The following is a 72,089-nucleotide window of genomic DNA, read 5'->3' as shown; positions in this document are numbered from 1 at the left end:
GCTCCCCTTGGTTTATCCCTTCTGACTTTCTCAGTAGGGTTATCTAAGAGTTTTATATCCCAATGGATAGTATAGCTACTCGTTGATTACACTGAGAGTAAGGTTTAAATATTACCTCTTAATGCTCTCTTCCTCTCCTTCTTATAATAGTATTTGTCCCCTCTCCTTCCCATGCCCTCTTTGTGTGTAATAGAATATCCTATTTTTCTTATTCACTCAAGTTTCTCTTGGTGTCCCCTACTATTCACCCCCCTCTTTCGCACCCCCATATCATCTTAGACCATTTAGTATTCCACCCTCTCCATGTGAATTATTCTTCTGATTACTATAATAGTGAATACTATAATAGTGAATAGAGTTCACTACCGAGAATTATACATAGCATTTCTCCACATAGGAATACAGATAATTAGATCTTACTGAGGCCCTTAAAAAGGCAAATTTAAAAGTTATGAGTTTTCTTTCTTTCCCCTCTGTTTCTTATTTACCTTTTCATGTTTCTCTTGATTTTTGTGGTTGGATATCAAACTTTCCATTTAGCCCTGGTCTTTTCTGTGCAAATACTTGTAAATCTTCAATTTTGTTGAATTCCCATACTTTCCCCTGGAAGTATATAGTCAATTTTGATGGGTAGTTGATCCGTGGTTGCAGGCCCAGCTCTCTTGCCTTTCTGAATATCGTATTCCAAGCCCTGCGGTCTTTTAGCGTGGAGGCTGCCAGATCCTGTGTGATCCTGATTGGTGCTCCTTGATATTTGAATTGTCTCTTTCTGGCTTCTTGTAAGATTTTTTCTTTTACTTGGAAGCTCTTAAATTTGGCAATTATATTTCTGGGCATTGTCTTTTCTAAGTCGAGTGTCGAGGGTGATCTATGGATCCTTTCAATGTCTATGTTGCCCTATTGTTTTAGGACTTCAGGGCATTTTTGCTGAATAATTTCTTTTAGTATGGAGTCCAGGTTTCTATTAATTTCTGGTTTTTCTGGAAGACCAATGATTCTCAAGTTGTCTCTTCTAGACTGGTTTTCTTGGTCTGTCACTTTCTCATTGAGATATTTCATGTTTCCTTCTATTTTTTCAGTCTTTTGACTTTGTTTTATTTGTTCTTGTCTTGAGAGAGCATTAGCTTCTAATTGCTCAATTCTAGCCTTTAGGGACTGGTTTTCGGCTATAATCTTTTGGTTTTCAGCTATGATCTTTTGGTTTTCGGCTATGATCTTTTGGTTTTCCTTTTCAATCTGGTCATTTCTGGTGTTCTCTTTGCTTATCAGTTCATTTGATTTCTGAGCCTCACTTTCCAATTGCAAAATTCTGCCTTTTAAACTGTTATTTTCTTGCTTGATTTCCTTTTGAGCTATTTCCCATTTCTCTAACCAAATCTTTTCCATCTTTCTCGTCATCTCAGTTTTGAACTTTTCAAGAGCTTGTGACCAGTTTTCATTATTATTTTGGGAGGGTCCGGATGCTTGTTTGTTCTCCCCCTCTATTTGCTCGGTTGTCTGGATTTTCTCTGTGTAAAAGTTGTCTAGTGTTAAAGATTTCTTTTTCTTGTTAATCTTTCTCGTCTGAGCTTCCTGATTCTGGGTAGCCATTGTTATCCCAGCAGGTTCTCAGCTTTATCCTTGCGCTCAGGGTCTGTCTGCGGTCTTTTGGGTCCTGAGGTCTTAGTTCTGGTTTTTCTCAAGGTCAAGCCCCCTGGTGGACCCCCTTGCTTGGTCCTCTGCTGGAGGTTTCTTTACAAGTCTCAGGGCACTGTTTCCACAGTCATATACTGTCTGAGCTGGTTTCCCACTCAGGGTTTCAGAGCCTTAGCTCGCGGTTGTGTCTACCTCCGCCTGTGCTCTGAGTCTGCGCTCTGAGCCCGCGCTCAGGGTTCGTGTGTGTTCTTTAGCTTTTTGGGGTCCTAAATCTTGCTGCTCTCAGGAACAGGCCCTAGAGCTGCCAATGACTCGATGGGTGCCCCAAACTTGCTCTATTTCTTTTTAGCTGGCTTTGGAGATATAGGTGGTGTGTATGGAGGGGGTGGGGAGTGGTTACTCAGCCCGCGATTTAGTGAGAACTGTTTCACCCCTTTTTAGCATGGAAATGTCCCAATTCCACGTACCTTCCACACTGCGCCCTATTGTGGGGTCCCTCCGTTCGACTGGGTTTGTTTTTATGTCTCCTTGAGGAGTCTTATATTTTTCGGTAAGGAGAGGTTAAGAGCTGCTTTCTTTTTACTCTGTCGCCATCTTAACCCGGAACCTCTCTGGTGTTTTGTTTTTAATCACAACCCCTTTTCTCTTCTCTTTTCTATTACTCCACCCACACCTTGTCTAATTTCCCTCCTACTTCTCAATAGTGTAAAATAGCAAACCATATCCAAATGAGTGTGATTGTTTTTCACTCTCTGAGCCAGTTATGATGAGGGTAAAGTTTAAGCATTTTCTTTCATCACTTTCATCCTCCACTCCACTGTAATAGTTTTTCATGAATCTTTAGGTGAGGCAATTTTACACCATTTCACCTCTCTCCGTTACCTTTTCTCTCAGTATGATCCATTTTTTTTATCATTTGCTTTTTTTCTCATTTATCACATCTTCTTAATGAGCTTATTCACACATCCTTTGTTTATGTATACTCCTTCTCTCTGCTCTAATACTGATAAAAATATTTAAGAATTTCAAATGTCATCTTTTCACCTGGGAATATATATAATTTGATCTTATTGAATTCCTTCAATTTTTTCTTTCCTATTTACCTTTTCTTTGATCTTGTGTTTAGACATCAAATTTTCTGTTTAGGTCTGGTGTTTTCATTAGGAATGCTTGGAAATCTATTATATTATATGACCATTTTTTTCCCTCTGAAAGAATATACTCATTTTTGTTGCATATATGATTCTGAGTCCTAAGCCTAGATCTTTTGCCTTCTGAAATATCATATTCCAAGCCTTCCAATCCTTTAATGTGAAGGCTGCTAAATCCTATGCAATTCTGACTATAGCTCCATTATATTTGAATTTGTTTCTTTCTGGCTGCTTGAAGTATTTTCTCCTTGACTAAGGGACTATAGCTATAATATTTCTGGGATTTGTCATATAGGGATTCCTTTCTGGAGGTGATCTGAGGATTCTTTTGATTTTTATTCTACTCTCTTTCTTGAGAATATCAGGGTAATTTTCTTTGATATTTTCATTTATTATAATATCTAGACATTTTTTGTCATAACTTTCAGATAATCCAATAATTCTTAAATTATCTTACCTGAATCTATTTCCAAGGTCATTTGTTTTTTTCAATAAGATTTTTCATGTTTTCTTTTTTTTTAGTTTTTTTAATTGTTTTTTTGATGTCTCATGAAGTCATTTACTCCTAGTTGCCCAATTCTAAGTTTTAAAGAGTGATTTTCTTCTGGGACATTTTGAACCTCCTTTTTCATTCAGCCAATTCTGCTATTATTTTCTTCTCAAATTGTTTTCATTTCTTTTTCTCATTTTCCCTCTGCTTATCCTAATTGATTTTTAAAATCCTTTTTGACCTCCTCTAGAACCTGAGAACAATCAATATTTTTCTTTGAAGTTTGTATGTTTGCTTTGGTGTCTGTGTCTTGTTTTTCTTTGTCTATAAAAATTTTCTATGGCTAGATTTAGTTTTTATGTTTGCTCATTTTCCCAGTCTTTTTCTTGACTTTTGATTTTATCTTAAAGGTGGATTCTGTCCTTAGAGTAGAAAGAGAACTCTCTTAAACTTTAGTTCTTCCTTGATGTTACCATTAGCTCTATTTCTGAGTTTCTACAAATTTCAGTTCTTCTAAGGTAGTGTGAAGACCTGATAAAGCTAAGCCACCTTCTTTCTAGGTCTCATGTTCTTCCAAATGAATTTTATCACTGTTTTTTCTAGCTCTATGAAAAAAATTTGTGTAGTTTGATTTGTATAACACTAAATAAGTAAATTAATTTGCAAATAATTGCCATTTTTACTATATTGGTTTGGCATGCCCATGAGAAATTAGTATTTCTCCAATTATTTATTTTTTTATTTTTTTAAATTTAGAATATTTTTCCATGATTACATGAATAATGATCCCCTCCAGCCCCCCCATTCTTTCCTCCCCCTTCCTGAATCTGACAACAGCTCCACTGGGTTATACATTGTTCAAAATCTATTTCCATATTATTCATATCTGTAGTAGCTAAATCCTTTAACATCAAAACCCTAATCATATCCCTATCACATCACATGATTGATCACATATTTTTCTAATGCATTTCCATTTCCACAGTTCTTTCTATGGATGCGGACAGAATTCTTTCTCACAAGTTCCTCTGAGTTGTCCTAGGTCATTGCATTAATGCTAGTAGAAAAGTCCATTACATTTGATTGTGTCATAATGTATCAGTCTCTGTGTACAATGTTCTCCTGGTTCTACTCCTTTCACTCTACATCAGTTCATGGAGGTCATTCCTGCCAAGAGCCATCAAGTTCATGATGAATGGCAAAGTCATATGTGAACCCTGAGATTCTGCAAAGCAGGTCAAAGGAGGATGGATTTCTCACTCAGATACCACTGTGTGACTCTTCACTTACTAACACTCCTTATTATTGGAATAATTGTGATCAATATCCCCACTCAGCCCATACAGAAGAACATTATAGGCTATTATTAGATTTTTTACAGGCCCCCTACAAACTCCTAGGTAATTCCCACCTTTATAAGCAGTAATACAGAAATTCCCCTAGAAGTCACTTCACAACAAACCAACAAATAGTGAGTTAATGTTAAAGATTTTAAAACCCTAACTTAGATCTCTCATATACTGGTGCCTGCAAAACCAGGTCGGAACAGTCTCCAAGTTTCCCCCCTCCCTGATTCCTGATTTGGTACAGTACGTTAACATAAAAGAACAATGAATGATAAATGGAGAAATTGTCTTCTGTACTTTCCCACCACTGTAGTGCAACAGATATGTCAAACACATCTTGAAAAATATGGAAAGTTACTGGGGAATGAAAAGTATGACTTAATACATTATCTCTAAGAAAAGATGTATAATGAGAATGGATTTCTATGCCAACATTATGTGTGATCTCAAAGCATATAAAATAAACTTTATTCAAGGCATAGCAGAGCAGTATTTATGATGCCTGCCTGGCTGAAATTCAGACTGTCTCTCATTCGTCTTAACGTGCCCATGCCATCCCACCTTCTTGAGAACCTGGACCTGTGGGAATTATGCTCCCACACATTCCAGTTCACATGGAATTCGTACAGTTCATTATTCCTTTTAGCACAATAGTATTCCATAACCAATAGATACCAAAATTTGTTTAGCCATTCCCCAATCAACATTATATATTATATATAATATATTTTATATTACCTATAGTTATATTATTTTATTTTTAATTTTTATTTATAGAAAAATTTTCCATGGCTACATGATTTTTTCATTCTTTTGAATGTTTGATTGTTTCTTGCTATTTTATGGTATTATTAACTTACACTGCCCCATCTTTCAGGGAACTTTTCAGTCTAGAAGATTGATACCACCTGGCTTCTCATTTGCTGCCAATTTTTGGACCTCTGGCTTTGTTGCTTCCTATAATATCCTTCTTTTTTTCTGGCTATAAAGATTAAAGACAACAACAACTGTGACTTTTTGGTTTCATCCAGGAAAACTTGACTGTACCATTCCTTGCTGAGATTTCTATTCATGTAGGCTCAACTACAAAGCCAATGAAGCCACAGATTTTCAAGGTATGGTCTAACCTAAGCTTTTTTTTTTAATTTTCTAGAAAAAATTTTCCTTGGTAACATGATTCATGCTCTTGTTCTCCCTCCCCACCACCCTCACTCTCCATAGCCGCCTCACATTTCCACTGGTTTCTTCATGTGTCTTTGATCAAAACCTATTTCCATATTATTGATAATTGCTCTAAGGTGGTCATTTAAGACTCTACATCCCAAATCGTATTTGCATCAACCCATGTGTTCAAGCAGTTGTTTTTCTTCTGTGTTTTCACTCCTGTAGTTTTTCCTCTGAATGTGGGTAGCTTTCTTTTCCATAAATCCCTCAGAATTGTCCTGGATCATTGCATTGCTGCTAGTACAGAATTCCATTACATTCGATTTTACCACCGTGTATCAGTCTCTGTGTACAACATTCTCCTGGTTCTGCTCCTTTCACTCTGCCTCAATTCCTCAAGGTCTTTCCAGTTCACATGGAATTCCTCCAGTTTATTATTCTTTTGAGCACAATAGTATTCCATCACCAGCATATACCACAATTTGTTCAGCCATTCTCCAATTGACAGGCATACCCTCGTTTTCCAATTTTTTGCATTACATTAATGTCCCAATTCTGCCACATCCCCTCCAACATTCATTACTCTCCCCTGTTGTCATTTTAGCCAGTCTGCTAGGTATGAGGTGATACCTCAGAGTTATTTTCATTTGCATTTCTCTAATTCTTTTTGCTTTTTTAAAATTTTTATTTAATTTTCCATGGTTACATAATTCATGTTTTTACTTTAACCTTCGCCCCCTCACTTCCTGCTCCCCCTCACCCCCCTGCCATAGCTAACTCACATTTCCACTGGTTTTAACATGTGCGGTTAGTCAAGACTGATTTACATATTATTGATAGTTACATTGGTGTGGTCTTTTCGGCTCTACATCCCCAATCATGTCCTCATCAACCCAACTGTTCAAGCAGTTGTTTTTCTTCTGTGTTTTCACTCCTGTAGCTCTTCCTCTGAATGTGGGTAGCTTTCTTTTCCATAAATCCCTCAGAATTGTCCTGGATTATTGCATTGCTGCTAGTACAGAATTCCATTACATTCGATTTTACCACAGTGTATCAGTCTCTGTGTACAACATTCTCCTGGTTCTGCTCCTTTCACTCTGCATCAATTCCTGAAGGTCTTTCCAGTTCACATGGAATTCCTCCAGTTTATTATTCTTTTGAGCACAATAGTATTCCATCACCAGCATATACCACAACTTGTTCAGCCATTCACCAATTGAAGGGCTTACCCTTGCTTTCCAGTTTTTTGCCACCACAAAGAGCACAGCTATAAATATTTTTGTGCAAGTCTGTTTATCTATGATCTCTTTGGGGTACAATCCCAGCAATGGTATGGCTGGATCAAAGGGCAGGCATTCTTTTATTGCTCTTTGGGCATAGTTCCAAATTGCCATCCAGATTGGTTGGATCAGTTCACAACTCCACCAGCAATACATTAATGTCCCAATTTTGCCACATCCCCTCCAACATTCATTATTCTCCCCTGCTATCATTTTAGCCAATCTGCTAGGTGTGAGGTGGTAAACACAATATTCCAGAAAGCAAGAGAACTGGGTCTACAACCAAGAATCTACTATCCAGCAAGACTAACCATATTATTGCAGGGGAAAGTATGGTCATTCAATAAAATTTTGGACTTCCAAATATTCATCAAGAAAAAACCAGACTTAAACAGAGAGTTTGCTGCCCAAACCCAGAACTCAAGAGAATCAACATAAGGTAATTAAGAGAATGGGGGGAGGAGAAAAAATTCTTTTCTTTAAGGGACACAACAAGTTCAATCAATTTATATCCCAAGAAGAAAAGAAGGTATTGGCAAATATTAAAAATTATTATTACCAACAGGGTAACTAGAAGAAGTTTGCATAGAGGGAACAGGGGCAAACTATATAGGATGAAATGTCAAGATATATATATATATATACAAAACTGGTGGGGAAGAAGATAATAATAAGAAAAATAGGAAAGCAAACAAAAAGGAATAAATTTATAATCCATAAAGAAGTGCGTGAGATCAACAGGGAAAAATAGCAATATACTGTAAGGGTAAAGAGGTTAGAGAGAGGTAACATTCAATACTTAAGTGCATTAAAATCAACTTAGAGAATAACAATCAGATCCATAGGGGCAGAAAATTGATTCACGCCCTATAGAGAAGTAGAAGGAAAACAAAAGGACTGGTGGGGAGGGAAGCAATACTAGGGAGGGAGAGGGCTTGGCGGGGGAGTACTCCTGGCTTTCAAGAACAATAAGAGGGGAATAAGAAGGGAGGGGGGAGAAAGGGAAGTACAACAAGGGAGGGGATTATAGGAACTGATTAAAAACAAAACACTGGTATAGAAGGAAACAGTGAAAGAAGAAAGGACAGGACTAGGAGAGAGAATCAAAATGTCTAGGAATGCATAGTTGATAATTATAACTCTGAATGTGAACAGGATGAACTTGCCCATAAAACGGAAGCAAATAGCAGAGTGGATTAGAAACCAAAACTCAACCATATGTTGTCTACAAGAAACACACATGAGACAGACAGACATACATAGAGTGAAAATGAGAGGATGGAGCAAAATCTTTTGGGCTTCAAATGAGAAAAAGAAGGCAGGGGTGGCTATCATTTCTCTATTAGAGATTTAGAACACATTCTCATGTGCTTATCGATAGTTTTGATTTCTTTATCTAAAAATTGCCTATTCATCTAACTTAATCTTAATGAGTAACTTTGACCATGGGTATTAACTATTGCCCAGTGAAGGAAGCCCTCTGTCCTCCCTTTCTTCTCCTTTCCTTCTCTAGTTTTCAATAAATTGCATGCAAAGTAACCTTTTCTGAAATCTTTTGCTGAAAGCCTTATATTTAAGCTTTTGAAACAGTCTGTGGTTCATGTTTTAAGGCCTATAACTTTTTCTACTTTTTTTTTTACCTTAGGGACAGAAAAAGTGACATTACTCAGATTTTGCTCTTTTTTTTTCTATCTCCTAGTCATAACAATCTCTTTATTCCCGTCATTTCCATGCAGTTTGGAGGCAATCTATTACATTAAGCTGAGTTCTGCTGTGTTCAAATAGTATCGCTTCTGCCCACTTTCTTTTGCAGTCTGAGCCAGCTGAGCTCATCCTACAGCATTTGTTTCAGGGGTCTTGTTATCATTCTTACTCATCCCACAAGCAGCAGCACTGTGAGCTCAGAGTTCCAAAGAGGCTGACTTTGAAGCCAGCCAGCATATTGACAGCTCTGGGACCTCATTATCTGATACTTTATCTGGTCATTTCATGTTAAGCATAGCATGCAAATGTCACTGACAAGTCTGGTTTGAGAGGTTAATGTGATGCCTTGTATCCATATGGCATATTGAACACAACCAAAGGATTGTGTGAAACAAAAATTGGAAGGTCTCAGAAAGCAAACCATTTCAGGGATACTTGCTCAAAATGCACATCAATTTTTCCTAATCAGTTAACCTTCTAGTTTGGCCAAGAGATGACAGTTCACTGTGAAATGGTTACCAGTTGAGTTTCATTGAAAAACTTTTCTCAGTTCCTGTAAGGAAACTACAATATAAAACTGCTTAAAATCTATTTTGGTGATAGTCACATAATTGGAAGGTTCATATTGGTGGAAAAGGATAAAGCTTTTCCATAAAGAGTGGTGAAAAGTTGCAAGTGAAATTAGTGAATAATCTTGTGATTATATGCAAATAATATTCACCCTAGCAAGCAGTTTCAAAAAGTAATTGGCTTAAGTAGTTGCAGTTTCTAGGAGACCAAAAGAAAACTTTATTCAGAAAGGTGAAAAAATCATTAGAGTGGCATGCCATCAAATTCTTCAGTGGGATTTTGGGCAGTTTTTACCATAAGGATAGAGAGAAATCATCTTTTGCTGTTACAACTGAGAAGGGAAAATGAAGGACAATGATTGATTCCAGAGCTCACTAGCAAAAAGACTCAAAAGTCTTACTTTGCTGTAGTAAGATAGTCAGAAAAAAGCCAGCATTGAGGGGCTTTTTGTTTCTCTAAATTGACACTAGTTTACAGTAAGCCAGAGTGAGAAGGGAGCAGCAAATTGAGGTGACTATATTTCATGCCATTAATTTTCAGTACCTCTGAAGAACTGAAGTGAGCTCAACCCAAGAAAGCCATTTATTTATAAACATAACTTGAATTTAATTTGTGTAAAAAATTGGCCTAATGTAAAATTTTGGGTGACAGAGGACCTTCGAACTCATCTACTTTAGTATGGCTTTTTTTTAACATTGATGGGGAGAAATGGGCATGTTTGTAGGCCATAAGGGATGAGCAAGTAGACAGGGAAGAGATTGAAAATAAGGATCAAGTAGAGGTAACAGAAGGGGAAATATGTTGGAGGAGATGAGATAGAAAGTAATTGAGGGGAGTGGAAATAGTAGACGGATTAGCATTGGTAACAAGTAAGACTGCCTCTTCTTCTTTAATAAGGATGAAGAATGTGTCAGATGGTAGCTGAGTGATAGGAAATGAGAAAGTCAGGAGAAGAGAGAGCTCATGGTGAGTGACTTCATTTTTTTTCTGGGAAATATGATTCAATATTCTTAGCTGAGATATTGGAGGGAGGAGGAACCATGGAAGAAGCATGAAAAGGTTTGGAGAAGCCATTGTGGAGAATGGGAAAATGAATTGATTAGATAAGTATAATAGAATTTCCTAGCAGCAATGAGGTCCTATTTATGGTTACATAGCATAAATATATAGTGGACCACGTTAAAATGGTTATGTGATTTCCTCCACCTCTCTTCAGCAAGTATGTAGGACCAAAACAAGTAAATTTTATTTCAGTAAATATCATATGTAGCTGTAGGCCTAGAACCATACCTGTTACTATTGGATATTAGTGTATCACAAATGATAGTGTATAGAAGAGGAGTATAAAATTATAATCTATAAACTTGTAAGAAACCTTAGAAATTATCTAGCCCCCTAATTTTACATATAAGGATTTCTTGCTTTACTTACTCTTTCCTTGACCTAAGATGAGATTTAAAATACTCTCTAAAAGTAGAAGTTAAAGTTTTTAGTTGTTGGTAAGGAATTTTATTAAATTTCATGTCCCATCTAGCCATCCACCCTAACCCATTTGCCAGCTGTCCAGCCACACTTACTCCTGTACTGCCATGGTTCTGTTAGTTGAATGTCAGAGTTTGAAGTTAGTTGAATTTCTAATTTGCCTTAAATCATCAACAGAATGTCCTCAAACACAGCAAGTCTCTAAAGTTTTGGGCAAAATGTATTAGCAACAGTTTACACAGATCCCCTAGAGAAAGATAGAGCTAGATTATGTTAAAAACAAAAGCCAAGGGCACAACTTTTTACATCACCCTAACAGCTGAGGTCTAACCAACATTATTTTTAAAACCTAAGCCTGGAGAAATTTAATAAGATTTATTGCAAAGAAGTCATTCCCTATTTTTAGGCATATTTCCAAGAAAAAAAATTCTTAGAGGAGTTATTGTCTTCCAGGATTGTCAGAATAGAAAAATGGTGCTTTAGAGAGTAGCACTTTCAGTGGATTACTTATTTCACAGGGTGAGTGAAAAGCATTTAAAACCAAATTAAGAGTTCTCTTTAGCTTCCCTTTCCAAGGATGTGACTGTTAACTTGGAAAAAACAAAGAACTACAAAGTAGTCAGAAAAAGCCAAGTCTTTAATCGGGAAAGAGATAGATCCAATAATTCGCCACTATCACAGAGCCAAGCACCCAAAACTACACAGAATCAACACTCTGGGGCTCTGGGGACAGTAGCTCTTGGGAGGATCAACAAGCCATAAGATTCTCAAAAGAACAATAGAACTCAGGATATCAAACCTACACTGGAAGGTTGCAAGCAGGCTTGGAAAAGAGGCCAAAGCCAGAGGTTACGGAATCAGGGAGAGGTCTACTTACTTAGGATGGATACTAAAAATGGTCCCTGCATAGAGATGGCCTTCTTGGGAGTGGATGTCTGATACAATGGGGGAAGCTGCTAAGACTAAAAAGGTACTTAACATATGATTAGTTCTATAGTCCCACCTGGATTGGGATCTTAAGTACTTTAAAGTCCACTGTTCAGAGTCTGGGACTTCCCTTTGGATGAATTCCATGGGGACAAGGGCAGAATTTGGATCTCCAGATTTCAAGTTGACATAACATTTACATCAATGTTTAACTCTCCTTTGTGTAACACTGGATAAGCTAATTGAATACAACTGAGGGCATTAGAATCCCAAGAAATGTTGGAAATTGAGATTACCAAGGAATAACACTAATCATTAATCACCCATATATGTGTCACCTGCATGGTCTTAAACATCTAAATCTCCTTAGAGATATGGTAATCTCCTTACTTTCTATGTCTTCTACTTTGCCTTGTCTCCTAAATCTATTCTTCATTTCTATTTCTTTATTTGTAAAATAGAATTTTTGGCCTTCTGAATTTAAAAGCTAATCTGTGGAGAAGAGCACACCTTTCTCACTGGTTGATTTTAAGTAGTGTATCAGATAGTCCTAAAATAGAATGGTGTTGTGACTTGCTGCTCAGTAGATGCTTTCAAGTACAGGCTGAATGACTGCTTGGCACAAATATTGTAGTGAGCCCTCTTGTTTAGGTGTGTACTGAACTAAATAATACTGGAGGACTACTTTTGCTTCCATTTGATGTTTATAACCTCTTCTTGTTGCTCAGTTATTGATCATCTAAATATTTATTCTATATTGTATCGTTCACAATGACTCTTCCAATCCTTTTACTCTTCTTTACTCCTCTAACATCAGTTCTATTCTCTAGACCTAGAGCAAATCCAATCCCACTTTGTTGTGGTTAAGACAATCTGCCAAATGAAAGTCCTTCTACAACTCAGCATTTCTTAGTCTTTATTCCTATAACCTCCTCTTATCATTTCTGAGTCAAAAGACATTATCTCTAACTATTATTGAGCCTAATTCTTTTTTCTGTCTTGCCAGCCCCATCCTATCTTATTTCTTCCATGATCTTGTTATAACAATCATCTTTTTCACTCAGTCATGCATTTTCATTCTCTTCCCCCTTACTGACTCTTTCCCTTCTCCCTTCCTTCACTATACACCATTGAACTCAGTTTGTCAATGATTATCAATATCCTACAAATTACCAAATAAAATGATGCTCCTAAAGACCTTGTATTTGTTGACCTCTCTCCTCAGTCAACTACTATGTCCAGTCAAGTACTTTGACCATAATTCTATTTATGCCCTATACATCTCCCATTAATCTTCATGTCACCTATACTAGAAACCAAGAACTCTGAGTCTGGAGTCAGGGAGATCTGGATTTAAATCTGCTCTGACACTTACTAGCCATGTACCCTGGACAAGGAGTTTATATTTCTCTGTTTTCTCAACTATAAAATGGGTGTTATTATAGCATCCATCTCTCACTGTGGTTGTGGAAATGAAGTGAGATAATATTTATATAATATTTAGCACAGTATCTGACATATAATAGGTATTAAATTGTGACTCTTACAATATCACTTCTGTCCCCATATACTGTTCAGTTGCTCAATTGGGATTTAGAGGGGCACTGTCCCAGTCTTTAGGCTTTTACGTGATGTTGTTTTCAGAGCTAGTTCTGAGTATCTGCAAGTTAGTGGTGCTTCCAAAGTTATATGATCCTAGAGAGGTAAGGTCATTCTTGATCTGTGCTGATGATATTTACCTAGTAAGTATCCTGACTGAGCAGAGACAAACTTTCACATAAAGTTCAAAGTCAATAAAAAGGCTGGAAAAAATGAGCAAACAATGAATTTTACCATAAAAACTATTACAGTAGCAGGGAAGTTAAAGATATAAATTCAGAAGAAAACAATAATATGAGGATAGCTACAAATGAAGCCTCACTGAAAATTATAATTGAATTGAAGCCCAAAAAGAATTATTGGAATAGTTGAAGAAAGAGATAAGGGTAGTATAGGAAAAAGTGAGAAAAGAAATAGAAATAATGAAAGAAAACTATGAAAAGAGAATTAACAACTTGTTTTTTAGAAAGGCACAAAAATACTAAAGCAAAGAACAACTTAAAAAGCAGCATTGATTAATTGTAAAAGTGGTACAAAAATTCACTGAGGAAAAGACTTTCTTAAAAATAAGAATTGGCCAATTGACAATTGGGTGGCTCAGTAGATGGAGAGTTATGCCTAGAGGTTGGAGGTGCTGGATTCAAATATAGCCCCAGACACTTCCTAGCTATGTGACCCTGGGAAAGACATTTAACCATAATTGCCTATCCCTACAGCTCTTCTGGATTCGAACGAATGCTTAGTATCAATTTTAAGATGGGAACAAAGGGCTGAAAAAAAAGAGGATTAGCAAATGGTAATAATGAGGTACATAATCTACCTCAAGAAAATAATTTCATAAAATTTAGAATTAGGCATCTTGAAGTTCATAACTCCATAAGACATGGAGAAATAATCAGAGTGAAGATAATTTAAAAAAAAGGGGAAATATCACATTGGAAAAACTATTGTCCAAGAAAACAGATCAAAGAGAGAAAATTTAAGAATTATTGTATTAGATATTTTATTTTATCTGTGGTTATCTTAAATGGGTTATATCTTACTATCTCTTCTTGCAGGATTTTGATAACATAGAAATTCTGATAATTTATGTGGGTTTATTTTATATCCTGCTACTTTGCTACAATTATTAACTTTATTTGACAGATTCATACATGCACATGCACACATATGTCTACATCTATCAATCTGCAAAGTGATGCTTTCTCTAGTGCAGGGATGGGATGGAGGGAGGAAGAGAAGGAGTTACCTGAAATATTAGTGTAAAAAACAAACAAATAAGTAAATAAATTTAAAATAAAAGAATTGTTATATTACCTGAAAGTCACATTAAATAAAAGAGCCTAGATATTGTATTTTGAGAAATTATTAAAGAAAACTGTAACACCAAGATCTTAGATGCGGAGGGTAAAATCAAAATTGGAAGACTCTACTAATCACCTATTGAAAGAGATCTACCAGGAATATTTTAGGCAAATTTCAGAGCTTCCAGGTCAAAAAGAAAATGTTGTGGATAGCCTGAAGGAAACTAAGCAGCTTCCATCTTAAAGTTACAGAGGATTTCAAAAATGATATTCCATAAAATGAAGCTAGGATAACAATCAAGAATAACCTACCCAGCAAAATTTATTATAATTCTTCAGGGGTATATTCAAGAATTCAGGAAGCATTGCTTAAGAATATCACCCACACTTTTCTTTTCACTCATACAATAATCTCTAAAAAAAGAAAATAGTGCCCTTTAATAACACTGCAAAAATATAAATGTTATAATTAAGAATGTAGAGGAATTAATAATTTTATATAGTAACATTTCCTAACTACACAAAATACAGAGTATTTTTCCTTTGGGGAATAAAATGGATATTTAATGAAATAAAAGACTTTCAAGCATTCCTAATGAAAATACCAGAGCCAAATAGATAATTCGATATTCAAAACAAGACCCAAGGGAATACTAAGGTAAACATGAATTAGAAATCATGAGGATTTAGTATGGTTTAATCCTTTTGCAACCCTATATGGGAAGATGATTCATGTAATTCCTAAGAAATTTCTCATTGTTAGAGCAGTTAAAAGAAGTTTTCATAGAATAAGGTTGGGTGTGAGTCATTTATGTTGGAATCATGTCTAAAAAGTGAAGGACTAGAAAAGAAGGCTGCACTAGAAGATGGGAGAGGGGAGAGGTAGAATGGAGAATTCTCACATAAAAGAGATGTACAAGAAAGAACATTTACAATGAAAAGGAAAACATGGGAGTGTCAGGCAATGATCTCTCAGAATTCAAAATGGGGAATAAAAACAATCAGTTGTATATAGAACTCCAATTTATCCAATAGGGAAATAGGAGGGGAAGATGATAATGGAAGGGGGAGGTAGGAAAACAGGGAAGTTGCACTAAGGGAGGCAGTGGTTAGAAGCAAAATAGACATTCTACCAGTAGAGAATTAAGAGTCAGGTCGAGGGAAATGGGAAAGGAAAGGAAAAACAACTTGGGGTGTGTGAAAAACCATAGGAGTGGGACCACAGAGATAAAATAGTTTAGGTTTTTCTTGGATTCACAAAAATCATGTGCTATCATTTATTAATAAGCAATAATACTCTTTTTTAATCTATTAAAATGATATGGTTTTTGAATACTTAAAATTAATTGTAAGAAAAATTGAGTTTATTCTTGAGCCACATGGAAATGATATGATGTCTGCAAATAAATAAAAAAAATAGTCTGAACCAATATACTTTTTACCTTGTTAAACATACACATCTTTTTGTTCCTATATCCAGGACACTACCTTTTCTCTGGGGACTATTGTCATCTATTTGATTGAGATTGATGCATGAAATGCTAAATTCTAAGCTTGTTGAGCACAGAGATAGTGTATTATTTTTCTTCCTATCTTCCCTAGCAACTAGTGCTATGCCTTACATTATGGTGCAGTTTGTTAAAAAAATAAATTAATAAAAACTCAAAAAATGTTTGTTGAATAAATGAATGAATAAATGAATGTCTGCTTTCCAATAGTCCAATAAATTCTTACTGGAGGGCAAAGAGTATAGAAAAAAAGAAGAGTTTCAAGGATTATTGTAGCAGGAAAAGTCCTTAGGGAGCATCTAATTCAGCCCCCTTTCCTTTGGAAATAAAAAAGCTGACAAGATAAGTGAATTATGCCCAAGGTCACACACCCAATTAGAGACAAAGCAAAGATTTGAAAATCAGCTCTAGCCCTCATAGTCTAATTTCTTTCCACTATGCCAGTCCTAGAAAAGAGATATTGTCACACTCAGTGGCCTTTATAGTACAAGATGCTCAGTGCCATCTACATACTGCCTCAAAAGTACATTGTCCCAAAGGCTTTTGAGGACAATAATTTTTTTCTATCATGTGTGAATAGCTCCTACTAGTTATGATCAGCAAAAACTGATAATTAACAAGTTCCTTGAAAGAACATAGCAAATAATAAGAGGGATAAATTATAGAAGTGACAGAAAGTGATATTTAATAGTATCACCCTCAACTTGGTTTCACTCTCACCATGAACCCCCCCAAAAAGAAACAGTGCCTTCAAATACCACTGACAACAGTGTAATTAAATATTGTAATTAAGAATTTAGAAGGATCCATAATTACATCTAATATTATATTTCCTATCTACAAAAATATGTGATCTACCTTTGAAATGACCCCTTATGACAAGTAAGCAATAATATACTTATAAATGCATGCATGTATCCAGAGTGAAAAATTCATTTGTAATAAAATGGAGTAGCATCAGCATGAGACTAGAAAGTATTGAACATGAAAAAAGGCTGGAGAGTTTGTGACCTTTACAAATACTTTAATGTGAAAGCTAACAAGGAATCCCAGCTCTAAGAAGCTACAGGACTATAAAGAAGAAAGACTGATTAATATAATCTAAAGATTCTGAAAAGACAGCACCCCCTGAGATGAGAGATGTCATGAATACACTTAAAGAGACTAAGGTTAGCCTCATCTGCAATATGCACTAAGAGAGATACTTTGGAAGTCCTAGATTGAAGAGATTATAGTCTTTAACATTTTGGAGCCATTTTGCTTTAAGAAGCCTTGGTCATTTGTTTCCTTAAGGGAGGAAAAATGCAAAACTATAGCTGATCATTTGTAAAGATGTAGAGGGCAGCTATTTCAGATATATCAGAATGAATAGGATAAGACAAAGTATATAAATAGAAAAGTGTAGTATATGAGTATGGCACAATTGATGTAGTTAAAAAAATGAAAACTTCATAGAAGTATAATGCAAAGAAAAGTGTACCAAATTTTTAGTTTAATGACCTGAGTTCAAATTCTGGTTTTTCCACTTATTGTTTATGTGGCCTTCGGAAAGTCAAAATTTCTGAAATCTCAGTTTTTTTAATATAAAATGATGGAGGTTAAATTAGATGGTCTCTTTAACTTCCAGTCTTGGAGGAAACAACTCTTCTTTTTGTCAAGACTACCCACTTCATCCAATTCTTTGTGGTTTTCTACAGGACCTTTGACCCTTCCATAATCCCTATATTCTTTCACATTTTCAATATTTTCTCCAATGCTATCTATAAACATGTGTACATTTGTCCTATCCTATTAAAACTTGCTTAATCCTACCCATTTTCTCATATTTCTCTTCCCCTTAATAGCCAAAGTTCTATTAAAGTTTGATTGCACTCAATGTCTCTACTACCTCAGTTTCCACTCAGACCTAGACTCCTTGCATTTTGGCTTTTTGCCAGATTGTTTCAACTGAAAATTCTTCATTTAAGAAAGAAACTATTTCTTATTAATCAAATACAATAGACTTTTCTCAGAACATATTCTTCTTTATCTCTGTGTAGCATTTGACATTGTTTACTTCTGAATAATCTCTGTTTCTGAGATTTTGTAATTTGATATTCTCCTGATTACCTTCTTACCTATGTGACTAATATAACTCAGTTTCCTTAGCAGAATCATCATTCATGTTATACTTACTATGTGTAGGTTTAGACCACAGCTCTTTTTGGTCCCTTTTGTCTTATATTTCTATATCTTCTATTGGAAATCTCACTAACTCTTATGAGTTTAGTTATTATTTCTAGGAAGATGGAACTCACTGTCCTGCTCAAGAAGCTTTAGTGACTCTCTAGGATAATATAAAAGCTGCTCTGCTTGGATTTAAAGCCTTTCACAACCTATTTCTATCCTTACTTTCCAAAATGATTTCATATAACTTGTTCATATACTGTATGTTCCAAGAAAATTAGCATAATATACATATCTAGCTCTCACCTCTTTTCTGAACTCTTCCCCAGGATTATCAAATGCCCTCTGGGCATCTCAACCTGTATGTCAAATAGGCATCTTGGAATCAACATATGCAAAAGAGAATTCATTATCTTTTCCTGCAAACCCAGCCTTCTTCATAATTCCCCCTTTTCTATCTCTGTAAGCAACATTTGTTCAGAAAAATTCATGCATAAATTGAGTTTTCTTAAACGTTTTTATTCTATCTCATGCCCTCTATCCAATTAGTTCTTGAGCCTTGCTGATCCTACTTCTTACTGCTTTTCAAATTCTAAGCTCTTACAGGGTTACAACTCCAATGAAGAACCTTAGCCTCTCTAGCCTATACTTCATCAAGTCAAGTCACCAAGCACGTATTAAGCACCTGCAATATCCAAGAACTGGGCTCAATGCTAAGGATACAAAAAAAAAAGCTCTCTCCCTCCCCACCGCCAGAAAGGTCCTTCTATTCCTATACTTTCTAGTGTTTTCAATAGGAATGCATGTTGCATTTTGTCAAGGGCTTTTTCAGCATCTATTGAGATAATCATGTAATTTTTGTTGGTTTGCTTGTTGATATGGTCAATTATGTGGATGGTTTTTCTAATGTTGAACCATCCTTGCCTTCCTGGTATAAATCCCACTTGATCATGATGGATAATCCTCTTGATCACTTGCTAGAGTCTCTTTGCTAGTATTCTATTTAAGATTTTTACATCTATTTTCATTAGGGAGATTGGTCTGTAATTTTCTTTCTCTGTTTTTGGTCTGCCTGGCTTTGGAATCAGTACCATATTTGTGTAATAAAAGGAATTTGGTAGGACTCCTTCTTTGCTTATCATGTCAAATAAATTGTATGCTATTGGGATTAGTTCTTTGAATCTTTGATAGAATTCACTTGTGAATCCATCAGGCCCTGGTGATTTTTCCTTAGGGAGTTCTTTGATGGCTTGTTCAATTTCTTTATCTGAGATGGGATTATTTAAGTATTCTATTTCTTCTGCTGTTAATGTAGGCAATTTATATTTTTGTAAATATTCATCCATATCACCTTCATTGCTATATTTATTGCTATATGATTAGGCAAAATAGTTTTTAATGATTGCCTTAATTTCCTCTTCATCAGAGGTGAGGTCTCCCTTTTCATATTTGATACTATTAACTGGCTTTTCTTCTTTCCTTTTTTTTATTAGATTGGCCAGTACTCTGTCTATTTTATCTGTTTTTTCAAAATGCCAGCTTCTAGTCTTACTTATTAATTCAATAGTTCTTTTATTTTCAATTTTATTAATTTCTCTTTTGATTTTTAGTTTTTCTAATTTACTTTTCATCTGTGGATTTTTAATTTTTTAATTTTCTAGTTTTTTAAGTTGCATGCCCACTTCATTAATTTTTGCCTTCCCTAATTCATTAATATATGCACTCAGTGATATAAATTTTTCCCTTAGAACTGCTTTGGCTGCATCCCATAGGTTTTGGTAAGAATTCTCATTGTTGTCATTGTCTTCAATGAAATTATTAATTGTTTCTATGATTTGTTCTTTCACTAACTTATTTTAGAGAATCATATTATTTAATTTCCAATTAGTTTTTGGTTTGCCTCTCCATGTATTCTTATTAATAACTATTTTTATTGCATTATGATCTGATAAGGTTGCATTTATTATTTATGCTTTTTTTCATTTGTTTTCAATGTTATTATGCCCTAGTACATGGTCTATCTTTGTGAATGTTCCATGTGCTGCTGAAAAGAAGGTGTATTCCTTTTTGTCCTTATTTATTTTTCTCCATATATCTATTAACTCTAATTTTTCTAGGATTTCATTCACTTCTCTTATCTCTTTCTTATTTATTTTTTGGTTTGATTTATCTAGATCTGATAGGGGAAGGTTGAGGTCCCCACTAGTATGGTTTTGCTATCTATTTCATCCTTGAGTTCCACTAGCCTCTCTTTTAGAAATCTAGATGCTATGCTGTTTGGTGCATACATGTTGAGTACTGATATTTCTTCCTTATTTATACTGCCTTTTATTAGGATGTAATTACCTCCCCTATCTCTTTTAACCAGATCTATTTTTACTTTGGCTCTGTCAGAAATCATTATTGCAACTCCTGCCTTCTTTTTTTCAGTGGAAGCCCAAAATATTTTGCTCCATCCTTTCATTTTTATTCTATGTATGTCTGCCTGTCTCATGTGTGTTTCTTGTAGACAACATATGGTAGAATTTTGTTTTCTAATCCACTCTGCTATTTGCTTCTGTTTTATGGGCGAGTTCATCCCATTCCCATTCATAGTTATAATTATCAACTGTGTATTCCCAGACATTTTGATTCTCTCTCCTTGCCCTGACCTTTCTTCTTTCACTATTTCCTTCTATACCAGTGTTTTATTTTTAATCAGTTCCCCTAATCCCCTCCCTTATTGTACTTCCCTTTATCCCCTCTCCCTTCTTATTCCCCTTTTATTCTTCTTTATGGTCTTTTTGAGCTACCCCCCCCTTGCCCTCACCCTTCTTAGTGTTGCTTTACTCCACACCAGTCCTTTTGTTATCCTTCTACTTCTCTATAGGGTGCGAATCAATTCTCTGCCCTAGTGGATCTGATTGTTCTTCCCTCTTTAAGATGGTTTCAATGCATTTAAGTACTGACTATTTCCTCTCTCCAACCTCTTTACCCTTCCAGTGTATTGTTATTCTTCCCTCTTTGCCCCATGTGCTTCTTTATGAAATATAAATTACTCTATTTTGCTTGTTTTCTCAATTTTCTTAATATTACCTTCTTATACCCCTCTAGTTTTGTATATATTTATACGTGCATATAAATATATATCTTGACATTTCATCCTATACAGTTTGTCACTGTTCTCTCTATGTACACTTCTTCTAGTTACCCTGTTGATAATAGTAATTTTTAATATTTGCCAATATCTTCTTTTCTTCTAGGGATAAAAATAATTACCTTAGGGTGATTCTCTTGAGTTCTGTGTTTGGGCAGCAAACACTCTTTTTAAGTCTGGTTTTTTCTTTATGAGTTCTGGAAGTCGTCAATTTTACTGAATGACCATACTTTCCCCTGCAAAAATATAGTCAGTTTTGCTTGATAGTTGATTCTTGGTTGTAGACCTAGTTCTCTTGCTTTCTGGAATATTATGCTCCATGCCTCCTGGTCCTTCAATGTAGATGCAGCCAGATCCTGTGTTATCCTAACTGTGGTTCCCTGGTATCTGAATGACTTCTTTTTAGCAGCTTGTAATATTTTTTCCTTGGTCTGGTAGTTTTTCAATTTGGCTATAATATTCCTGGAAGTTGTCAGTTGTGGATTAAATGTAGGAGGTGGATTCTCTAGATTTCCACTTTTCCCTCTTGTTTGAGAATTTCAGGGCAGTTTTCTTGGATAATTTCTTCTGGGATGATGTCAACTTTTTCTTTTGTCATGATGTTCTGGTAAACCAATAATTCTTAAATTGTCTCTTCTAGCTCTGTTCTCCAGATCCTTGGTTGAATCAATGAGGTGTTTCATATTCTCCTCAAATTTTTCATTTTTTAAAAAAATGTTTTATATATTCTTGCTGCCTTGAAAAGTAATTTGCTTCTAGTTCTTCAGTTCTATTTTTTAAAGACTGAATTTTATCCCTGGCTTTTTGGTCATCCTTCTCCTTCTGGTCTGATTTTCTTTGTAGATCATCTTTTGCCTTCTTTGCTTCATTTTCAAGCTGGCCAATTCTGGATTTTAAGACTTAATTTTTTTGTTTTAGTTCATGTATTTCCTTTTTCAAATTGTCTTCAGCCTCTCTTGATTGCTTTTTGAGTTCCTAAACTTCTTGGGTTAATTGAATTTTGAGATCTTCCAAAGCTTGTGCCCAATTCGGTGGAACTTCTTCCTCTTCTTCTATTTCCTTTGCTCTCTTTTCACTTCCTTGAAAGAAGCTTTCATTTGCTATTTCTTTTATCTTTTTCTGTTTACTCATATTTTTCCCTTTTTTGTTTTGCTACCTTAAGCAGATGGATTTAATGAGCTTTGATGAAAGATCTTCCCCAACTGACAATGGAGGTTTGTAGTTACTTTCTCTGCAATCTATTGGGTAGGGATTTTGGCATTTCCTTGCCCTGTGAATACTTCTTGTCTATCCAGTTGATGGGATTAAGCCTGTATTGATTGGATTCGGCTGTATTGCTTAGTATGCCCTGAAGCTAAAACCTTGAGAGGACAAAAAAAAAGAAGTGTGTGGGGGGGGACAAGATGGAGTGTTTTCACTGAGCTGTCCAGTGGTAGGGTCCCCCTGCTCTGTCCTGCTTTTTGACCAGGTTTTCTTTCCTCTTGAAGCCCTTTGTTCTCTATCTCAGTTTGATAAAGCCAGGTGGTTTGAGGTTTGGCTCAATCTAAGTAGCCATCTTCTGAGCATTTTTGCTGTGTTTCTCTGGCTTTCTCCTCCAGTCACCTCCCTGGTGCCTGTGTTCAACTCCCTGAGTCCAGTGCCAACAAGGCCAATCTCTCCAGACCGGTGCACTCACCCACCGGGAGATTTCAGGGACTGCTGGAGACTCCACACAGCATGTGGGAGAGGCATCCTGGGATTCCCCTTTTATACCTTCAGATTGGACAGTTCAAGAATTCAAACCTTTTTCTTGGCATACCTCTTTAGCTCTCTAGCAGTAGGATCCCCCTGCTCTGTCCTGTTGTTAGATTTGGTCCTCATTCTTCTTGAAAGGCATTGTTTTCTATCTCTAAATTTAGAAGGGTGAGGAGGTTTTAAGATTAGCTCTGTCTCACCTGCCATCTTCCCAGAATCCCCCACAAGACCCTCCCACTCTTCTGCCTTAGAACAAATACATAGTATTGATTCTAAGACAGAAGGTAAGGGTTTAAAAATATTTTTAAAATATTATAAATTAAAATGTGTTGGCCTACATTGGCAGAGGACATTTCCTCACTAGGCAGTTCTATGTACCATTGAATTCACAGATCCAGTCCTCTACTTTATTCATATTCTATACACTACTTCTTGTTCAGAGTTTATCTTTGGAAATATGCTACAACCTTTTAGAATCAGAGAATTTGAGTACTAGAAAAGCCACAAGTGGACATATTACCCAGCCCACATAAGTCAGGAATCCTTATAGTAACCTACCAAATAAATGGTCATCCAGACTCTGTTTCCAAAAAGAGAAAGCTAAATATCATTAGAAGCAGCTATTGCTAATTTTGAATAGTTCAAATAGTTATAAATTGTTTGATGCCTTGAATCCTAAATCCTAAATTGACCTTTTTATAGCTTTTGCACATTCCTCCCACTTTTATATCATGGGGCAGAACAATTCTAATCCCTCCTACATATGACAATCTTGAAGAGAGCTACATTTTTCCTCCTGAGTCTTCTCTAAGTTAAAATAATCAGGCTTAGTTTCTACAATTGTTCCTATAACATGTACCTAAAACCCTTCACATCTTTATTTGCTCTTATAGACAATTTCAGTTTACCAATAATGTCTTTCTTAAACCATAGTCCCATTAAATGAAAACAATATTATAGCTAGACTAGACAACAAGAGTAGAGACGAACTACCACTTATCTATTCCTTCTTCATGCTTCCCCAAATCACATTAAGTTCTGTCATTATTGACTGTTATTGAATTTGTAGCCCATTGATTGCCCTCCCCAAGATCTATTTTTCAGAGTAAATTCTGTATAACTTCCTTCTCCATCTCACAGTTGTGAAATTGATTTTTGTACCTAAGGTCAAGATTTTACATGTATCCTGATTAAATTTTACTTTTAGATTTAACCTAAAACTTTAACCTTTTAAGGTCATTTTTGATATTGACTCATCTAGGTTGTTGGCTATCTCTCCTAGATTTCTGTCATTGGATGTAAGGACTCTTAAACTATGATTATTCAAAAATTATGTTCTAAGTTTTACAATTATTTTGTATCAACAAGAGACAATCCTGTGTTTAATAAGGAGTTTTTTCTTTAATTGAAGAACCTCTCAGAATAATTAGAAGTACTACATAATTTCCCAAATGTATTACAGACTGCTCTTTTATTCTTATTCAATTCTGGGCATAGATAGATAGATAGATATAGAGATATACATACATACATACATACATACATACATACATACAGAGTATTTGTCTGTACGTACAGATTAACTGTCAGCTAGGCGGCTCATTGGATAGAGTGGATAGAGATAGACTCAGTGGACATGGAGTCAAGAAGATCTAGGATCAAGTCTAAATTTATATAACTAATAGTTGTGTGACATTGAACAAGTACCTTAACCTATAGTTGCCTTAATCTAGTGGAAAAAGAAATGATCAACCACTCCAGGATATTGACCAAGAATACTACATGGACAGTCTATGAGGTCACGAAGAATCAGACACAAATGAGTGACTGAATAAGAGCAAAAAACTCAGAGCATTAAGGTATTACTTTGCTTCCACACAATTCAGTGTTTCTTTCCATTGTGATAGCTCCCTATACTCTCATGTTAAAATTATATACTGTTTTGGTCCCCTCATTACCACTCTAGTCAATATAATAAGTCTATAAAGAGACACTGAAGCAAAGCAGGAAGAGTGTAAAGAAATTAGAAATCACCTAGCAAACTATCCCAAAGATTAAAGGAGCATATTTGTAAACTGTATGACTGAGATGAAATGGATAGATTAACTTTAAAGTTCTGATGACAGCTTTGATGGCTTGAGTATATTGGTGAACTAACCTCAAAGTGACACAGATAAGAGTAAGTTTGTTCCATTAAAAACAAAACCTATAAAAATAAGACATCAAACGAATGTCCCCCAGGATTCTTCCTTCCTGGTCAGATCTATGCTCCTCAGTGCTCTCAACTTGAAACCTTGGCTACATGAATGATTCTTGAAACCTCTCTCCATCTCCATCATCTTCATCACAGTACCTTCTTCTATCCTTTGCTACTCTATCTTTATCCACACACCAATTGCCCATGTACCCTCTTTGTTTAGGTTGCTTCTGTATTTTCTGTTCCTTTTTCTCTATACCCTTTGTGCCTTATTAAAAAACAATTACAGCCTCACTTCCTTCTGCCATCATGGCCTTTCCCACTGACTCTGAGAAGTGAATGTGCCCATACCATTTCATAATTTCCTAAATTAATTCGTGGTGGCAGTCTTGTAGCTAAGATGCCAGAAGTAAAGGATGTTCTGTTAACCCACATCCTACATTCACACACACACACACACACACACACACACACACACACACACACACAACACATGTATAGGTGCTCTTAGGCAGAGAAGTTGGAGGGCATCTGAGGTACTAAAAAACCAGAATGAGGCCCAGCCCAATCTATAAGGAAACAAGAGAAGTAGAAGCATGGGGAAGAGTACCTAGCTGGACAAAAAAAAAGCTTCAAACCTCCCAAGAGCAAGAAAAAAGGATCACTCCTCAACAAACACATTGTAGGAAACAAAAGCAGCTAGCCCTACATCCCTCCCCCAGGAAGAGAGATGATTATTTTGCAAGATTAAAACAGTGCTCCTCTACCCAAGGTGCAGAAAAGAACTTCATCAGATAAATAACAGGAAAACATAACTAGAAAAATGAGCAAAATACAAAGAAAAGACCTGAAATTAGAAAGTTCAGTGTATCAAAATACAAACTCAGAAGAGGACGATTCTAAAAAGGAAATAGGAAGCTACAAAGGAAATCATGGAAGCATGTCAGTCCTCAAAAGTGCCCCTGAAAGAACTTGAAAATAAATTTTAAAAATCAAATAATCAAATAATTAGAGAATAGACAGAAAGACTAAACTAGGCAAAAGTTCAGTGATTCAAAAAAGGACATAGAAGAACTTTTCTTCCAACTCTTCAATAGTAAAATAAAATCAGAAAGTCAGCAAGGCATAAAGTTTGCAATAAACTGGTCTAAATTAGCCTTGCCTTGAACTCTAAAGAAATTTCAGATCTTTTCTTTTTTGAAAGAACTATTTTGAAATGAGGTGACTATCTTCAGTTTGGGTTACTAGAGAGTTAACAATAGCAGAAGCACTGAATTGGATATAATATCTTCAGCATGATACAAAGAGAAATTACACTCTCTAAGATATTCTTGGAATATGCCCTTCTGGCACTCTTGCCCATTTTAATTATTAGACCTTGTCCTGTCTGATATTAAAGGGAATCCCATTGCTTCTGTCTTCAAAGGATTTTGGAGATAGATACATCATATATTAGAACAGTGATATAATTAATCTACTTAATCATTCAATAAACATTTTAAACCTCTAATATGTGTAATGCATTATGCCAGGTACTAGGTAATAAGACATAGTTGAAGAACTCAAAGAGTATATAATACAGTGAAATCTTTAGGATCCAAAGAAATGTTTATCCAATATAATTAGATTCTTTAAAAAATAAGTAACTTGGAAAGGTTCCTGAAGAATATTGAAGGGATTACTCTTGAAAGTTCAGTTAGCTTCCATTAATATTCTACTTTCATTTAACAGAATTTTATCCCCTAATCCAAACATGCTTGAGTCTGTTCTCTGTCTCTGTCTCTCCTACACAGACACACACAGACACACACACAGACACACACACACACACACACACACACACACACACACACACACACACCTCTATGCAACAAATGTGGAAATTACTCTGTCTCCTTATTAACTCAGTTACTTTAAATGAAAATAAATGTCTGTAAGAAAAGCAGGTAAACATATCAAATAAAAAATAGGTAAAACCATCATTACAAAGCTTAAAATTTATAAAAATACTCTCATAGTTTGAACACATATATAATATCTATACACATAAGTATCTTATACATGCATATGATATAATAGTATTTAATATAATATGATTAAATTTTATATTGTGTAATAGGGTGTATGTGCATATATTTCAAATAATAAAAAGTCCTTGATAGCACAATTTATATAGAAACATTGAAATTTATCTGAGCTATATAGAAATGATTTTATTACAAATGTTATCCATAAAACAATATTTTTGTGTATGTTGCTACATACAGTACAGTTTGCATTCAAAACCTGATTTACAAAAAAATAAATCCCTCAAAAAACATATTTAGTACCATTCAATGGACTACAAATCTATAATGTTCTCAATTGAAAAACATCAAATAGCACTCACAGGAAATTATTTCATCTTTGATGTAAGCACTTTAGTTCCTCTAGTCCACATGTGTCTGAGTCAAGTTTTAAAGACTGAAAGGATATTAGTCAGTAGGTCTCAGAGAGAGGACATTTATATATATATAAATTATTTTTAAAACATTGTATGTGATTTCATCAATTTTTTGAACTTCCAAAGATTTTTATTTCTGTTCCAACACAGATTAGCACTTGTCTGAGAGACTGAGATTCTAAGTTACCTGTCTAGGAATGTGCACTTGGAATGGATGACATTTAAGACTCAAAATCATGTTGTTGTTTTTTGGGTGGGAACAATTCTGTATTCATTCACCCTGCCATGATGCCTCTTCTCCAGTCAACCTTAAAAAGCGCTGTAATATGAAAACTATAATTATCACATTGAGTACGTATTAAACTTCTTTTTTGGTTTCAGTTATCTAATTCAGCAAAAAAGTTTCTTGGTAATTTGGTAGATATGGCACTAAATAAGTAAATTAATTTGGGTAGAATGGTCATTTTTATTATGTTAGCTCGTCCAACCCATGAGCAGTCAATGTTTTTCCAGTTGTTTAGATCTAGTTTTAATTCTTTGGGAAGTGTTTTGTAGTTGTGTTTGTATAATTCCTGTGTTTCTTTCGGTAGGTAATAGAGGAGATAATGGGCATCCTTGTTTCACTCCTGATCTTATTGGAAAGGCTTCTAATTTATCCCCATTGCATATGATGCTTGTTGAAGGTTTAAGATATATACTGTTTACACTACTGTTTTCAAACTCTTTCTACATTTCTGACTGCTTAATTTTCTCAGAGACAACTGGGCAATTTAGAAAATTCTGTAATGTTGCTTTTAAGAGAGTCTGTGTTAGCTTTTTGGTAGTTCCTAACATTCCATGGTTATTTTTCACCTGCCTTATGTTCAGTTAATCAAATGGAATTATAGAATTATTAGAAGGAAATCACAGGATGCAAAGTCTAGCTCTCTCATTTCATAACTGAGAATATTTAGTCTTGGAAAGGAAATGTCATATATAGCTAATCATGCTCTGATTCATCAAGAAACCCATGCATCTTGACTCCCAATCCATATCTTTTAGCGATTCAAATTATTCTTAGTCAGTCCTTCAGAGAATTATATCCTCTTGCCTTATAAGTAGTTGCTTCATTTTGTCTAAATACCTGGAAGTCATTTGGTTCATGACTTTTATGGCTGCCATCTCTTTGAAAAACTTCACGCCTAGGAGATCCACACTGCTTCAAACACTGCTTCAGTGCTGGATAAATGGCTGCCTTCCAGGGCTTCATTGTTAGCAGTTTTGTCATGCCGTTTAATTTTGAGCATGCATCATAAGTGATGCTAATGAACCTCTTCAAGATACCAGATGCGACAGATCCATGTGTTGCAGTCCCAAGGAAAGTTGGGCCCATAAATTATTCCATACTGTTGTTTGTAGTACATGCTTCATTGTGGCCTCACTTTCTCTTTAAGTCATTCATTCATTTATTTGTACATCCATTCATTCATTTAATATTTATCTAGCACCTACTCTGTGTGGAGGGTTACTGCTCTGGGCATTGGTAAAGGTACAAAGTTTAAATAAGACATGATTTCTTGCTTCGTAAAATATAAGAAAATTTTATTTTTACTATGAAGGGGATATTTATTTCAAAGTGATCAATCTGTTAAAATATCAATGTTTTGCAAAGATTTTTACAAAATGTAATAAGAATGCTTACTGTTCAAATTATAATGTTTGCAATAAAACCTCACTGTTTTTGACACTCTGGATAGAAAATGATCTGAGTCAAGATTTAAATAATGAGCAAGATGACTAAGTGGATTGTGTTTTTAGGGTTTATAGACCTAAAGACTCTGGAACAAGCTATCTGTTTTATGGTTACATTTTAGGACTTTTGCATCTTTCCATGTATGTTGCAAGAAAATTTCCTAATCTATATTTTCCAAAAAAAATTAGAGTGTGAGCTCCTTGAGAATAATGATCATCTCAATTTTCTATTCATATTCCAAGTGCTTAGTGCAGTTTGGCAAGTAATAAGCTCTCCATTCCTTCCTCTCTCTCTCTCTCATCTCTCTTTTCTCTATTTTTCTTTTCTCTCTCACTCTTTCTCTCCTTTCTCTTTCTCTCTATATAAATATAGATATATATACACATATGCAATTATTATTATATTATCCATTGTCTAGAGCAGATATGGGAAAACTTTTTAAAGAGGGGGCCAAAGGAAAGGAAATGCTCATCTGTCAGTCTGTTTTTAAGGCAACTCTTTAGAAGTTTCATTGTATTGTATACTACTCATTGTATTTGTCAGATTAGGAATAATGTTGTGCTGCCAGATAGAACATTTCAGGGGTCCGTAGTTTGACCATCACTGGTCTAGAGAATTAGTCTGTCCATCTGAATTATTTATTCTTCTTATCCTTAAATGCATTCATTATGTGTATTTCCCATATAGACGAAACTGACCACACTTCTGGATAGGGATGAAAAAATCTGTAGCTGGAACTCTAGGGATAGGATGTGATTTAGTAAAACTAGTAATGCTCAGTAAAATATGGGAGAAGGTGATGTTAGTATCATCTCTTCACTGCTCTGCTCTACAATTTTGGTTCCTTCTCTAAGCCCCTAATTCCAGAATCCTCATCCTTGACTGCCTCTTCTTCTCCCATGACATCTCATTCATCTGGAGAGTTATTTAAGTTCCTGACCTTCTTCCCACTATCTCCCCACAATCAAAACTAACCCATTTGATCATCATCTATAAAAGGGGAAAAATTATGATTGTACTGGATATTTAATTTTGGTCACCAGGAATCACTTATCCGATTCTAAAATAAAAGATCCAAGTCAGGATGACGTTTATGGTGGTTTATTTACAGTTAGGAAGGGTGAAGGTAGGGAGAGAGAGAGAGAGAGAGAGAGAGAGAGAGAGAGAGAGACAGACAGACAGACAGACAGACAGACAGACAGACAGACAGAGAGACACAGAGACACAGAGACACAGAGAGACAAAAAGAGAGAGACAGAGAGAGACAGAGAGACAGAGAGAGAAAAGAGGAGAGAGAAAAGAGGAGAGAGAAAAGAGAGGAGAGAGAGACAGAGACAAAGAGAGAGAAAGAGAGAGACAAAGAGAAAGAGAGATAGAGAGACAGAAAGAGAGGAGAGAGGAGAGGAGACAGAGAGAGAGACACACAGAGAGAGATAGAGAGAGAAGAGAGGAGAGTGAAAAGAGAGGGGAGAGAGACAGAGAGACACAGAGAGAGTGTGAGAGAGAGAGAGACAGAGAGACAGAGAGTCAGAGAGACAGAGAGACAGAGACAGAGAGAAAGAGAGAGAGACAGAGAGAGACAGAGAGACCTGGTCCGGAGCCCCGAACCAGGCAAGGCTTCAGAGGCCCCAACAAAAGGGGTGCAGAGGTTAATTAAACAAGGCTTCTAGCCATGAGGCCTCCTCTAAGATGAGAGGCCTCTTTTGAGGCTAGAGCCTCCAGAAACACCAAAGAAAGGGAAAGGGAGTCAGCCTAACTTACCCACGTGACAATTCAAAAGGAAGCAGTGTGAGGTCTCAACCCAAACTCCTTCAAGGCCAAGTTCAAAAGGCAAAATCCCCCTCACAGGAATTTACCATCGTATTTAAAATATAGTTCTTTTTGTTACTTCCTGCATCCACCTCCAGTACTACTTGGACAAATGGCAGCCTCAACCTTGTTTTGGACTGTCCAGGGGGCAGTCATTTGTTTTTGATTTGTCACTTACTATCACATGTTGGTCATGGACCTCCCCACTTTGCCACTTAATTCTAAGTTGGGTGGGGTGACATATTCCTGGTGTCTAAAGTCTAAAGAATGAATAAAGGTGAACTAATTCCATTTATACACATCCTAGAGTGGAAAGTGCCCTGGATATAAAATAATAGGATATAGTTTTAAAATCTGGCTTGTGTGTTCTCAATGTTATTGAATTCAAGTCACACTTTCTGGGCTGTAATGTCATCATTTGTAAAATGAAAGAACTGTAACAAATGATCTCTAATTTGCTTCTAGCTCTCATTCCTGTGAGCCTTCCACCCTCATAGCTAAGGTTTGAGTGTCATTAGATGGTTTTGGAGTACCTTTCCGAAACTCAAATTCCTTGATTCTGTGATTCTATGGTGGGTAATATTAGGTGAGTCAGATAATCTAACTCTTGACTTAACTAGTTAAAGTATACATCTATGGAATTCCAAAAAATTTTCCTGGGACTAGCATTGATTTTTACATGCTGTCTCTACAAAAGGCATAGCCACTCTTTCTTGTTTACCCACTTCCTTTCCTAGAATCATCTATACTTGGAAAATTACATGCAGAAACTTCCCTGTCCCATGAAACTTTGCTAATTGCTCATGAATTGTCAAAAGTGAGAAGGTAATCAGACATACATAGATGAGACCTTGTCATTCCACATAAAATCCCTGATACCTTCATCATTTTCTTGGCTACCCCATAACATTTGATTCTCTACACTATCCTAGTTACATATAATGCATGGCCTTAGCGTGGAGGTTGAACTTACATGTCTTCTGAGTGAGGTAGACTTGTACTATGCAAATAATGATGGAATGAGTTTTCTTTGAAGGCTTAAAAGTCCCCAGGCCATGTGTGTGCCTTTACATTTGCAGTTTTGTCTGTGTCCTTATGTGAGTATCATAATTATCCCATGTGTTGTGAAAATGTAGGTTCTACAGGTATTTATTATCCTCATTTTAAAGAGATAAATAACCCCCAGAGAGATGAATTTGTTTCCCAATTGCCACTGTGGCTTACCTATGGCTATGCCTATTTATATTACAATGAGCAGGTCCTGTGGCAGAGAGAGAATTTCATATCTCATGGCAACCTAAGAAAATTTCCCACCCCTAGATTCTGCCACATTAACAGGTGAGGTACAGAAACTTCTCAGTTTCACTTGTAGATTATATCCTAACAGATGATGAAGTGGATAGAGCAGGAGACTGGAGTCAGGAAGATCTGAACACAAATCCTGCCTTAGGCACTGAAAAGAGACATTTAATTTCTTTGTAATTATTTTTTATTTTCTCCAGATTATATTAATACAACTTTTAATACTTGTTACATTTTCATTCTCTTTCTTCTTCCCACTGCTTTCCCTTCCTAAGAATGCAAGTAATATGATATAGATTGTACATATTATCATAAAATATTTATTTCCATAGTCATTTGGTATTGAAATAAGACATATATTATTCGCATTAGGGGGAAAATTGATGGAGGATATAAAGTGAAGAATGTTATGTTTCAATTTCCTTTTAGATACTTTCAGTTCCTTTAATGGTGGTGGAGATCCTTTTTCATCATGAGTCACTTGGAGTTGTCCTGGAGCCTTATCTTATTGATAATAGTTAGGTCATTCACAGTAATTTATTTCATACATTATTGTCATTATGTGCAGCATTCTACTTGTTCTACTCACTTTACTTTGCATCACTTCATATAAATCTTTCCAGGTTTTTGGTTTGTTTGTCATCTTTTTTGTCATTTCTTATGGCATGATGGTATTATATTACAATCACATACCACAACTTTTTCAATCATTCCCCAATTGATGGACATCCTTCAGTTCATAGTTCTTCGTCACCACAAAAAGAACTGCTTTAAATATAGTTTTACAAGTGGGTCCTTTTAGTATATCTTTATTTTCTTTGAATATTATAGACCTAGTAGTGGTATTGCTGAGGTCTGCACAATTTGATGTCCCTTTGAGCATGGTTTCAGATTGCTCTCCAAAATGTTTACATACATTTACCCAATAAGCCCCAATAATAGTGAATTGATTCACAGTCTCAATTATTCTATATTTCCGCCAATAATTGTCATTTTCCACTTTTGTCATGTTAGTCAGTCTGATAGATTTGAGGTGGCTTAGAATTGATTTAATGGTGATTTAAAACATTTTCATGTGACTAAATATAGTTTTAATTTCTTTATCTGAGAATTGCCTGTTCAGATCCTTTAATCGTTTGTCAATTGGTGAATGTTTTCTACTCTTACAAATTTGATTCAATTTCCTATATATTTGAGAAATTAGGCATTTGTCAGAGATATGGTATAACATTTTTCCCCAGTTTGTTGTTTGTCTCTTAATATTGGTTGCATTGATTTTACATATGGAAAAATTTTAATTTAATGCAGTCAACTATATTTATGTTCTCTATGCTTTCCTTGGACATAAATTCTTCCTTATCCATAGGTGTGACAAATACACTATTTTGTATTCCCCTAATTCTGTTATGTTATCACTTAAATTTCCAAATCATCATTTAGACTTTGTTTTAATGTATGGTGTGAGATGATGGTGTATACTGTGAGTGGGTGAAGGGAGGAAGGTAGGAGGAGAAGGAAGGGAAAGGAAGGGAAAGGGAATAGGAGGAAGGTAGCTGAGCCGGTAGCCCCCAGCCCTGGTGGGAAATTGACCCGACCCCTTCAGAGCTCAACAAAAATCAGGCTACAACTTTAGGAAATGAATAGCTGGGTTTATTTAGGTTAAGAAAAGTTGGGTAAGGGAAAAGGCTAGGAGTTAGATCTCTGAGGGGATGCTCTCCTTGGTTCTCCAAAAAAAAGGTCTTCCACCAGTTGGGGAAAATGGCGCCCTTGTTTAAAAAGGCACCAAAACCCTTGCTCTCCCTTTCTCTTATACCTTCCTCAGACACCAAGGTAGTCTCCAAGAGTTAGTGCATTTCAAAATGCACAAGACCTAGTTTCTGTCATATTATTTTCAATTATATACAATATTTTTTTTGTTGAAAAATGAGTTCTTTCCAACATTTGGATCAATTGTTTTGTCAAACACTAGGTTACTATGGTTGGTTACCCATGCATGTTGAGTGCCTAATTTTTTCCATTGGGCCACCACTCTATTTCTTAACCTGTACCAGATTATTTTGGTGTTGCTGCTTTATAATATAATTTGAGTTCTAGTGTAGCTAAGCCACCTTCCTCAATCAAAAAATAATTCCTTTGATATTCTAGGGTTTTTTTTCTTCCATATGAATTTTATTATTATGTAATATAGCTCTATGAAATGATTTTTCCCTAGTTTGATTGCTATGGTACTGAATAAGTAAATTAATTTAAATATAGTTGCCATTTTTATTATATTGACTTGGCCCAGCCATGAACAATTAAATTATTTCCAATTGTTTAGATCTGACTTCATTTGTTCAAAAAATATTTTAAGTTGTGATCATATGGTTCCTGGATTTAACTTGGCAGATAGAATCCCAGGTATTTTATATACTCTTCACTATTTTAAATTAATTTCCCTATCTGTGGTTTTGGGCTTTATAAGTAGTATAGAGAAATTCTGTGGATTTATTTTAAACCCTGAAATTTTACTAAATTTGTTAATCATTTTGATTAATTCTTTAGTTGATTCTCTAAAATTATCTAATTATGCTATTATATATCATTTGCAGAAGAGTGATTATTATATCTCTAAATACTTATATCAATAAAGTAAAAAAAGAACACCTCAATGAATTGGCTATGCACCTAAAAACCCAGAAAAATAAATAAATAAAAATCTCTAATTAAACGTCAAATTAGAAATCCTGAAAATTTAAAGAGAGACAAATAAAAAAAAGTTTTAAAAAATCATTAAAATTTAAGACAAGAAGTTGATTTTATGGGGAAAAAACAATAAAAGAGATTAACCAAAAAGAAAAAGAAGAAAACAAAAGTACCTGTTTCAAAACTGGAAAGTGCAAAATTCATAACCAAGGAAAGGAAATTAAAGCAATTATTAAGAGTTATTTTCACCATTTATGGGCAGATAAGTCATATAGTCTAAGTGAAATTGTTGAGTATTTGAAAAAATATAAATTGCCCAATAAAAAAGAAAAGAGAAATAGAATACCTATTCAATCCCATTTTGGAAAAAGAAACTGAAGAAGCTATAGATGAATTCCCTAAGAAAAAAGCCCCAGGGACAGATGGATTAAAATGTGAATTCTAGCAAACATTTAAAGTATAATTGATTCCAATCCTCTATAAATTATTTGGAAAAAATGGACCTAAACAGGGAAGAGAAAAGAGTGGAGAAAGGAAACAACAGAACAATATGCCTAATGAATATTGATGAAAAAAATTTAAATACTAGCAAAAAGATTACAGCAATATATCACAAAGATCATACACTATGATTACATGGGTTTTATAGCAGGAATACTGGGATGGTTCAATAGTAGGAAAATTATCAGCCTAATTGAGCATATTAATAAAATCAACAGGAACCATATGATTAATTCAATTCATGCAGAAAAAGCATTTCACAAAATGAAAAGCATCATCACTTGTCTTCTCCCTCATTTTCATCCTTGGTGATGATAATAATGCTTACCAAGTTTATCTTATATTCTTTAGGGAGGAAAATGTGGATTCTTCAAGTGTTACAATGATACGGCATCTAGTATTTTTCTTTTTCTTTCTTTTTTTTTTAAACCCTTAACTTCTGTGTATTGGTTCCTAGGTGGAAGAGTGGTAAGGGTGGGCAATAGGGGTCAAGTGACTTGCCCAGGGTCACACAGCTGGGAAGTGTCTGAGGCCAGATTTGAACCTAGGACCTCCTGTCTCTAGGCCTGACTCTCAATCCACTGAGCTACTCAGCTGCCCTGGTACCCAGTATTTTTAAAAACTAGATAAGATCATGACAAGTAGTGTACCAGTGGATAGAGTGCCAGGCCTGGAGATAGGAAGTCCTGTGTTAAAATATGGTCCCTGACACTTCCTAACTGCGTGACCCTGGGAAAGTCACTTAACCTCTATTGCCTACCCTCTTCTGTCTTGGAACCAATATGAAATTTAAGACAAAAAGTAAGGCTTAAAAAAACCCTTAGATAAGATTATCTAAAAAAATAGGTCTGTTCTCATTTTTTTTCCAAAGAAAATTTCATTGACTTTGAAATGATTTTTAAATGACATATAGGATATTAAAGTTTAAGTGGTTCAAATGGCATCTTTCTCTACCTAATAAAGTAGCTATAGACAAAGTGTTGTAAATATATATTAGGTCAATGTTATTAGCTAGTTCAAGTATTGATCTATTTTAAATTTGTAAGTTAGGAGAATTGCATTATCAATTTTTTCCAACAGTTTTGCCAATGAGTTTAATCTTCTACTTCCTAAAAAAACAAAACAAAAAAATCCACAAATATTAACTGTGATTTTCAAGTTCTATTTACTATGTAATTTCTTGCCAAAGAAAATGCTTTCACTTGACTACTCTAATCAATACAATGAACCAAGCCAATTTTAAAAGTCTCATGATTAAGAAATACTTCTACCAGAGAGAAAATTGATGAACTCTACAAAATGAAGTATAATTTTCTCTCTTAATTTTTCTCTCTTTCTTAACTTTTTTATGATATGGCTAATATGGAAACATGTTTTGCATGATTTAACATGTATAATTGATATAATTTTGTTTCCCTTTTTAATGAGTGTAAAAGGAAATCATTAATACTAAAAAAACCGGTGTTTTGCTTTAATTCACTACTTTCTCCTAACATGCTTGTTTTGTCCCCTCCAATTTAAAGAACAGCATTACTGTGCACTTTTTTTCCTACCTCTTCTCACTAATAACTTTTTATTTTTCTAGGGAAATTCAAATTTTTAGTCTACTGTCATTATCTCCACTTTCAATACACAATCTTATTCTGAATTTCTTGGATTTTGATTTCATCCTCTAAAGCAGTGATGGACAAACTAAGGCTTACAGGCCAGATGCAGCCCCCTGAAATGTTCTATCCCGTCACACGACATTATTCCTAATCTGACAAATACAATGAGTAGGATATAATACAATGAAACTTCGAAAGAGTTGCCTTTGAAACAGACTGACAGATGAACATTTCCTTTCCTTTGGCCCCCTCTTTAAAAAGTTTGCCCATCACTGCTCTAAACCTATTGAAATCGTTCTCTTCAAGTTTCTAGTGAATGCATTCCTACCATATAATGGAACTCTTCTTATTCCACATTCTTTTCTCCTACCCATTTCCCAGAAAATTCTTTCTTTTAGCCTTTTCTTAGCTCTCTTCCTTCTCCTTTGGTCACTCTTTTACCTCTTAAGATAGTACATATTCCTTTCCTTATTGCAAGGATTTCCCTTGTCCTTCTGCTCTTTTTCCTCTTCCCTAGTTCCCTACATGATTTTGTTCATTTCCATGGCTTCAATGACCACATCTGGCTCTCAGATCTCACCTTAACTCCATTTTCATATCTCTGACTAGCAATAGGTCATTTCCATTTGACTACCTGGCCAGGCACAAACTCAGCATAATAACATGTTCATTTCCCCCACAAACTGGATCTTGCCAGGGAGGTTTCAATTTCTACTCTAGTGTATGCATTTCAATGCCATCATTAAAATTTTCCTCTTCCATCTATCCATCTGTCAGCAGATTCTTTGAGATTTTTGTTTGAAATGTCTCTTGCACACATGCTGTGCTATACATTCTCATTGAAGGCACATAAGCCAAAATTCTCATTACTTCATTCTTTCCTTCATTCAAACTTTCATCCATTCAAATCATTCATTTTCACTTGGCTAAATAAGACTAACACATAGATTTCTAGGAAAGATTCCTATCTGTTTCCCATCTCTGATGTTTTCTTTCCCCTGCAGTCTTTCCTTCATATTACTATTAGATATTTTCCTAAACACAACTTCGATTATGTCACTCTCAAGTTCAAGAATTTTGTACCCAAGCTCCATTTTGACTAACACCACACATTATTCTTGAAGTAGATGATCAAGTTCATGGGCATAGGCTGTGGCCCTGTATAAAAGCAAAGTAAATTGGAGAAAAAAAAGTTCCCCCAGGTTATCAGGGTGTGGAAGAAATCGTATCTCATTACATATGTGTACCAAAAAAAATGGTTTTATTGGTTTATTGGTATTCCAGGGGGCTAGCTGGCATCCCTTTCAGAACTGGAAACAGATGCCTGGGCTTAGTTCAATTCAATACAACAATCTTTTATTAAATATCTACCCTGTATAAGCCATTGTACTTGGCCTGCAAAGAAAGAGACAAAAAGAATAACTTCTGTTTTCAAGGAGACTACATTCAGCCAGTGAAATAAAGCATTTAGGCAGACCCATGAATACAATATTATTTGAGTAGAGAGTCAATCAGTAAATAAACTAATGAATCAAGAAATATTTATTAAGTAGCATTTATATGTCAGGCACTTTGTGATTTACAAAAGTGGATGAATGACAATTCCTGTCCTCAAGGAGCTTATAATTTAATGAGGAAGAAAACATGCAAACCAATATATGCCAAACAATCTTAACAGAAAAACTGGGAATAATTAAAAGATGGAGGGGCAACTAGGTGGCTCAATAAATAGCCAGGCTTATAGATGGGAGTTTCTGGGTTCAAATTTGACCCAAGATTCTTCCTAACTGTGTGATCCTGGGCAAGTCATTCAACCCCATTTGCCTACCCCTTACCACCTTTCTACCTTAGAATCAATATGCAATATTGATTCTAAGACAAAAGGTAAGAGTTGTTTTTTTTTAAAGATGGAATCACTGGAAGCTTACTTGAACATGTTATTTTCAGAACTCCCACTGTGAGTCATATAGATTAATTACTCCCTTGTCTTATCATTATGAGGAAATCATAGCTCTAATATGTTTTTTCTTGTCAAATCGATTACTCTTTTTCATTTTATTGCATTGTTTAATACATTCACATTTAAAGTTTTCAATTAGGTTTATATTTTCCTCCATCTATTTTTAAAATTATTTTATTTTTCAGGTATGATTTTCCCCCTTCTCCCTTTTGCTAGAACCATATAATTATGTTCCCTCATTTTCTTTCATGTTTTTTTTAGGTTCCTATTCTCACTGGCTTTTTTCCTCTCTTCTTTTTATTTAAACATTTATTAATATTCATTTTTTAACATGGTTACATGATTCATGCTCCTACTTTCCCCTTCACCCCCCCCCCCCGCACTCCACCCACCCATGGCCGACACACATTTCCACTGGTTTTAACATGTGTCATTGATCAAGACATATTTCCAAATTGTTGTTAGTTGCATTGGTGTGGTAGTTTCGAGTCTACATCCCCAATCATGTCCTCCTCAGCCCATATGTTCAAGCAGTTGTTTATCTTCTGTGTTTCCTCTCCTGCAGTCCTTCCTCTGAATGTGGGTAGCATCTTTACCATACATCCCTCAGAGCTGTCCTGTGTCATTGCATTGCTGCTGGTACAGAAGTCCATTACATTCTATTTTACCATAGTATATCAGTCTCTGTGTACAATGTTCTTCTGGTTCTGCTCCTTTCGCTCTGCATCTGTTCCTGGAGGTCTCTCCAGTTCACATGGAACTCCTCCAGTTTATTATTCCTTTTAGCACAATAGTATTCTATCACCAACATATACCACAATTTGTTCAGCCATTCCCCAATTGAAGGACATACCCTCCTTTTCCAGTTTTTTACCACCACAAAAAGTGCCGCTATAAATATTTTTGTACAAGTTTGTTTATCTGTGATCTCTTTGGGGTAAAAACCAAACAACGGTATGGCTGGATCATAGGGCAAGCATTCTTTTATAGCCCTTTGAGCATAGTTCCAAATTGCCAGCCAGAATGGTTTGATCAGTTCACAACTCCACCAGCAATGCATTAATGTCCCAATTTTGCCACATCCCCTCCGGCATTCATTACTCTCCCCTTTCTAATATGTTTTTATAGATAAGCCTGTCAAGAATTTCCTGGAGATTCTTTTATAAAACAGTTGGCAGCCAATAGACTTCAAATGTTAACATGAGGACTAAACCCTCTGACTCCCTACATATGTGTCATCCTTGATTCTGCATTCTCTCTCATCACCATTTCCATATCCATGCATTTAAGATAAAGAGGGGGAAAATAACTAATGCTTCTTTGTACCAAATAGTGAAGAATGAGTTCTCAAAGGAGGAATTACTTACTATTTACAACCATATAAAAGAATATTCAAAATCATAACCAAGAGAGAAATGCAAATTGAAACAATTCTGAGGTTTCCTTTAACCTAGAAAATGGTCAAAGATGATGATAAATAATCATATTGAAGGCTTGAGGGGTTGTAGAAAGATAGGCACATTAATGTATTGTTGGAGTTGTGGATTGGTACAAATATTCTGGAAAACAATTTGGAATTAGGCAACTAAATTGACTATAATTTTCATACCTTTGCCTCAACAATTCCACTGTAAAGGATATACTCCAAGGACTTTGTTAATAAAATAAATTAAGAAAAATGCCCTATTATATGAAAATTTTATGATAACTTTTTTGGTAGTAATTAACTGGACACAAAGTGAATTCATATCAATTGGAAGATAGCTGAATAAATTTGGGTACCTGAATATAGTGGAATTTTACTATGTTGTAAGACATGATAAAATGATTAATACAGAAAATCAAGGGAAGGCTTTTATGATCTGATGCAAAGTGGAGTAATGAGAACAAGAAATACAACGTACACTATGATTACAAAAATATAAGTGGAAGAAACAGCAACTAGAACACAATAGCAGCTGTTTCTAATTCATGACTGAGCTGGGACCTAAAGAATAGAAAGGAAAAGACCACTTCACAGGCATGGGGATCAACAGATATGGAATATGGCATATAATATCAGACTTTCTAATATGATTGGTTTTTATGTTCATTTCATCTTCTTTCTATTTTTTAATATCTTGATATTAGTTATGGTTATCAGAGAGGTGATGAGGGAAAGATATAGGCAGCAAATACATAAACACAACTTTCTTTAAATAAAAAAAGAGTTGTGAAAATATGGCCTTTTCCAAGGTTATTTGGGAGGTATAGACTTGGAAATACTCTTTTTTTCAGAACTTTCTGAAGTTTATGGTATTTAACAGCACTGTTTTAACTAATGATAAAAATAATAGCAGCAACAACAGTTAACATTTATATAACACCCTGCTATGTGCTAGGTGAGTTACAAATATTATCTCACTTTATTCTTACAACAACTATGGGAGGTAAGAACTATTAGTATCCTTGAGGCAGGTAAAGATTAAATGATTTGCCCAAGGTCAAATAGCTAGTAAAGCCTGAGGCTCAATTCCAACTCAGATCTTCCTGATTTCATGCCTAAATTCATAATTACTCTTTCCTACTTTGTCTTCATAATGTCCATGTTGCTTTTTATAGAAAAAATTATGCCATTCTTTGGATTCTGCATCCAGGGCACAAAGAAAACCCTGTAGAAAACACACATACACACACAGGCAGGAAACGCTATGCAAAGTTTTGGGGAAAAGTTCAACTTATTTGGAACATAGAACACATGAGAGGTAAAGTAATGTGAAATAAATCTGGTAGGTATAAAATGGTTTAATGCATTTAATGCCAAACCATTGACTTTATCTCTTATCTTAGAGATGTTAGAGAGTGAATGGAGGTTCTTGGACAGTGATTTTACATGGTCAGACCTGTGCTTTTGAAGGACTATCTAGATCCATACAAAATAAAGTGAACTGGCCCACCCTACAGATATAACATGCAAACAGCCACTTTTTCTCATTAGCAATGAGATTTACACAGATGAATCAATTAATTTCAATATTCTATTCTATTCTCATAGACCTTTCTAAATAATTGAAGGTCTGAATACATTGAATTCCAAAATGATCTTGCTATTTATAGATGAAATGCATATTTTCACAATATTATCTAAATCTGGGCAATATAAATTATCCAGGCACTCATCATACCACTACCATATCTTTGAATTGCTAGGATGATCCCTTCTGAATGATTGTAAGAAAGCTATATATAATTCTAAGCATAGTAAAATAAGCTCAAAATTACCTATAAACATGAGCATCTGGAGAGCTTCAAAATCTATGAGGAAATCCTTTTCCATTTCATTTGAATTTCTTTCTCCCCTTTTGGTTACCAAATGCATGGGAGGTTTTTCAACACAACTATCTCTTGATTGTGTCTATTATAGACTTGTGTACAATATCAACACCTTCACACTGTAATGTAAACATTCATAGGAGCATAGATTTAAAGTTACATGGTATCTCAGAAGTCAGATGATCAAATTCTTATTTTACAAAAGAGGAAACTGAGGTTCTGAAACATTAAGTGGCTTGCCCAAGGTCATACAGGAAATGGATGATAGAGATGGATTATAAAAGCAGTTACACATTTTCTATATCCAGCATCTTTTTCTTTACATGTCTATTATTATTAGCATTATTTGTTTCGTGTGTGTATCCTATGTTTCCAAACATATTTGAAGTTCTTTGGGACAGCTTTTCCTAATGCCATATCCAAAATAAGTTCTTGATCAATCCTCATTAAGTTAAAATGAAAGTAAAGTTTAAAAATGTTTACTACATGACCACCATTCCTGGGAATAAAAATTTAGTTCATATTTCATAATTTGTTTCAGATAATAAGTATGTGCTTTACCTTGAGTCAGTTGTGAATGTCCCTCTGTCTATGCTTCACATTTTTTCCAGTAAATGTTAGTTAGCTTTAATCCCTACCTGTTTTAGCCAATCTTGGGTGTGCCAAGGAACTAGATTCAAAAATGATTTGCATAATAAGGCAGAAAGGACACATTTTTTTCCTCATTAATTTTATTTGTTGTGTTTAGTAGTGTTTGAATGGAATGACAAATGTTCACCCCTATCCCAACTCCCAACAGGTTCTGTTATATATTGAAAGAGCATCACAATTTTATTTCATTCAAATTCTGAACAAAACAATTCTTCTATGATTACAGAGGGACTTTAAGAACCTGGATTTCCAGTTTACACATGTTTAGTAAAGATTCAATTCACAAAGACATTTCTGTGTGATCAGTGCAAATTTTTATCCTGGCATTTGTTGTTTGTGACTATAAATTTCTTATTATCTGAATATAAGACATAATGGTAAATATTTAACATAAATATTGCTGAGGAAAAGACTGAGGGAAACTAAATGAAATATGCTAACTTTTTCTGGCTATGCAAGAAGGTAAGAAAATGGAATACTTCTGAACTTTTAAACTAGCCAATTAATAAACATATCTATCAGTTAAAATACAAAAAATGCATTAGATTCTACAGATTTTTAATTTTAAGTTACATATAAGATATGCTCCGGTAACAAACAGAATTTGTTTTCTAAAACAAACAATAAAAATGCAAACACAGAATTGCTCTTTAAGATTCTATTCAAATCTAAAGTTCTCAAGTTAAAACAGGGTTTAAGATACATAAATAAAAATTTCACAATATAGCTCTTCACTGTGATATGTCATCATTTCACTCAAGAACTAATTCTTTAAGCTGCATATATGCTCAATAGGTTTGCAAAAATTGCTTATTTGAATAAAGTGCTCCTTGAATTTTGTATTTTCAATCTACTTATTGCCTTTATCTAGAACCACATTACAGGCAATAAAGCAAGTGTTCATTTTTCTACAAAGAGCTCTTATACCTGACATTTCCAAGTGCGGTGTCCAGTTAAGTACAAAGTTTTTCCATTGTGCTTGCATTTTTCATTATTCTCAATCCATACTGAAAAATCACAAAAATACACAATGAGATTCGTTCTTCTTTGTTTTTCTAGAATAGTGCTTATGTGGAAGAAGGAAAAACATAGACAAGATATATTGTAAGTAAATCTGAATTTTGGGGTTGGAAGGGATCTGAGAACTCTTTTTGAGAATATCTCAAAAAAACCTCAAATCCTAACTCATTTAATTTTTCATGAAGACTCTTTAGCAATAACGACACTCACTAACTACTAAAGTAGCCCATTCCACCATTAGAAAGTTCTAATGTTAGAAAGTTCTTTTCTCCCCTCTTTGACTGAATCATAAATTTCTGAACTTTCCACTATTTGGTCTTAGTTTTGTATCTCAGGCTAAGTAGAATAAGGGTACTCCCCCTTTCAAATTATTATTTTATGACATTTCAAGGGGAAAAGGAGTTTAAACGAGATCAACAATTCAAATTTCAAAACTTTTATTGTGTAGTTTATAACACATTATATTTTTTAAAAAGCAAATTGGGAGTAATACCAAGAGGATCAATTATATCAAACTGATCAGAGAAATTGCCTCATTAGCTTGATAAGCTTATAATCAATGAAATCAATCAAGCAAAGTCACTTATTATGAGCCAGACACTGTGCTATGAAGTTAATGATGAATTTTTTGATGGGACTCTGATTTCATTCCTTATGAAGTATGTGAAGAATATCAATTAAAAACTTTTGTCGAAAAAATTGAATATATGTACTGAGACATATCTTTTCGCAACCCATTGAGGATGAGGACATTTTAAGACCTTTATAAATTGATGGGGAATTAAATGAATTGCTTGAGGTGTTGTGAATTTCAGCCTGAACTTTGAGCTTCATTATGGATTTCCTGCACTCTGTTTCCTCATTTGTTTTTTTTTTCTGAGTAATTTTTTTGTCTTTATTAACAAATTTTGTTTTAATAATAAATATCCATATAAGGTTTCCAAAGTTATATGATTCGTGTTTGTCTCCCTCCACTCTCTTGGAGTTGACAAGTAATTCAATATGGGTTATACATATATCATCACACAAACCACATTTCCATATTATTCATTTTTGTTAGTGAATAATCTTATAAAACCAAAACCCCAAATCATATACCCAAATAAACAAATGATAAATCATGTTTCCATCTGCATTTCTATTTCAACAGTTATTTCTCTGAATGTGGGTAGCATTCTTTTTCATAGGTCCCTCAGAATTGTCCTGGATCATTATATTGCTGTTAGTAGCAAAGTCTATCACATTTGATCATTCCACAGTTCATTTACTATCAAATTTTCTTCTGCTTCTTCTTATTTCACTCTGCATCAGTTCATGTAGATCTTTCCAGGTCTTTCTTATATTATTCTGTTCATTATTCCTTATGGCACAATAGTATTCCATCACCATGATATACCACAATTTCTTTCTCCTTTCCCTGATTGAGGGACATTCCTTTAATTTTCAATTCTTTGCCACCATAAAAAGGGCAGCTATAAATATTTCTATACAAGCAAGTCCTTTCCCAATGTTTAAAAATTTCTTTGGGATACAGAACTAGTAGTGGTATTGCTGGATCAACATATATACATTCTTTCATAGACTTTTGGGCTTGATTCCAAATTGACCTCCAAAATGATTAAATTAATTCACAGCTCCACCAGCAATTCTTTAGTGTCCTAATTTTGTGACATTCCCTCCAATTTTTATTATTTTCCTTTACTGTCATATTGGCCAGTCTGATAGGGGTGACTGTACCTCAGAGTTGCTCTCATTTGCATTTCTCTAATCAAAAGGGATTTAGAGCATGTTTTCATATGATTATTGATAGCTTTGCTTTCTTCATCTGAAAACTGTCTATTCATATCCTTTGATCATTTATCAATTGGGGAATGGTTTGGATTCTTACAAATTTGACTTAGTTGTTTATATATTTAAGAAATACAACCCTTATCAGGAAAATTTGTTATAATTTCCCCCCAGTTTGTTGTTTCCCTTCTAATCTTGGTTGCATTGGTTTTATTTGCACAAAATCCTTTTAATTTAATATAATTAAAATTAATTTTATATCTTCTAATGTTCTCTATCTCTTTCTCAGTCTTAAATTCTTCCCTTTCCCATAGATCTGAGAGGTTAACTATCCTATGTTCTCCTAATTTGCTCATAATATCACTCTTTATGTTTAGATCATATATATTTATTTTGACCTTATCTTGGTATAGGTTTTAAAATATTGATCTAAACCTAATTTTTGCCATCCTGTTTTCCAATTTTCTCAACAGTTTTTATCAAATACTTAGTGCTTATCCCCAAAGCTAGGATCTTTGTGTTTATCAAACACTAGATTGCTGAGGTCATTTATCCTTAGTCTATGATATTGATCCACCCTTCTGTTTCTTGGTTAGTACCAGATTGTTTTGCTGATTAATGACTTATAGTACAATTTGAGATCTGGTTCTGCTTGGCCATCATCCTTTATTTTTTTTCATAAGTTCCCTTGGGTTCTTGACATTTTGTTCAACCAAATGAATTATATTATTTTTTTCTAGTTCTATAAAAGTTTTTGGTGGTTTGATAGGTATGATATTGAATAAGTAAATTAATTTATGAAGGATTGTCATTTTTATTATATTAGCTTGGCTTACCCATAAGTAATTAACATTTTTCCAATTGTTTAGATCTAACTTTATTTTTGTGAAAAGTGTTTTGTAATTGTTTTTGTATAATTTCCTTCCTTGGCAATTAGATTCCCAAATATTTCATGTTGTCTATACTGATTTTAAATGGAGTTTCTCTTTCTAACTCTTACTATTCAGTTTTATTGGATATATACATACATACATACATACATACATATATATATATATATCCTGATAAACTATATGGGTTTATTTTGTATCCTGAACCTTTGCTAAAATTGTTCATTATTTCAACTGTGTTTTTAGTTAATTTTCTAGGAATCTCTAAGTATACCATTATATCACCCACAAATAATGATAATTTAGTTTTCTCATTGTGTACTTTAACTATTTTGATTTCTTTTTCTTCTCTAATTGCTACCACTAGCATTTCTAGTACAATATTAAAAAATAGTAGTGATAATGGATATCCTTGTTTTACTCCTGATCTTACTGGGAAGGCTTCTAACGTATCCCCATTGCAGATGATACTTACTGATGGTTTTAAATAAATTCAACCCTAATAATATATACAGGTCTTGATCAATGAAACATGTAAAACCCAGTGGAATTGCTTGTTGGCTATAGGATGGGGGGGTGGGAGGATGGGAGGAAAAGAACATGATTCATGTAACTACAGATAAATATTCTTAGTTAATTAATTAAGTAGTTAATTAATTAAAATAAATTCCACTTACCATTTTAAGGAAAGACCCTCTTATTACTATGCTATCTAGTATTTTCAATAGGAATGGGTGTTGTATTTTGTCAAAGGATTTTTCAGCATCTATTGAGATAAATTGTGATTTCTATTAGTTTGGTTGATGATATGCTGATGGTTTTACCAATATGAAACCAACCTTATGTAGCTAGTATAAGTCCCGTCTGGTTAGAATTAATAATCCTTGTGATACATCGCTGCAGTCTCTTTGGTAGTACATTATTTAAGATTTTTCTATCAATGTTCATTAAAGAAATTGTTCTGTAATTTTCTATCAATGTTTTTATTCTTCCCAGCTTAGGTATAATCACTTTATTTCCATAATAGAAAGAATTAGGTAGGACTCCTTCTTTGCTTATTTTGACAAATAGTTTTATATAGTATTGGGATAAATTGTGTATCCATCAAGCCTTGGAGATTTTTTCTTGGAGAGTTCATTGATCTCTTGCTCAATTTCTTTTTCTGAGATGGGATTCTTGAAGTATTCTTTGAAAATAATAGCTTAAAAAACAAAATTGGTCAAGTGGGAAAAGAGGCATAAAAGTCCAATGAAGAAAGAAGTTCTGTAAAAAACAGAATTGACCTACTGGAAAAGAAGCAAAAAAAATCTAATGAAGAAAATAATGCTATGAAAAGTAGGATAGACTAAGTGGAAACCGAAGATCAAAAGGTCATGTAAGAAATTCAGGCTTTAAAAATTAGAATTGGTCAAGTTGAAGCTAATGATTTCATGAGATATCAAGAAACAATAAAACAAAATCAAAATAATCAAAAAACAGAAGAAAATATGAAATGTCTTATTGAAAAAACAAATGATCTAGAAAATAGATCCAGAAGAGACAATTTGAAAATCACTGGACTACCTGAAAGTCATGAGGAAAAGAAAAAAAAAATAGACATCATATTATAAGCAATTATCCTAGAAAATGACCCTAATATTCTTGAAAAAGAATATAAAATAGAAATTGAAGGAATCTACATTTGGTCCATTCTGCTTTCCATAACATTATTTTCTTCATTAGATTTTGATTTTTTTTCCAGTAGGTCAATTCAATTTTTTACAGAACTTCTTTCTTCATTGGAATTTTTGCCTCTTTTTCCAGTTGGCCAATTTTGCTTTTTAAGTTATTTTCTTTTTGTCTTACTTTTACTTCTTTTTCTCATTTTTCTTCAGTTTTTTCTTTAGCCTTTCTTATTTGATTTTTGAATTCATTTCTGAGTTCTTCCAGAGTATGAGTCCAATTCCTGTTTTTTTTTGATGTTTTGCATGTGATTGCTTGGATCTGATCATCTCCTGTTGGCACTGTTTTTCACTCTTTTCCCCTATAGATATTTCTGAGAGTCAAATGTTTCTTTTGATATTTGCTCATCTTCTCATTCTTTTTTTGCCTGTGGACTGGGAACTCTAAAAGCTTTTGCTCTGAGGGTAAGTCTTCAAGGCAGCTGGCCAGCAAGGCTTGAAAGGTCTAACCAGATGTATTTCTGAATTTCACTGTGGGCTGGTGCCAGGATCCCATGACCTCAAGGGGTGGGTCTGAGGTGCTCCCTTGCTGGTACAGTCTGTGTCCTGGATTCCCAAAGTCAGCCCATGCTCAGATTCTTAATCTGGCATAGTGGCTGGAGGGATGGGCAATTGGCAGCACTCTTCTGTTTGCAGTTTTACTTCCTATTCCCCCTTATACCATGAAAATCAACTCAATGACTACCTTTCATGTTGTATTCAGGGGGAGAGCCTCCTCACTTATCCTGTTTTGACTCCTGTCATTTTGAGGTGACATCTAAAGATCAATTTGGAAGGATAATCAGAGTGGTTTCTGCTTTTGCTGTTACAAAGTTGTCATCTTGGCTCTTTCTGCCATTTTTAATTTTTAAAGACTGAATTTCTTCCATGACCTTTTGATCCTCTTTTTTCCATTTGGTCAATTTTACTTTTCATGACACTTTTTTCTTCTTTGGATTTTCCCCCTCTTTTTCCAGTCTGCCAATTCTGTTGTTTTTTTTTTTTTATGAAACTTTCTTCTTCATTAGGTTTTTGTGAATTTTTTCTAATTGACCAATTTTGTTTTTTAAGCTATTTTCTTTTTGCATTACTTTCATCCCTTTTATTCATTTTTCTTCAACCTGTCTTATTTGATTTTTGAATTGCTTTTTGAGTTCTTCCAAACCTTAAGATCACTTCCAATTTTTTTTGAAATTTTGCATGTGGTTGCCTGGATCTCACAATCTCCTGTTGTTTCTGTGGTTGGTTTTTTATTACCAAAGAAATTTTCAAGGGAAATGTTTCTTTGGTGTTTGCTCATTTTACCAGCAATTTTCCCCCTCTGTATTGGGAATTCTGAATGCTAGTTGCTGATTCTATCTCCCCTGCTGCCTTACAGGGCTCTGTACTGTGAGCTATTTTGCCTTGAGTCTAGGTCTTCACCACAGCAGTGGGGAAGAATGGGCTTGAAAGGGTCCTACACTATGGACTTCTGGGCCTAACTGCATGCTGGTGTTAGAGTCTGAGACTTCAAGGGGTGGATTTGAGGTGCTTTTTTGTTGGTTTAGCCCACATTCTGAGATTCTGAAGTTGGCTTATGATCAGGTAAGGAATCTGGCACAGTAGTTGGGGATGGAGGGTAATCAGTCAGCACTCCTTTGTGTGCAGTTTTGCTTCCAGTCCCCCCAATCCCATAAAAATCAGTTCTGTCTGCCTATCTTTCAAGTTGCACTCAGAGGCAGAGCCCTCTCACTCCTTCTTGCTGTTGGTTTTTGACCTCTGTCCTTCTGAGGTGCTTTTTAAAGATTGGTTTGGAAGGGCTGTCAGAGTGGTTCCAGTTTTCACAGCTACTAAGCTGCCTTCTGGAGTCAGCCCTTCCTCATTTTCTATTTCTGCAGACAGATCAGAAGGCAGGACACCTAAAAGTAAAAATATAAAACAATGAAGAAAAAAAAACATGAATTCACACACCTGTCCAAAAGGTGTTCAGGTCAATAGTGGGGAAGAAGTACACTGCAGCTTTATTTATTCTGACCTATACAGTCAGGAGGAGAGGTCCTGAATCCAGAGTTCCAGGATGAATCCTCCTAGAGAGAGAAGGGGGAGTTCCTGGAAGAGTTAGTCATAAAATTGCTATCATGGTAACTGTAAGTTCAAGAGTTAGGAGATCTAGTCTTATATGGGGAAAATGGTGAACCTTTGTAGTTCTAAATTTATGATCCTATGATCTTCATTTAATGCTTTGTATAAAAACCTTATACTTTATATGCTTTCTTCATAGTCTTTCCTCTTTGAAGATAGAGAAAGGCAACCTAAATACTTCAATAATCATGATATCATGATCATAGGGAATTTCTAAGACCAGAACTCTTTCTCCTAACATAGATTGGCAAGCCTCAATGACTTAAAAGGTAAGCCCTAGGAATTTTCCTGCAGAACAAAGATGAAGTGATTTGCCCAGAGTTACATAGCTAATAAATGTTACAAGTAGCATTTGAACCCAGATATTTCTGATTCTAGATTCAATTTATCCATTATGCTGTACCTACCTCTACACATATATAAACTCTATGTTATAATTTTCAATATAATTGAAGGTTACATCTTCCAACAAGTCAGTCAAGGATAGTCTATCTAGGTTCTGGTATTTCCCTATAAGGTGTTTTGTAGAAAGATGGGGGGGGGATGGGTTGTTTGTCATGATTACCTTATGATCTATTAGATTATGGTTTTTAATGGGAAATGTATTACTATTATTCATTCATTCATTATTATTCATTCAATGTATTACTATTATTCATTTGTTATCACTTTTAAGCGTTATCAAAATGTTTACTTGTTTTCTGTTCAGACCTAAATAAAGGAGACTACCTTGTTGAGTATGATTAGAACAAGTGTTTCTCAAAAGATGTCCTGAGACGTACCATTGTGCTGGAGTTATGTGTCCAGAAAGTTGCAAATAAACACTAGCTACTGCAAATGCAGGTATGTGTTTCCTATAAAGTATATTGAATTTATACTTGCAATCATGTGCGTATATCCAAACTTTCCTACATTTCTGTAGCACGCAGTGATTTCTCACAAAAAGAATAATATATACCATAACCCCCCAAAAATGTTCAGGAACACCCTTTCTTAAAAGTTAAAGGAAGAACTTTCACAAAAAAAAACAACATTTTTTCTAGTCTACTTTTTAAATCAAACTGAAGGAAACTTAGGACCTTTAAAAAAATAGATGGGATACTTGGAACTCCTAGGGATAACATGACTGAGGAATAGTGAACCCTACTTCTGGTTTCCAAAAGCCAGTTTGTTATACTTTCTAGGGCTCTCGGGTTTTTGTAGACTATTTACCTTTTACCTTCTCTCTTTCAAAGTTCAGTAAACAGGATGGAGGGGTTTTTTTTCTTCCTTGCCTTCCTATCAAAAGAAGAAATAACTACTTAGACCAAAAGTACTTGGTTAAGATCAATATTTTATGGAGAAATTTGAGGACTTTGTCCATAAACTTCAACTTCCAATATACAAGAAGTAAGATTTTAAGTTATTTGGGCAATCTCATGTCCAGATAATTGGGATTTCTAGAACAAAAGAGAAATTCCCAGGGAGTAACATCAACTTTGAGAGTTGCCTGATGGCAAAATTCAAGAGTTCTTGAGTTTGAGAGTTAGGATATTGAGTCTTATTAAGAGAAATTTCTTGGAAAAAAAGCAGAAGATAGCTTATGGTTCTACCTGGAGAACAAAGCCAATAAGTAACATAGACAATGCATATCTAATGAGGATCAGTTTTTTGTTTGTTTATTTGTTTTGGGGGGAGGGTGTCCTACACCACAGAATCACACTAAAAATGTAAGTAGACCATTTATAATTCTGCACAGAAGTCTCACCAGAAATAGCAGGATATTGTCTCAATTTGCAACCCCAAATTTATTTCCCTTTCAGGGAAAGAAGAGTTGATGGACTATTTGACATCTTTTATGTTACTCTATTTGTAAAAAACCCTATAATGAGTAATTGATGCTTAAAATCTTATGTATTTTTTTGTGCAGTAAAATAAAGGCTTTATCATGCCCATTAACTATACTGCACCTTGAGAACCTATCTGGGACTTGGGGAAACTGCCACAGATAACTAGGATACTAGAGGTAAGTCATAACCAAGTTTTACGTTGAAGATTTCTCCTGATTAATCCAAGTGAGGACACTAAGTCAAAGGGTACAAATTCTTTGACAAAGAAGACATTTAGTAGATCTGAACTACTTTAGTTTGTACTTTAGAAGTCATTTATATTCTAGAGCTTGGTAAAAATGGCATGCTGTCCTTCTTTTCAAGTCTTTGCTTAGTACATCAGCCCAGAGCATGATGATATGTTGAGAATATATACTGGGAACAAGGCACTCCTCAGGTATAAGTACTGATGAGTTTGAGACAGTGTGTTCTCCATTTTTTGTTTTTAATTTAATTTTTTATTCCAAATTTTACAAAACCAAACAAAATAAGCATTTCCATATAAAAGAGAAAGAAGATAGCATGCAGATGAAATCATAAATCTCCTATATATTTAGCATACTGTTCTTCCTATCTACATAATAATTCCTATTCACTAGTGTCCTAGCCCCTCCCCAACCTCCCTGCATCACAAAACATAATCAAGGTGTCTTTCATATTTTACATTTCTGTTCACTTTCTGAAGGTAAACATTGACAGTTTATTTTTTTCAGGATTAATTCTATGGCTGATCATTTATTATTTACACTGACATTTTTTCCATCATCTTAGTAGTTGTTCTCTCTCCCTCCCACCCTTCCTATTTCTCTGTCTCTGTCTTTCTCTTTGTCTATCTCTGTACATTTTTTTCTTTATCTCTGTTTCTGTCTCTTTCTCCCTTTGTCTCTATCCCTCTTAATTCCTCTCTCAGGCTTTATCTCTCTGGCTCTGGCTATCTCTGTGTTGGTCTGTCTTTTTATCTTTCTCTGCCTTTATCTCCATCTCTGAGTTTCAAACTCTCTGTCCCTCTCTGTCTCTGTATCCTCCCACCCCCACCATTTAGGACTACTACCAACTGCTGCTACCAACTCAGCTCTAGCAATTTATTAATGACTTGGACCAGGTGCCAATTTGCAATACTAGATTACAGTCTATATATAGGCCATCCAATTATGCCAAGATAGCTCCTGAGAAATATATTACTTTTCATCCTACTATATCCATGATGCTAGCTTTTCTCTCAACCAAAACTGTAAGGACTTCCAGCTGGCCCATGTTTTTATTAAATGATCAGTGAAATGCAAATAGGATTAAATGAAGGGGGGCAGAGAGGTGAAATCGACATGGTATGACCTAAAAATTCAGTAATTTCAGATTGGATTTGGAAAATTGGAAGCTTTTCAAAATTCAGATTCTGCCTAGTATGGTCCAAATATCCCAACATTGCTAACCTGTTTAAAAGAAGGTTATAAATGCTTATTCTTGCTCTGTCTCCTAAGAGCAAATAGAAATATGAACAACTTCTATGTTATGATTTGCATCTTCATTACAAACATAATCTATGGAAGAGCTTCAAATCAACAGGCAGGATGATTTATGCCCTCTCTTCATAATGTTAATTGCACATACTTCTAGAACCTTTAATTCACTGCAATCCATTTTAGCAGTTGAGACTCCTAGGACAAATCATAAGCCTAAAAATTCAGTGCTAGTCCTTTTAACTTTCCAAAGGCACTGCTAACATTTTAATGGCTATCAACAGCTGCTCCAAATCGATCCTTCCCTAGATGTGAGCAGCTACTTTAAATTCTTTCTTTCTTTTTTAATTCAGAGCATTGGCATTAGAGCTTCAGTGTCTCAGATATCTTTTATTTGGCCATACAATAGGTAAGAGCACGTGATGCCAATCCCTTATAAGAGAAAATAACAGCATTAGTAATGAAAAGAAAGCAATCAATGGCAGTATTAGATTTGTCCAATTTTGAGGACCAGTAGAGACCATTCTCTAACTCAATAACATTTTATTTAGTTGCATGAAAAAGATGTGATCTGCACTCTGCAAGCTCTATTTTCTAAAAGAATATGTAATTTTGAACACCTTGCAGAGATGAATCAAGATATGTAATTACAAGTTAATATGCTGATCACCCTCATTTAAATAAGTAAATATGCTCTCTCTGACAGCTTTGAATATAGGCTTTATGAATATCACTTAGTCTCAAAATTCTATTGGGATGCATTGGCCATCAAGGGAATGAAAGGGTTGCAATATTCTACTAGCGCAAAATAGCATTTCAATGTTCTCTTTACTTTTAACTTATGAATCAATTAATCATTCAAATAATCACTCATTATGTGCCAACAATATACTAGGAAATAATAGAGGTGATGGAGATAAAAATACAAAAATGAAATAATAGCACCTACTTTAGGTTAAAATGAGATAATATTGATTAAGTGCTTAGTACAGTGCCTGGCACATAGAGGGTACTTACTATGCATGCATTCCTTTCCTAAGGAGAGCTAGGTGGCACAGATTATAGAGTCCCAGACCTGAAGTAAGGAAGATCTGGGTCCAATTTGGCCTGAAATACTTTTTTAGAAATATGACTGGTTATGTTGCTTAACCCTTTTTGTCTCAGTTTCCTCATCTGTAAAATTTGCAGGAGGAGGAAATGGTAAACCACTGCAATGTCTTTACCAAGAAAAAAACTCAAAGTGGGTCACAAATAGTCAGATATGGGAAGCAGCTGGGTGGCTCAGTGGATTTAGAGCCAAGCCTAGAGACGGGAGTCCTAGATTCAAATCTGGCCTCAGATCCTTTCTAGTTGTGTGACCCTGGGCAAGTCACTTAACCCCCATTGCCTAGCCCTGTAAGAAATTAAATTTAGGGTTTTGACTAAATATGAGAATTCTAAAATAATATGGTGGTCACTGATATAAAGATATTATAATTTAAGTCAAAAATGACTTTAGTAGCTTTATTCACAAGGAGTGAAAATAGGAACGGGTAGCTAAAGAGACAGATTTTAACAAGCATATCATTAGCCCTTCTCTAATGAAGTGAGGTTGTAGGGGCTTCTCCACATCCGATGGTGGTAATAATCACTTACCCAAGACAAACTTCAAAGGAGAAGACCGAAGGCCAAGTCCCAAGGCAAAGTCCTCCAACACCAAAGTCCAAAGGAGAAAATCCAGGAGCAGTCCTCCAAGAAGCAAGGTCCCAAGTCAAAGCTAAAGTCCCAGTCCAAAGCCACTTCCAAGAGGCAAGTCACCAGCCCAAGACCCCTGGACAGGAATTTCAGGACTTTTTATAGTCCTTTCTCCACATCCCTTCCTGTCCCTTCCTCCCCTTTACAGGAATCAATTGCAGTCTTTCAATTTGCTTAGCACTGGCAAAGGGGTGGTCATTCACCTCTGGAGTTGTCACCTACTTTAGCAAGTGATTTGTAAACACTCTTACTTAGTGTTAAGTAGAGGTGCTTAAGTTTTTGACTGATTAACTTAAAAATTGCTGATTGATAGTCAAAGAAAGTTTGATTCACTCTTCATAGTCCTTATCAGTCTTCTGCCTTGAAACCAACATATAGTATTGATTCTAAGCCAGAAAATAAGAGTTTTAAGAAAAAAGAAACAGAATTGAATACAAATATTGTTTGTTACTATTGTTCATGAAAACATAAAGTATGGACAATCAGACATCAAGGAGGCACTGCAGATGCTATGCCAGGCCTGAAGCCAGAAAAACTCATCTTCCTGAGAACAAATTTGGTCTAAGGCAGTGATGGGCAAACTTTTTAAAGAGGGGGCCAAAGGAAAGGAAATGCTCATCTGTCAGTCTGTTTCTAAGGCAACTCTTTAGAAGTTTCATTGTACTGTATCCTACTCATTGTATTCATCAGATTAGGAATGATGTCAGCAGCAAGATAGAACATTTCAGGGGGCTGCATCTGGCCCACGGGCCATAGTTTGCCCATCACTGCGACATTTATTAGCTGTGTGACTCTAAGGAAGTCACTAATCTCTGTTTACCTCAGTTTTCTCACCTGTAAAATAAGCTGGAGAAGGAAATGTCAAACCATACCAATTTTCTTTGCCAAGAAAACCTCAAATGGGGTCAAGAACGGTCTTACACAACTGAAAAATGACTGAACAACAAAACACCAAGACACTTAAAAACCCCTTTGAATAATGCCAATGCCCTCAGGTGTCTATTTGAACATCAATTATCTTTTGAAGAGTTCCACAACAGATTCTCCTAATGAATCTCAATACATTGGAAACAATTCTTTTTAAGTAGCATCATGGTTCAGAGAATTTCATTCTTTGTAAATTCTTTCTCTGTGCTTTCCTCTCTTTTGCTTTGTTCTGAATCAATTCACATGTTATTTTGCTTTCATTTAGTTCCTTTGAAAATATCCTTAATTTTGTTCATGTTTATAAGAATAGAAGAGATAGAGTGAAAGAAACGTTAGATATAATTTAGTTTAACTACTTCCTTTCAAAGATGAGGTACTGTGGGCAAAATAGATTAAGTGATTTATTGAAAATCACAGAAATCACATACCAAGTAGTAGGGTTGGGTTTGGACTAAATGGCCTGTAACTTAACTGCCAGGTGTGACATTCCAGTATTTTTAGGTATTGACTAAAAACTGGAATAAGGGAGGAAATATGTTAAATTTGGTGTCTCTTTTACCTCCTACTCACCACCTACCTCTCAATAATCTTGCTTTTACTTATTGCATATTATAGCATGAGAAGTTATAGTGGGATTGCTAATAAGTATTTAGAAAGCACCTTCTACATAAACCAGGTATTGTATTGTTATTTTAAATAAATACAAAAATTATTGGAATAAGTGAAATGGGAGAAGGAGGAGGAGAAGAAGGAAGAGTAGAAAAAGAAAAAGCAAAGATTTTAATGGTTTTAGAATTATAAAAAAAACAAAACCTAAGAGATTAAATTTCAAGAAGGGTACTTTGGGATGACTTGAACAGAAAGAGGAGAAGAAATAAGAATAACAAATGCCTAGAAGTGAAAGGGTCAAACTCAAGTTTGAATGAAGGCTTGAGTAGAAAAACTTAAGGAAAAGAAAGAATTGTAGGAGAATCACCTGAGGAAAAGGAGGAACTGAGGGGTAGGAATATAAAAACTCAAAGAGAAAGTTAAGGCAAACAAGTGTATAATTAGAATCTGTTACCCTAAAAACTATGATCCCCAGCAAAATACAATCCCCAGCAAAACTACAATTCCCTGTACTCCACTCACTTCCTGTCATTATGTGCTGAAGTAGACAGGATATAAATTTGGTGGAGTTCCATCTCTCATTCCTTCCTGTTGTGGTTTTGGTAGAGTTGGGGTTTTTGAGCAGGTAGGAAAAACTTAAACACATTGTTCTGTTTTGTCAGATAATAAACTTTATAAAAATAATAATTGAAGCATTGGACATTAATTTAACTCTTACACAAGAGAAAGGGATGGAAATTAGGTCATGGGTATGAAAGTGTTAACTAGATGATTTCTTAGTTGACAAATGGCCACAGGATATGAACAGGCAATTCTCAGTGAAGAAATTAAAACTGTCCATAGTCATATGAAAAATGCTCAAAATCAGTATTAATTAAAGAAATGTAAATTAAAACAATTCTGAAGAATCACCCTATACTTATCAGATCGACTCATATGACAAAAAATGAAAATAATAAATGCTGGATGGAATGTGGGAAAATTGAGTTACTAAGACACTGTTATTGGAGCTGTGAACTAATAATACAACCATTCTGGTGAGCAATTTGGAACCATGCCCAAAGTGATATGAAACTATGAATACCCTTTGATCCAGCAATACCACTGCTAGGTCTATAACCCAAAGAGATCAAAGATAGGGGAAAGGACCTATGTATACAAAAATATTGATAGTAGCTTTTTTGTGTGGTGGCAAAGAACTGAAAACTGAAAGGATGTCCATCAATTGGGGAAATGCCTGAACCAGTTGTGGTATGTGATTGTAATGGAATACTACTGTGCCATAAGACATAATGAACAAGATGATCATGAAAAAACAAATACAACAACTGGAAAGACATATCTGAAATTATACAGTGGAATGAGTAGAATCAGGAAAAATGCTACTCATTTTTCACTTTATTTCCATGAATTTTTCTCTAATGTAAACAATATTTATCTTCTTTTACAACATAATAAATCTGTAAATATATATTGTATGATAGCACAGTGTACAACCTATATCATATTACATGCCAACTTCAAGAGGTATAGGGTTGGGAGGAAGAGAACGTGGATCACAAAATGTCAGAAAAATATTATTAAAAATTGAATTGGTTGGAGCTGTGAACTGATCCAACCATTCTGCAAGGCAATTTGAAAATGTGCCCAAGGAGCTTTAACAGACTGCCTGCCCTTTGATCACAGTCATACCACTGCTGGATTTATACCCCAAAAAGAAAATTAGGAAAAATATGTGCAAAATATTTATAGCTGCACTCTTTGTTGTGGCAAAATATTGGAAAATGATGGAATGTCCATTGATTGGGGAATGGCTGAAAAAGCTGTGGTATTTGTTGATGATAGAATGTTATTGTGCTGAAAGAAATGATAAATTGGAGGAATTCCATGTGAACTTGAAAGATCTCCAGGAATTGATGTAGAGTAAAAGGAGCAGAACCAGGAGAATATCATACACAGAGACATATATTATGGCACAATTCAATGTAAAATACTTTTCTACTAGCAGCAATGCATTGCCCAGGACAATTCTGAGGGACTTATGAAAAAGAACGCTAGCCACATCCAGAGAAAGAACTGTGGGAGTAGAAACACAGAAGAAAGCCATATAATTGATCACATGATTTGATGGGGATATGATTGGGGAGACTGACTTTTAATGATCACTCTGTTGCAAATAATAATATGGAAATAGGTTTTGAACAATGCTTGTATAACCCAGTGGAATTGTTTGTCATCTCTGGGAGGAGGGAGGAAGAAGGGGAGGGAAAGAGCATGAATCATGTAGCCATGGAAAAACATTCTTAATTAATTAATTAATCAATCAATCAATCAATTAATTAATTTGGAAAATTGAATTGACATGAAATATGGAAAAAAGTTTTAAGTAGATGAGATGATATTAAGAATGTGAGAAATAGGGGGCAGCTGGGTAGCTCAGTGGATTGAGAGCCAGACTTAGAGACGAGAGATCCTAGGTTCAAATCTAGCCTCAGACACTTCCTAGCTGTGGGACCCTCGGCAAGTCTCTTAACCCTCATTGCCTAGCCCTTACACTGTTCTGCCTTAGAACCAAAACATAGTATTGATTCTAAGTTGGAAGGTAAGGGTTTGAAAAAAAAAAGAATGTGAGAAATAAAATGTTAAAGGGAGTTCAAGATCTTCATAAGCTGTTTGCCACTCTAATACTCCAAATAAGCTATTAACAAGAAGCATTGGCCTAAAGATCTTATTTCCAAAAAGTATGAAAATAAGAGAGATTAAAGTGTTCTGCAGGAAGTATACAAACATTATATTTCTGTCATATTCAATTACCCTATTTATGTTTAAAGTGCTGACTGATCTCCTTCCAAGAAGAGGATAAAAAGATTTGAGCAATAACTCTACATTCCAGATTATCAGGGAGAATAAAATTTTCCTCTATAAAAATCACATATATACTTAGGATACAAATCACAAATAGGGGGTTTGATATAGATTAATATCCAGAAAAGAAAGTTGAGAAATGGTGAAGGGAGAAGGGGCAGGGAGAGGGAGGGAGACAGAGAATGAGAGAATTGTGAAAACAACTCATAGAGGAGAAAATTTGTAAGTAATGAGTCATAAAGTCTATTGCTATGAGACTCTTGATTGGTGGTCAATACCACATGCATTCCTGCTGTGTAAAGCAGTTAGCAAAAAGAGAAGAAAGATCTCTTCAAGTCCCTGGTGTCTTTTTGAGCTCTACAGTTACTTTGGATATTTCTGACTTCTAGTCTTCAAAAGAGATGAATGGATAATGCCAAACCCACTTCCGTTTGCTAAAGAGAGAATACAACTCTAGGAAAAAGCTGACATAAGCAGGTTGCTGTCTTGCATCATGGACTCATCCCCAACTTACCACAGTAAACACCAGGAAATTTCCTCTTGAGTGAAATCTAGCACTCTCTTGGTTGAGTTGAGTTGTCCTTTGACCATATATCAATTGGTGAATAACTCTTATTCTTTTGAAATTTAGCTCAGTTTCCCTAACACATTTTAGAAATGAGGTTTTTATCAGAGAAACCTGATGTAAATATTTCTCATTTTCCTGATTTTCTTGTAATTTTAGCTACATTGATCTTGTTAGTAGAAATCCTTTTCAATTCTTGGTAATCAAAATTATCCTTTTAAACCTCTATAAATTTCTATGTATCTTATATGATCAGGAACTATTCCATTTCTGTCATGGATGTGACAGAAAAATATCTTCCCTGCTCTTCTGATTTGCTTATATAACTCCTTTCTTCTAAATCTTGTACCCATTTTGACCTTATTTTGGTATATAGTGTACACTAAATTTTACCAAACTAATAGGTTTATGTAGGTTGTATCCCTAATCTATATAAGCTGCAACTCTTTTTCTAATATAGTCCTAAATTACTTTTATGATTATTACTTTATAATATGTAGTCTGAAATCTGGTACTATAACATATTGAGTGTGCCTGCAATCTTATGGAAGTTGTTAATTATCTTGAATAAATGTTTTTGTTAGAACTTAAGTAAACCATCATGTCATATGCGAAACTTGATGGGGTTTTTCCTCATGCCTATGCTTATTTTTAAATTGTGTTTTTAATCTTATTCCAATAGCTCACATTTCAATTATACTATTGGATAGTAGTGGTGCTAATGAACATCTTGGCTACACCCTTGATCTTATTGGAAAGGTTTCTATCTTATCTCATTACAGATAATATTTGCTCTTAGTTTTAGATAGAAACAACTTATTGTTTTGAGGAAAGCTTATTTTAGTCTTGTACTTTTGCATGATTTTACCAGAAACATGTGATATTTTTTGAAAGCATTTTTATGCATCTGCTTAAATATTTGCAGTATTTTTGTTGTTTTTATTATTAATATGATCAATTTTGTTTATAGTTTTCTTTTTTAAAACCCATACCTTTTGTCTTTTGTGCAATTCTAAGAGAGAAGAGCAGCAAAGCATAGGCAATCAGGGTTCAGTGATTTATCCAGGGTCATTCAGCTAGGAAGTATCTTGGGCTAAATGGGAACCCAAATTCTTCCAACTTTAAGACTGGCATTCTATCTACTTAGAGTTTTCTTAAAATAGAATATACTCCTATTAAAATTCAGCTAAATATAGGATAGGAGCTTTTGATTTATTTGTTATTTCATTACTAATAATTTATTTAAAATTTTCCAAATATATTCAGGAGTGATATTGTTTTATAGATTTCTTTCTCTATAAAATTATTTAAATAAAGACAAAAAATTGGAAAGATATTAATTACTCATTATTGATCCATCCCAGTAAAATAAAAAAGAGACAATAAGTTTAGTCAGTTTTTATTAGGTGCCTTGTAGTTGCCAAAAATATACTAAAAATGTTGGGAAAAAAAGAAAGTGAAAAATAACCCCTGGCCTCCAAGAATTCAAAATCTCAGAGTGTTGTTTTTCAGTCATATCCAACTCCTCATGACTCTATTTGGGATTTTCTTAGCAAAGGTATGGAAGTAGTTTGCCATTTCCTTTAGCAATCCCTCTTTACAAATGAGGGACTTAGACAAAGAAGGTTAAGTGACTTGTTCAGTCACACAGCTAATAAATGTCTGAGGTCAGATTTGAACTCATAAAAATTAGTCATTCTGATTCCTCATCCAGTGGGCCACCTACCTACCCACAATACTGTCTAAATTAACTTATTTCATGTCAGAGGAATCTAACAACTAAATGATTATTTTATGGAAGTAAAAAAAATTCTTCTGGAGGTCAATATTGTCAAGAGAAATAAATAGAAAAAGTGGGAAGAAAGGAAGGTTAAAAGTGACATTTCAAATTGTGATTAAAAAGCAATAATAATCAAAACTTGTTAAATAACTTCAGTTGTGCATGACTCTTCATGAGCCCATTTGGAGTTTTCTTGGCAAAGGTCCTGGAATGACTTGCCATTTCCTTCTCTAACTCATTTTACAAATGAGGAAACTGAGAAAAATAAGATTAAGTAGCATGTCCAGGGTCACATAACTAAGTAAAATATCTCATATCAGACTGATTCCAAGGCTGCTCTTTGCTCCCTTTTATCATTTGACTGCCCAATAATCAATTTTTGGTAGTAATTAAAAACAAATGGAATGTAATTTTAAAATACTGTTTTTTAATTTATTCCCAGATTACATCAGCACAATTTTAAATAATTGTTTTCTGACCTTTTACAATCCAAGTTCTCTCCCTTCCTCTCAACCTTCACCAAGATAGCAGGTAATATAAATTGTATATGTGCTATCATGTAATACATATCTCCATGTTCATCATGTTATAAAAGAAAATGAATATTTTTAATTAGAGAAAAATTCATGGAGGAAATAAAGTAAAGAATTACATGTATCATTCTGCAGTCAGCCTTTTTCAGTTCCTTATATAGTACTAGAGAGGTTTTTTTGTCATGAGTCTCTTGGAGTTATCCTGGATCCTTGCATTGCTGACAGTAGTAAAGTTATTCATAGTCGATCATTTTACTTTATTGATATTACTATATATAACTTCCAGTTCTATTCACTTCACTTTGTATCACTTCATATAAGCCTTTCTGTGTGTGGTGGTGATCATCTTGTTTGTCATTTCTTATGTTTTATCTCAACGTGTTCAATCTTACTCCAATTTATGGACGTCCCTTCAGTTCCTAAATCTTTGCTACCATACAAGAGCAGCTCTAAATATTTCTGAGAATTAGGTCCTTTTCCCCTACCTTTGTTCTCTTTGGAATAATGATCTATTAATAGTTTTGTTGGGTCAAAAGGCATATAGTTTGATGGCTTTTTGGGCCTGGTTCCAAATTGCACAATTGTATCCGTTCACAGCTCCAACAACAGTGTATTACTGTCACAATTTTTCCACAGCCCCTCCAAAGTTTATCATTTTCCTTTTTCTCATATTAGTCAGTCTAATAGATGTGAGGTGGTACTTAAGTTATTTTAATTTATACTTCACTAATTGTGATTTGGAGCATTTTTCATTTGACTAAAGATAGTTTTAATTTATTTATCTCTGAATTGCCTGATCATATCCTTTGATCACTTGCCAATTGGCAAATGCTTTATATTCTTACAAATTTGACTTACTTTCAATATATTTGTCTTTGTCAGAGTCCTTTGCTATAAATTTCCCCATAGTTTGTTTTTTCCGTTCTAATATTGATTGCATTGGTTTTGTTTGTACAATAGCTTTCTAAACTTAATGTAGCCAAAGTTATCTATTTTACAGCTCATAATATTCTCTGTGTCTTGTTTCAAAATACATTATTCACTTATCCATAAATCTGATAAGTAAACAATTCTATGGTCGTCTAATTTTATGTATGATTTCACCTTTTATTTCTAAATCATGTGTCATCTTGACTTTACTTTGGTATTTGGTATAAGGTGTTGATCTGTGTCTAGTTTCTGCCATACTGTTTTCCAGTTTTTCCAGAAGTTTTTATTGAATAGTTAATTCTTCCAAAAGCTTCCGCATTTGGATTTTTCCAATGCTACATCATTGTGATTGTTTTCTACTGCATGTTAAATGTCAATTCCTATTCCTAGTCAACTCTATTTCATTGGCAGTATTAGATTGTATTGATATGGTGTCTTTAAAATAGAGTTTGAGATCCAGTACATCTAAGCAACTTTCTTTCATTTTTTGTAAACATATATTAATATTTATTTTTAGAAAAGTTAACATGGTTACATAATTCATGCTCTTACTTTCCCCTTCACCCCCCCCCCCAGTCCTCCTGCCCCATGGCTGATGCATATTTCCACTGGTTTTAACATGTGTCCTTAATCAAGACCTATTTCCAAATCGTTGATAGTTGCATTGGTGTGGTAGTTTCGAGTCTACATCCCCATCATGTCTGCCTCAACACAACCCATGTGTTCAAACAGTTGTTTTTCTTCTGTTTCCACTCCTATAGTTCTTCCTCTGAATGTGGGTGGCATTCTTTACCATAAATCCCTCAGAATTGTCCTGGGTCATTGCATTGTTGCTAGTACAGAAGTCCATTACATTCTATATTACCATAGTGTATTGGTCTCTGTGTACAATGTTCTTCTGGTTCTGCTCCTTTCACTCTGCATCAATTCCTGGAGGTCTTTCCAGTTCACATGGAATTCCTCCAGTTTATTATTCCTTTCAGCACAATAGTATTCCATCACCAGCATATACCACAATTTGTTCAGCCATTCCCCAACTGAAGGGTGTACCCTCATTTTCCAGTTTTTTGCCACCACAAAAAGCCCAGCTATAAATATTTTCATACAAGTCTGTTTATCTATGATCTCTTTGGGGTACGAACACAACAATGGTATGGCTGGATCAAAGGGCAGGCATTCTTTTATAGCCCTTTGAACATAGTTTCAAATAGCCAGCCAGAATGTTTGGATCAGTTCACAACTCCACCAGCAATGCATTAATGTCCCAGTTTCGCCACATCCCCTCCAGCATCCATTACTCTCCCCTTTCATTTTAGCCAATCTGCTAGGTGTGAGGTGATACCTCAGAGTTGTTTTGATTTGCATTTCTCTAATTATTAGAAATTTAGAACACTTTCTCATGTGCTTATTGATACTTTTGATATCCTTATGTGAAAATTGTCTATTCATGTCTCTTGCCCATTTATCAATTGGGGAATGGCTTGATTTTTTAAACAATTGGTTTAATTCCTTGTATATTTGAGTAATTAGACCCCTGTCAGAGTTTTTTTGTTATAAAGATTTTTTCCCAATTTGTTGTTTCCCTTCTGATTTTGGCTACATTTTTTTGTTTGTACAAAAGATTTTTAGTTTGATATAATCAAAATCATTAATTTTACATTTTGTAATTTTCTCTAACTCTAGCTTGGTTTTAAAATCTTTCCTTACCCAGAGATCTGACAAGTAAACTATTCTATGTTCACTTAACTTATTTATAGTTTTCCTCTTTATATTCAAGTCATTCACCCATTCTGATTTTATCTTGGTGTGGGGTGTGAGATGTTGATCTAAACCTAATCTCTCCCATATTGTTTTTCAAATTTCCCAACAGTTTTTGTCAAATAGTGGATTTTTGTCCCAAAAGTTGGGCCCTGTGTTTATCATACACTGTCTTGCGGATGTCACTTACCCAAAGTCTATTCCACTGATCCTCCCTTGTGTCTCTTAGCCAGTACCATATTGTTTTGATGACTGCTGCTTTATAGTACAGTTTAATATCTGGTACTGCTAGGCCCCCTTCCTTCACATTTTTTTCATTATTTCCCTTGATATTCTTGATCTTTTGTTATTCGAGATGAACTTTGTTATAGTTTTTCCTAATTCAGTAAAAAAAGTTTTTTGATAGTTTGATATGTATGGTGCTAAATAGGTAAATTAATTTAGGTAGAATGGTCATTTTTATTATGTTAGCTCATCCTACCCATGAACAATCAATGGTTTTCCAATTGTTTAGATCTAATTTTAATTGTTTGGAAAGTGTTTTGTAGTTGTTTTTGTATAATTCCTATGTTTGTTTTGATAGATAGATTCCTAAGTATTTTACATTGTCTAGGGTGATTTTAAATGGTGTTTCTCTTTCTACCTCTTGCAGCTGTGATGTGTTGGAAATATATAGAAATGCTGATGATTTATGTGCATTTATTTTGTATCCTGCAACTTTGCTAAAGTTGTTGATTATATCTACAAGCTTCTTAATTCCCTAATTTGTTAATATATGCACTCAAGGATATAAATTTCCCCCTGAGTACTACCTTGGCTGCATCCCACAGACTTTGGTAGAATGTCTCATCATTGTCATTCTCTTTGATGAAATTATTGATTGTTTCTATGATTTCTTCTTTGACTAGCTGGTTTTGGACAATGATATTATTTAATTTCCAATTCATTTTTGATTTGCCTGTCCAGGTGCCCTTACTAATTATTATTTTATAGCATTATTATCTGAGAAGGTTACATTTATTATTTCTGCTCTTTTGCATTTGTTTGCCACGTTTCTATGCCCTATTACATGTTCAATCTTTGTGAATGTACCATATGCAGCTGAAAAGAAGGTGTATTCCTTTTTGTCCCTATTTATTTTTCTCCACATATCTATTAAATCTAATTTTTCTAGGACTTCATTTATCTCTCTTACCTCTTTCTTATTTATTTTTTTGTTTTGACTTATCTAGATCTGAAAGAGAAATATTTAGATCTCCCACTAGTATGGTTTTCCTATCTATTTCCTTCTTGAGATCTGCCAGTTTCTCCTTTATGAATCTTGTTGCTATGCCATTTGGTGCATACATATTGAGCAATGTTATTTCCTCATTGTCTATACTGCCTTTAATCAGGATGTAATGACCTTCCCTGTCTTTTTTAATCATATCTATTTTTACTTTGGCTTTGTCAGAAATTGTAATAGCCACTCCTGCCTTCTTTTTCTCATTTGAGGCCCAAAGGATTTTGCTCAAGCCCTTTACCTTAAAACTGTGTATGTCCACCCTCCTCATATGTGTTTCTTGTAGTCAACATATGGTAGGATTTTGGTATCTAATCCACTCTGCTATTTCCTTCGTTTTTATGAGCGAGTTCATCTCATTCATATTCAGAGTTATAATTATCAGTTGTGTATTTGCTGCCATTTTGGCGTCCTCTCCTAGTTCTACCTTTCTTCTTACACTATTTCCTTTTAAACCAGTGGTTTGCTTTATGCCAGTAACCCTTGTTCCTTCCCTTGATTTACTTCCCTTTCTCCCCCTCCCTTATTATTCCCCTCTTTTTATTTTTAAGGCCTAATGAATTTCCTCTGCCCTCTCCTGCCCTCCCTTTTTTGACCTCCTTATTCCCCTGCTCTCCTTGGTTTGTCCCTTATGACTTTCTCAGTAGGGTTAGATAGAGTTTTATATCCCAATGGATAAAGCTACTCTTCCCTCTCATGGTTAATTACACTGAGCGTAAGGTTTAAATATTATCTCTTAATGCTCTCTTCCTCTCCTTCTTATAATAGTATTCATCCCTTCCCCTTCCCATGCCCTCTTTATGTGTAATAGAATATCCTATTTTTCTTATTCATTCAAGTTTCTCTTGGTGTCCTCTACTATTCACCCCCCTTGTTCCCGCCCGCATATCATCTTAGACCATTTAGTATTCCAACCTCTCCCTATGAATAATTCTTCTAATTACTATAATAGTGAATACTATAATAGTGAATAGAGTTCCTTAAAGAGAATTATACATAACATTTCTCCACATAGAAATATAAATAATTAGATCATATTGAAGCCCTTAAAGAGGCAAATTTTAAAAATATGATTTTTCTTTCTTTCCCCTCTGTTTCTTATTTACCTTTTCATATTTCTCTTGATTTTTGTGGTTGGATATCAAACTTTCCATTTAGTCCTGGTCTTTTCTTTGCAAATACTTGGAAATCTTCTATCTTGTTGAATGCCCAAACTTTCCCCTGGAAGTATATATTTAATTTTGATTGGTTGGTGATCCTTGGTTGTAGACCAAGTTTTCTTACCTTTCTGAATATCATATTCCAAGCCTTGAGGTCTTTTAGTGTGGAGGCTGCCAGATCTTTTGTGATCCTGATTGGTGCTCCTTGATATCTGAATTGTCTCTTTCTGGCTTCTTGTAAATTTTTTTTCTTTTACTTGGAAGCTCTTGAATTTGGCCATTATATTCCTGGGGGTTGTCTTTTCTGGGTCTACTGTAGAGGGTGATCTATGGATCCTTTCAATGTCTATATAGCCCTCTTGTAGAACTTCAGGGCAATTTTGCTGAAAAATTTCTTTTATTATGGAGTCCAAATTTCCATTAATTTCTGCTTTTTCAGGAAGACCAATGATTGTCAGATTGTCTCTTCTAGACCTGTTGTCTTGGTCTGTCACTTTCTCATTGAGATATTTCATGTTTCCTTCTATTTTATCAGTCTTTTGACTTTCTTTTATTTGTTCTTCCTGACTTGAGAGATCATTAGCTTCTAATTGCTCAATTCTAGCCTTTAGGGACTGGTTTTTGGCTATCATATTTTGGTTTTCCTTTTCAATCTGGTCATTTCTGGTCTTCAATTTACTTGCCTCACTTTCCAAATGTGAAATTCTGTCTTTTCAACTGTTATTTTCTTGCCAGATTTTGGTTTCCAATTCGTTTACCATTTCGTTTGATTTTTGGGCATCTTTCTCCAATTGTGAGTTTCTGTCTTCTAACCTGTTAATTTCCTTTTGAGCTATTTCCAATTTCTCTAGCCAAATCTCTTAAATCTTTCTCATCATCTCAGACTTGAACTCTTCAATAGCTTGGGTCCAGTTTTCATTATTTTGGGAAGGTTTGGATATAATTACTTGTTTGTTTTCCTCTGCTGTTTGCTCTTTTGTCTGGATTTTATCTGTGTTAAAGTTGTTGAGTGTTACAGATTTCTTATTGATAATCTTTCTCTTTTGGGTTTCTTGTCTCTGTCTTGCCATTGTTAGCTCTGCACCCTCTCAGGTTTATCCTCACACTCAGGGTCTGTCTGTGCTCTTTAGGCTCCTGAGGTCTCATGTCTAGTTGTTCTCAGGATCAAACCTCCTGGTGGTCCCCTTGCTTGTTCCTCTTCCTGAGGCTCCTTTAACAGTCTTAGGGCTCTGCCTCCACAGTTGTGCACCCCTCTAGACTGGATCCCCACTCAAGGTCCTCTCCTGTGCTTAAGATCCAAGTCCTCCCTTGCGCTCAGGATCTTTGTCTGCTTTTGTGTCCACGCCTGTACTCGTGTCTGTGGTCAGGGTCTGTGTTTAAAGTCCGTGTGTTCTTTAGCCTCTTGGGGTCTTAAGTCTTACTATTCTCAGGAGCAGGCCCTGTTGACCCCAGGTAGCTGCCAAGGACTTAATGTATGCCCCAAACTTGCTCTAACTCTTGTGCGCTGGCTTTGGCACTGTAGGTGGTGAGGGTTGGGGGAGGGCGTTACTCAGCTCACGTTTTAGTGAGAGTTGTTTCACCCCTTTATAGCATAGAAATGCCCCAATTTCATGTACCTCCAATGCTGTGCCCTGTTGTGGAGTCCCTTCATTCCTCTGGATTTGTTTCTATGTCTTCTTGAGGAGTTCTATATGTTTTGGTTAGGAAAGGTTAAGGAGCTGCTTTTTACTCTACAACCATCTTAACCAGGAAGCTTCTTTCATTTTATTAAAATTAATTCCCTTGATATCCTTGGCATTTGTTCTTCTGGATGAATTTTATTATTATTCTTTCTCCCTCTATGAAATAATTTTGGAGTAGTTTGGCATGACAATAGTTAAATAAATTTAGGGAGAATTATCATTTTTGTTATATTTGCTTTGCCTATCCATGAGCAATTAATTTCTATTTGTTAAGATCTAATCCTAATATAAAGGGGTAGGGGATTTGGGTAGAATTCCTTGCTCAGCTATTTTCCCAAATTGTTTATATAGTATTGGAATTTTAATTGTACTTTAAATGATTGGTTAAAAAAATGAAAGAAAAATTTTTGTAGAATTTACTTGTAATTCCATCTGGCCCTGGGCCTTTTTTCCTTAGTGAATTCAATGGTGATTTCAATTTCTTTTTTCTGAGGTTGAGTTGATTAAATATTCTGTTTCCTCTTCTGTTAATGTAGGATATATATATATATGTATATATGTATATATGTATGTATGTATGTATATATGTATGTATATATATGTGTGTATATATATGCATGTGTATATATATATATGTATGTGTATATATACATGTATATAATATCCATTTATTTCATTTAGATTATCAGATTTGTTGGCATATAATTGTGCAAAATTGTTCCTAATAATTGATTTAATTTCCTCTCTAGTTATTGAGAATTTGCCCTTTTCATTTTTGAGAGTGGTAATTTGGTTTTCTTCTTTCATTTTTTGGATCAAATCAGAAAATGGTTTATCAATTTTATTGATTTTCTTATGAAACCATCTCCTTATCTTATTTATTAACTCAATCGTTTTATTATTTTCAGTTGTATTAATCTCTTCTTTGATTTTCAGGATTTCCAATTGGGTGTTTAATTGAGGATTTTGAATCTGTTCTTTTTCTAGTTTGTTTTTTTCATTTGCATACTCAATTCATTCATCTACTCTTTCTTTTATTTGAAAGGTACATTTTTGAAGAAGATTATGTGTACAATATATAGATGCAACACAACAAAGTAACACGTTTTGATAAATCCAAATGCCAGAAACCTGGTTCAAGATAAAATGATCATGAAAAAACACGAGGAAGACTAAAGAGTATTCTCTCATTACTTAGTTGGATGCCATGATCTCATTCAATAAACCAAGATTAGTTTTAAATAGATACATGGCCTACATATAAAATCATATCATAAATAGCAGAAAATAAAAGAAAATACCTCTTGCAACTATGTGTGAGTGAAGAATTCATAATCTGATATGGAAAAGATAAAGTACAATTTTGATTACATAAAGGTAAAATAAAATTTGGTATAAGCAAAATGAAGGGAAATGGTTGGCATAAGGTAAATCTTCACATTAAGTCCCTCTGTTACCTGTCTCATTTTAAATGCTTCCCATGAATTGAGAGAAACTTAAAGGAAATTCATTATCTAATTGACAAAATGTTCAAAGATATGAACAAGTAATTCTGAAACATGTTCTAATAATCATCCAAATCACAAATAATTAGACAAATGTCACTTAAATCAGGTAGGTGGAATAGCAGATAGAGAACTGGGCTAGGAAGACAGGAAAACCCAAGTTCAAATACCATCTTAGACACTTATTAGCTATATGATCTTAGGTAAGTCACTTAACAATATTTGCTTTCATTTCCTCATCTATAAAAATGAACTGGAGGAGGAAATGGCAAACCATTCCAATATATTTGTAAAGAAAATCCCAGATGGCATCATGAATTGGGCACAACTGAAGATCAACATTCAAATCAACTCTGAAGTTCCACCTTATACCCATTAGAAGGATTCAGAAAAAACGTAAATGACTTATTAGAGGGCTTTGAGAAAATAAACACACTGATGCATTGCTAGTAGATTTGTGAATTGTACTAGTCATTTTTGTAAAGCAAATTTTTAATATTTTTCAATATGTCATTAAATT

This window comes from Gracilinanus agilis, chromosome 4 (genome assembly GCF_016433145.1).
Source record: "Gracilinanus agilis isolate LMUSP501 chromosome 4, AgileGrace, whole genome shotgun sequence".
In the NCBI taxonomy this organism is placed as follows: domain Eukaryota; kingdom Metazoa; phylum Chordata; class Mammalia; order Didelphimorphia; family Didelphidae; genus Gracilinanus; species Gracilinanus agilis.
This window is presented reverse-complemented; position numbering follows the sequence as displayed.